The following is a 72,089-nucleotide window of genomic DNA, read 5'->3' on the forward strand; positions in this document are numbered from 1 at the left end:
AAGAGACTGATTGGATGCCTGAGTAAAATGAGCCCACCCCTATGTCTCTAAGACACTCTGGTGCAAAGATATCCATCTGGGCTTTTTATAATGGTAGTCTATGGGAGATGTTGCTAGGGTACCCAAAATTGTTGCTAGGGGCGTGGCTTAATATCTCTGGGGTGATCCTAAGAGACTGATTGGATGCTTGAGTAAAATGAGCCCACCCCCATGTCTCTAAGACACTCTAAAGTGAAGATATTCCATCTGGGACGCTTTTTTCCCTTTTATGGGCATATTTCCTGCCCCATTATAAGTCAATGGGAAAATTTGGGGGCCTCTTACACCCCAGGGGTACAGCTTACACCCCATTGTGAGGTATGTTCTTACACAGCCTGTCAGCCTCCTTAAATGTGGTAAGCCACAAGTTTCTACAAGTTTCTCACTCGCAGCTTTGACCCGTCAAAGTTTGTCTCAATGTTAAGTCAATGGAAATTTTGGGGTGTTTCAGCGCCCCGTTTAGGAATTCGGAAGGTCCCATCAGTTAGAAAAGATATAGCACACCTCGTCAGATCAGACCGAAAGTCTGTCCAAAGTTTGATGGCTGTAGCTTGAAAGCTCTAGGACGAGTTAGAGTTAGAAATTTTAGTCTCAGAAGAAAAAGAATAATAACTAGATAGAAAAGTTTGAAGACAAACTTTATGTTGGCTTGACAAAGCCTAGCCTGAACGTTTAAAACAGATTGAGAGAAATTTAAAACAAGTTTAGTTTAGTATTATAACTTTCCGTAAACATGATACCAAAAGTTACCATGTTAGCATGTTTAGCACTAAGTTAGCATGATGCTAACATGAATTAGCATGAAGCTAGCATGATGCTAACATGAATTAGCATGAAGCTAGCATGATGCTAACATGAATTACCATGAAGCTAGCATGATGCTAACATGAATTAACATGAAGCTAGCATGATGCTAACATGAATTAGCATGAAGCTAGCATGATGCTAACATGAATTAGCATGAAGCTAGCATGATGCTAACATGAATTATCATGAAGCTAGCATGATGCTAACATGAATTAGCATGAAGCTAGCATGATGCTAACATGAATTAGCATGAAGTTAGCATGATGCTAACATGAATTAGCATGAAGCTAGCATGAAATAGCATGAAGCTAGCATGATGCTAACATGAATTAGCATGAAGCTAGCATGATGCTAACATGAATTAGCATGAAGCTAGCATGATGCTAACATGAATTAGCATGAAGCTAGCATGATGTTAACATGAATTAGCATGAAGCTAACATGATGCTAACATGAATTAGCATTGTGCTAATATGAATTAGCATGAAGCTAGCATGAATTAGCATGAAGCTAGCATGATTAGCAGGAAGCTAGCATGACGCTAACATGAATTAGCATGAAGCTAGCACGACGCTAACATGAATTAGCATGAAGCTAGCACGATGCTAACATGAATTAGCATGAAGCTAGCACGATGCTAACATGAATTAGCATGAAGCTAGCACGACGTTAACATGAATTAGCATGAAGCTAGCACGATGCTAACATGCATTAGCATGAAGCTAGCACAATGCTAACATGAATTAGCATGAAGCTAGCACGATGCTAACATGAATTAGCATGAAGCTAGCACGATGCTAACATGAATTAGCATGAAGCTAGCACGATGCTAACATGAATTAGCATGAAGCTAGCACGATGCTAACATGAATTAGCATGAAGCTAGCACGATGCTAACATGAATTAGCATGAAGCTAGCACGATGCTAACATGAATTAGCATGAAGCTAGCACGATGCTAACATGAATTAGCATGAAGCTAGCACGAAGCTAACATGAATTAGCATGAAGCTAGCACGAAGCTAACATGAATTAGCATGAAGCTAGCATGATGCTAACATGAATTAACATGAAGTTAGCATGATGCTAACATGAATTAGTATGAAGCTAGCATGATGCTAACATGATTAGCATGAAGTTAGCAAGATTTATTATGAAATTAGCATAAAGCTAGCACGAAACTAGCATGAAGCTAGTATGACTTAGCATGGAGCTAGCATAAGGCTAACATGACCAAAAGACCCAACCCCCATGTCTCTATGATGTTCAGATCCAGAGATATAAGGCTTTGTTTATTATGTTGCTAGGGTGCTCATATTTGGTTGCTAGGGGCGTGGCTTAATACGTCAATAAGAATCCTCTGAGACTGATTGGATGCCTGAGTAAAATGAGCCCACCCCCATGTCTCTGTGACACTGTGCTGCAAAGATATCCATCTGGGCATTTTATAATGGCAGTCTATGGGATATGTTGCTAGGGTGCCCAAAAATGGTTGCTAGGGGCGTGGCTTAATAGCTATGGGGCGATCCTGAGAGACTGATTGGATGCCTGACTAAATTGAGCCCACCCCCATGTCTCTACGACACTCTAAAGTGAAGATATTCCATCTGGGACGCTTTTATTCCCTTATATGGGCATGTTCCCTCCCCCATTATAAGTCAATGGGGAAATTTGGGTGGTCCTTACGCCCCAGGGGTGAAACTTACACCCCAATGTGATGTATGTTCTTACACAGTCTGCCAGCCTCTTCAAATGTGGTAACCCACAAGTTTCTACAAATTTCTCGCTTGCAGCTATGACCCATCAAAGTTTGTCGCAATGTTAAGTCAATGGAAAATTTGGGGTGTTTGAGCGCCCCGTTTAGGAATTCGGTAGGCCCCATCAGTTAGAAAAGTCATAGCACCCATCTACGGACCAGTCTTAAAAGTTTTGTAAAGTTTTGTGGGTGTAGCTTGAAAGCTCTAGGAGGAGTTACAATTGGTAAAAAGTATGAACAGAAGAATAATAATAATAATAATAATAATAAGCTTAGATCGAAGAACAGTATGTTGGCTTTGTCAAGCCAACATAATAACTAGATAGGTACATTTCCTGAAGAAAATGTGAAGTGGTGCTTGCCGTGGCAAATTTCGGGGGACAATATATGATTATACTCCAAGCCAAAAGTAAAACAATTCAACCCACATGTCTCTACGATATTCTGATGCGAAGATATAAGGCTTTGTTTATTCGGTTGCTAGGGTACTGTATTTGGTTGCTAGGGAGAAAATTGGCATCCACTAGTAATTACCCTCCGAGTCACGAGTCAAACGGTCCAACCCCCGTGTCTCTACGATGTTCTGATGCGGAGATATAAGGCTTTGTTTACTCTGTTGCTAGGGTACTGTATTTGGTTGCTAGGGAAAAAATTGGCATCCACTAGTGATTACACTCCGAGATACGAGTCAAACGGTCCAACCCCCGTGTCTCTACGATGTTCTGATGCGGAGATATAAGGCTTTGTTTACTCTGTTGCTAGGGTACTGTATTTGGTTGCTAGGGAAAAAATGGCATCCACTAGTGATTACCCTCCGAGTCACGAGTCAAACGGTCCAAACCCCATGTCTCTACGATGTTCTGATGCGGAGATATAAGGCTTTGTTTACTCTGTTGCTAGGGTACTGTATTTGGTTGCTAGGGGAAAAAATGGCATCCACTAGTGATTACCCTCCGAGTCACGAGTCAAACGGTCCAAACCCCGTGTCTCTACGATGTTCTGATGCTGAGATATAAGGCTTTGTTTACTCTGTTGCTAGGGTACTGTATTTGGTTGCTAGGGAAAAAAATGGCATCCACTAGTGATTACCCTCCGAGTCACGAGTCAAACGGTCCAACCCCCGTGTCTCTACGATGTTCTGATGCGGAGATATAAGGCTTTGTTTACTCTGTTGCTAGGGTACTGTATTTGGTTGCTAGGGAAAAAAACTGCATCCACTAGTGATTACCCTCCGAGTCATGAGTCAAACGGTCCAACCCCCATGTCTCTACGATGTTCTGATGTGGAGATATAAGGCTTTGTTTACTCTGTTGCTAGGGTACTGTATTTGGTTGCTAGGGGCGTGGCTTGGGAGTGGCCAATGATGTGCCCAGTGATTACACTCCGAGTCACAAGTAAAACGGTCCAACCCCCGTGTCTCTACGATGTTCTGATGTGGAGATATAAGGCTTTGTTTACTCTGTTGCTAGGGTACTGTATTTGGTTGCTAGGGGCGTGGCTTGGGAGTGGCCAATTATGTGCCCAGTGATTACACTCCGAGTCACAAGTAAAACGGTCCAACCCCCGTGTCTCTACGATGTTCTGATGCGGAGATATAAGGCTTTGTTTACTCTGTTGCTAGGGTACTGTATTTGGTTGCTAGGGGCGTGGCTTGGGAGTGGCCAATGATGTGCCCAGTGATTACACTCCGAGTCACAAGTAAAACGGTCCAAACCCCGTGTCTCTACGATGTTCTGATGCGGAGATATAAGGCTTTGTTTATTCGGTTGCTAGGGTGCTCAAATTTGGTTGCTAGGGGCGTGGCTTGGGAGTGGCCAATGATGTGCCCAATTGTTACACCCCTAGTCACAAGTAAAACGGTCCAACCCCCGTGTCTCTACGATGTTCTGATGCCGAGATATAACTGTTTGTATTTTATGTTGCTAGGGTGCTCAAAAGTGGTTGCTAGGGGCGTGGCTTAGTAAGTCTGTAAGGATCCTGAGAGACTGATTGGATGCCTGAGTAAAATGAGCCCACCCCCATGTCTCTATGACACTGTGGTGCAAAGATATCCATCCAGGCATTTTATAATGGCAGTCTATGGTATAGGTTGCTAGGGTGCCCAAAATGGTTGCTATGGTAACCTTACACCCCATTGTGGGGGACGTCCTGACAGAGTCTAGCACCCTCTTCAAATTTAGTAACCCACATGTTTCTATGAAATCCTGGCTCGGACCTATGACCCGTCAAAATTTTTGCAATGGTAAGTCTATGGGATTTTGCCCCATTGACTTTTCATTGGGGCACTTTTGGGCACCTCTTACACCCCAGGGGTACAACTTACACCCCATTGTGATCCATGTTCTTAAAGAGCCTACCACCCTCTTCAAATGTTATAACCCACATGTTTCTACAAAATCCTCGAGCGGGGCTATGACTCGTCAAAGTTGGGCGCAATGTTAAGTCAATGGGATTTTTTGGGTGGTTTTTCGCCCCCCTTTCGGAAATCCTGCACCCGATCGCTTATAAAAGTCATAGCAGTCCTCTCCTCAATAAGCCGGTCGATTTGAGCCCTAATTTATGGGTCTACGACAAAGCGTGCGGGACGAGTTACGCGCCAAAAAAGTGTCCAGAAAAAGAAGAATAATAATAACTAGATAGGTACATTTCCTGAAGAAAATGTGAGTGGTGCTTGCCGTGGCAAAATTCTGGGGACCATATATGATTATACTCCAAGCCAAAAGTTAAACGATCCAACTCCCGTGTCTGTACGATGTTCTGATGTGGAGATATAAGGCTGTGTTTATCCGGTTGCTAGGGTACTGTATTTGGTTGCTAGGGAAAAATTTGGCATCCCATAATGATTACACTCTGAGTCACGAGTCATACGGTCCAACCCCCGTGTCTCAACGATGTTCTGGTGCAGAGATATAAGGCTTTGTTTATTCGGTTGCTAGGGTACTGTATTTGGTTGCTAGGGAAAATTTTGACATCCCATAATGATTACACTCTGAGTCACGAGTCAAACGGTCCAACCCCCGTGTCTCTACGATGTTCTGATGCGGAGATATAAGGCTTTGTTTACTCTGTTGCTAGGGTACTGTATTTGGTTGCTAGGGAAAAAATTGGCATCCCATAATGATTACACTCTGAGTCACGAGTCAAACGGTCCAACCCCCATGTCTCTACGATGTTCTGATGCGGAGATATAAGGCTTTGTTTACCCTGTTGCTAGGGTACTGTATTTGGTTGCTAGGGAAAAAATTGGCATCCCATAATGATTACACTCTGAGTCACGAGTCAAACGGTCCAACCCCCATGTCTCTACGATGTTCTGATGCTGAGATATAAGGCTTTGTTTACTCTGTTGCTAGGGTACTATATTTGGTTGCTAGGGAAAAAATTGGCATCCCATAATGATTACAATCTGAGTCACGAGTCAAACGGTCCAACCCCCGTGTCTCTACGATGTTCTGATGCTGAGATATAAGGCTTTGTTTACTCTGTTGCTAGGGTACTATATTTGGTTGCTAGGGAAAAAATTGGCAGACCATAATGATTACACCCTGAGTCACGAGTCAAACGGTCCAACCCCCATGTCTCTACGATGTTCTGATGCGGAGATATAAGGCTTTGTTTACTCTGTTGCTAGGGTACTGTATTTGGTTGCTAGGGAAAAAATTGGCATCTCATAGTGATTACCCGCCGAGTCACGAGTCAAACGGTCCAACCCCCGTGTCTCTACGATGTTCTGATGCGGAGATATAAGGCTTTGTTTACTCTGTTGCTAGGGTACTGTATTTGGTTGCTAGGGAAAAATTGGCATCCCATAATGATTACACTCTGAGTCACGAGTCAAACGGTCCAACCCCCATGTCTCTACGATGTTCTGATGCGGAGATATAAGGCTTTGTTTACTCTGTTGCTAGGGTACTGTATTTGGTTGCTAGGGGCGTGGCTTGGGAGTGGCCAATGATGTGCCCAGTGATTACACTCCGAGTCACAAGTAAAACGGTCCAACCCCCGTGTCTCTACGATGTTCTGATGCGGAGATATAAGGCTTTGTTTACTCTGTTGCTAGGGTACTGTATTTGGTTGCTAGGGGCGTGGCTTGGGAGTAGCCAATTATGTGCCCAGTGATTACACTCCGAGTCACAAGTAAAACGGTCCAACCCCCGTGTCTCTACGATGTTCTGATGCGGAGATATAAGGCTTTGTTTACTCTGTTGCTAGGGTACTGTATTTGGTTGCTAGGGGCGTGGCTTGGGAGTGGCCAATGATGTGCCCAGTGATTACACTCCGAGTCACAAGTAAAACGGTCCAAACCCCGTGTCTCTACGATGTTCTGATGCGGAGATATAAGGCTTTGTTTATTCGGTTGCTAGGGTGCTCAAATTTGGTTGCTAGGGGCGTGGCTTCGGAGTGGCCAATGATGTGCCCAATTGTTACACCCCTAGTCACAAGTAAAATGGTCCAACCCCCGTGTCTCTACGATGTTCTGATGCCGAGATATAACTGTTGGTATTTTATGTTGCTAGGGTGCTCAAAAGTGGTTGCTAGGGGCGTGGCTTAGTAAGTCTGTAAGGATCCTGAGAGACTGATTGGATGCCTGAGTAAAATGAGCCCACCCCCATGTCTCTATGACACTGTGGTGCAAAGATATCCATCCGGGCATTTTATAATGGCAGTCTATGGTATAGGTTGCTAGGGTGCCCAAAATGGTTGCTATGGTAACCTTACACCCCATTGTGGGGGACGTCCTGACAGAGTCTAGCACCCTCTTCAAATTTAGTAACCCACATGTTTCTATGAAATCCTGGCTCGGACCTATGACCCGTCAAAATTTTTGCAATGGTAAGTCTATGGGATTTTGCCCCATTGACTTTTCATTGGGGCACTTTTGGGCACCTCTTACACCCCAGGGGTACAACTTACACCCCATTGTGATCTATGTTTTTACAGAGCCTACCACCCTCTTCAAATGTTGTAACCCACATGTTTCTACAAAATCCACGAGCGGAGCTATAACCCATCAAAGTTGGGCCCAATGTTAAGTCAATGGGATCTTTGGGGTGGTTTTACGCCCCCCTTTCGGAAATCCTGCACCCGATCCCTTATAAAAGTCATAGCACACCTCTCCTCAATAATCCGGTCGATTTGAGCCCTCTTTCATGGGTCTACAACAAAGCGTGCGGGACGAGTTAATCGCCGAAAAAAGTGTCCGGATGTAAGAATAAAATATAATAACTAGAAATGCAATTCCCAAGGAATTACCAGTGCATGAAAATGCAAAAAAGTTGATTGACAGAAATGTAAAAGAAACTTAGTCTAGTAGTTTACCTGGCTGTTTACATGTTTTAGTGTGAAGCTAGCATGATTTAAAAAAGTTATCATGATGAAATATGAAGCTAGCATGAGTTAACATGATTTACCATGAAGTTAACATGATTTATCATGAAGCTAGCATGATTTATCATGAAGCTAACATGATTTAACATGAAGGTAACATGATTTAACATGAAGCTAACATGACGTTAATATGATTTAGCATGATTTAGCATGAAGCTAGCATGATTTAGCATGAAGCTAGCATGAAGCTAGCATGATTTAACATGATGTTAGCACGATTTAGCATTAAACTAACATGAAGCTAGTAAGATTTAGCATGAAGTTAACATGATGCTAGCATGGTTAGCATTAAGCTAGCATGATGCTAACATGATTAGCATGAAGCTAGCATGATGCTAACATGATTAGCATGAGGCTAGCATGATGCTACCATGATTAGCATGAAGCTATCATGATGTTAGCATGATTAGCATTAAGCTAGCATGAAGCTAGCATGATTAGCATGAAGCTAGCATGATGTTAGCATGATTAGCATGAAGCTAGCATGATGCTAGCATGATTAGCATGAAGCTAGCATGAAGCTAGCATGATTAACATGAAGTTAGCATGAAGCTAGCATGATTAGCATGAAGCTAACATGATTAGCATGAAGCTAGCATGATGCTAGCATAATTAGCATGAAGCTAGCATGATGCTAGCATGATTATCATGAAGCTAGCATGAAGCTAGCATGATTAGCATGAAGTTAGCATGATTAGCATGAAGCTAGCATGATGCTAGCATGATTAGCATGAAGCTAGCATGATGCTAGCATGATTAGCATGAAGCTAGCATGATGCTAGCATGATTAGCATTAAGCTAGCATGATGTTAGCATGATTAGCATGAAGCTAGCATGATTAGCATGAAGCTAGCATGATGCTAGCATGATCAGCACGAGGCTAACATGATGCTAGCATGATTAGCACGAAGCTAGCATGATGCTAGCATGATTAGCATGATGCTAGCATGATTAGCACGAAGTTAGCATGAAGCTAGCATGAAGCTAACATGATGCTAGCATGATTAGCATGAAGCTAGCATGATGCTAGCATAATTAGCACGAAGCTAGCATGAAGCTAGCATGATTAGCACGAAGCTAGCATGATGCTAGCATGATTAACACGAAGGTAGCATGAAGCTAGCATGATTAGCACGAAGCTAGCATGATTAGCATGAAGCTAGCATGATGCTAGCATGATTAGCACAAAGCTAGCATAAAGCTAGCATGATTAGCACGAAGCTAGCATGAAGCTAGCATGATTAGCACGAAGCTAGCATGATGCTAGCATGATTAGCACGAAGCTAGCATGATGTTAGCATGATTAGCACGAAGCTAGCATGATGCTAGCATGATAAGCACGAAGCTAGCATGATGCTAGCATGATAAGCACGAAGCTAGCATGATGTTAGCATGATTAGCACGAAGCTAGCATGATGTTAGCATGATTAGCACGAAGCTAGCATGATGATAGCATGATTAGCACAAAGCTAGCATGATGCTAGCATGATTAGCATGAAGCTAGTATGATTAACATGATGTTAGCATGATTAGCATGAAGTTAGCATGATGTTAGCATGATTAGCATGAAGCTAGCATGATGTTAGCATGAAGCTAGCATGATGTTAGTATGATTAGCATGAAGCTAGCATAATTTGCATGAAGCTAGCATGATGTTAGCATGATTACCATGAAGTTAGCATGAATTTAGCATGAAATTAACATGATGATAGCATGATTAAGATGATGCTAGCATGATTAGCATGAAGCTAGCATGATTTAGCGTGAAGCTAACAAGATTTAACATGAAGTTAGCATGATTTAGCATCAAGTTAGCAAGATTTATTATGAAATTAGCATAAAGCTAGCATGAAACTAGCATGAAGCTAGTATGACTTAGCATGAAGCTAGCATGAAGCTAATATGACCCAAAGACCCAACCCCCATGTCTCTATGATGTCCGGATCCAGAGATATAAGGCTTTGTTTATTATGTTGCTAGGCTGCTCATATTTGGTTGCTAGGGGCGTGGCTTAATACCTCAATAAGGATGGTCAGAGACTGATTGGATGCCTGAGTAAAATGAGCCCACCCCCATGTCTCTGTGACACTGTGCTGCAAAGATATCCATCTGGGCATTTTATAATGGCAGTCTATGGGAAATGTTGCTAGGGTGCCCAAAATGGTTGCTAGGGGCGTGGCTTAATAGCTCAATAAGGATCCTAAGGGACTGATTGGATGCCTGAGTAAAATGAGCCCACCCCCATGTCTCTACGACACTGCGCTGCAAAGATATCCCATCTGGGACGTTTTTATTTCCTTATATGGGCATGATTCCTGCCCCATTATAAGTCTATGGGGAAATTTGGGGGCCTCTTACACCCCAGGGGTACAACTTACACCCCATTGTGAGGTATGTTCTTACAGAGCCTGCCAGCCTCTTCAAATGTGGCAAGTCACAAGTTTCTGTGAAATTCTAGGTCTGAGCTACGACTCGTCAAAGTTTGTCTCCATGTTAAGTCAATGGGATTTTTCGGCTGCTTTTTCGCCCCTGGGGCGAAGACCGTACCCCCGATCGCTTATAAAAGTCATAGCACACTATTCCCGAATAGTCCGCACGTTTGAGAGTTTGAATGAAGTTTCTAAGTTAAGCGGTTCGAGCCGTATTAATTGCGGAAATTTGGTTGGAAGAATAATAATAACTAGAAATGCAATTCCCAAGGAATTACCAGTGCATGAAAATGCAAAAAAGTTGATTGACAGAAATGTAAAAGAAACTTAGTCTAGTAGTTTACCTGGCTGTTGACATGTTTTAGTGTGAAGCTAGCATGATTTAAAAAAGTTATCATGATGAAATATGAAGCTAGCATGAGTTAACATGATTTACCATGAAGTTAACATGATTTATCATGAAGCTAGCATGATTTATCATGAAGCTAACATGATTTAGCATGAAGCTAACATGATTTAACATGAAGCTAACATGACGTTAACATGATTTAGCATGATTTAGCATGAAGCTAGCATGAAGCTAGCATGATTTAACATGAAGCTATCATGATGTTAGCATGATTAGCATGAAGCTAACATGATTTAGCATGAAGCTAACATGACGTTAACATGATTTAGCATGATTAGCATTAAGCTAGCATGATGCTAGCATGATTAGCATGAAGCTAGCATGATGTTAGCATGATTAGCATGAAGCTAGCATGATGCTAGCATGATTAGCATGAAGCTAGCATGAAGCTAGCATGATTAGCATGATGGTAGCATGATTAGCATGAAGCTAGCATGATTAGCATGAAGCTAGCATGAAGCTAGCATGATTAGCATGAAGCTAGCATGATTAACATGAAGCTAGCATGATGCTAGCATGATTAGCATGAAGCTAACATGATGCTAGCATGATTAGCATGAAGCTAGCATGATGCTAGCATGATTAGCATGAAGCTAGCATGATGTTAGCATGATTAGCATGAAGCTAACATGAAGCTAGAATGATTAGCACGAAGCTAGCATGATGCTAGCATGATTAGCACGAAGCTAGCATGATGTTAGCATGATTAGCATAAAGCTAGCATGATGCTAGCATAATTAGCACGAAGCTAGCATGAAGCTAGCATGATTAGCACGAAGCTAGCATGATGCTAGCATGATGCTAGCGTGATTAACACGAAGGTAGCATGAAGCTAGCATGATTAGCACGAAGCTAGCATGATTAGCATGAAGCTAGCATGATGCTAGCATGATTAGCACAAAGCTAGCATAAAGCTAGCATGATTAGCACAAAGCTAGCATAAAGCTAGCATGATTAGCACGAAGCTAGCATGAAGCTAGCATGATTAGCACGAAGCTAGCATGATGCTAGCATGATTAGCACGAAGCTAGCATGATGTTAGCATGATTAGCACGAAGCTAGCATGATGCTAACATGATAAGCACGAAGCTAGCATGATGCTAGCATGATAAGCACGAAGCTAGCATGATGCTAGCATGATTAGCACGAAGCTAGCATGATGCTAGCATGATTAGCACGAAGCTAGCATGATGCTAGCATGATTAGCACGAAGCTAGCATGATGATAGCATGATTAGCACGAAGCTAGCATGATGCTAGCATGATTAGGATGAAGCTAGTATGATTAACATGATGTTAGCATGATTAGCATGAAGTTAGCATGATGTTAGCATGATTAGCATGAAGCTAGCATGATGTTAGTATGATTAGCATGAAGCTAGCATAATTTGCATGAAGCTAGCATGATGTTAGCATGATTACCATGAAGTTAGCATGAATTTAGCATGATGCTAGCATGATTAAGATGATGCTAGCATGATTAGCATGAAGCTAGCATGATTTAGCGTGAAGCTAACAAGATTTAACATGAAGTTAGCATGATTTAGCATCAAGTTAGCAAGATTTATTATGAAATTAGCATAAAGCTAGCATGAAACTAGCATGAAGCTAGTATGACTTAGCATGAAGCTAGCATGAAGCTAATATTACCCAAAGACCCAACCCCCATGTCTCTATGATGTTCGGATCCAGAGATATAAGGCTTTGTTTATTATGTTGCTAGGCTGCTCATATCTGGTTGCTAGGGGCGTGGCTTAATACCTCAATAAGGATGGTGAGAGACAGATTGGATGCCTGAGTAAAATGAGCCCACCCCCATGTCTCTGTGACACTGTGCTGCAAAGATATCCATCTGGGCATTTTATAATGGCAGTCTATGGGAAATGTTGCTAGGGTGCCCAAAATGGTTGCTAGGGGCGTGGCTTAATAGCTCAATAAGGATCCTAAGGGACTGATTGGATGCCTGAGTAAAATGAGCCCACCCCCATGTCTCTACGACACTGCGCTGCAAAGATATCCCATCTGGGACGTTTTTATTTCCTTATATGGGCATGATTCCTGCCCCATTATAAGTCTATGGGGAAATTTGGGGGCCTCTTATACCCCAGGGGTACAACTTACACCCCATTGTGAGGTATGTTCTTACAGAGCCTGCCAGCCTCTTCAAATGTGGCAAGTCACAAGTTTCTGTGAAATTCTAGGTCTGAGCTACGACTCGTCAAAGTTTGTCTCCATGTTAAGTCAATGGGATTTTTCGGCTGCTTTTTCGCCCCTGGGGCGAAGACCGTACCCCCGATCGCTTATAAAAGTCATAGCACACTATTCCCGAATAGTCCGCACGTTTGAGAGTTTGAATGAAGTTTCTAAGTTAAGCGGTTCGAGCCGTATTAATTGCGGAAATTTGGTTGGAAGAATAATAATAATAATAATAAAAAGCCCAGTAAGAACAGTACAGCGCATTTTCAATGCACTGTAATAATAATAAAAAGCCCAGTAAGAACAGTACAGCGCATTTTCAATGCACTGTAATAATATCCCTGAGCAATAGTAATAGTGATGCTTTGCATAAATGCAAACACCACTAATAATAAGTATGCAAGATAGTAATAGTGATGCTTTGCATAAATGCAAGCACCACTAATAAGTTTAAGTGCAACAACAGTATGTTGGCTTTCTCAAGCCAACATAATAATAATAAGTTTAAGTGCAACAACAGTATGTTGGCTTTCTCAAGCCAACATAACTAGATAGAAAAGTTTGAGAACAAACTTTATGTTGGCTTGACAAAGCCTGGCCTGAAAAGTTTCAAACATTTTTAAATGTTTTAAGTTTGACAATTTGACATTTGTAAACTTTTTAAAAGTTCATTTCAGTAGCAGGGTTTGCTAATACATTTGGCATAAGACCTGTTTTCAGTCTCTGTCTCTACTCTCACTTTTCCCACTGTTCACTAATTTTGGTCAATCTGGCACACATGCACCCATGATCTGCATCCACACATCAATCTATTAAAACCTTTATAGAAACTGCCAAGTTCAAAAACAACTAATATTATGCTGATAAAAATAAGCTTATTTAGCTGATTTATTTATTCTTATTATTCTGCTATTATACATTACTACAGTTAAACAAAACGTTACTAAAAGTTAAACTATATTAGTCTATATTAGTCATGTTGTATTAGGCCTATGTTAAAGCTGTACATTTTTGCCACATGTACATTACTGTGAAAATCATTAGACTACTCCCTAAATAACTACAATAGGCCTATAACATTGACACCCATTTCTGAAAAAAAAAAAATCTGTTACATTAGTACTTAGATTAAGGTCTACTGACAAATATATTCTTTAAGAAATGTAGTACATCAGGGAAACCAATTTAAAGTTATGAATAAAGTAAAACCAAAACAGCTGTCAGATAATCTATAAGAAACAACACAACAGATTTTCCAATTTGTTTATTTGTTTAAAAACAAAGGCGTGATCAGACTCCACAGATAAACATACCAAAGTACATCATTAATTCTAAATATGCTAACTGAAGATGTGATATGCATTGTTTCAAAATGCTTAAAGAAGTCACACAACATCTTGCAAGAATAAATGTTGTTAAGTATGAAAGAATTTGTTTATTAATGGGCAATTCTAAAAAAGTCCAGCATAAGCTGGTGAGCTGGTTTTAGTTGGTCTCCTAGCTTGGTTTTAGCTGGTATTGCTGGTGTAGCAAGCTGGTCTAGTTGTGTTTTGGTCACTTTTTAAGCTGGTCTAGCAGTGTTTCAGTCACTTTTAAGCTGGTCTTGCTATGTTTTGGTCACTTCTTAAGCTGGTCTAGCTGGACTTAGCTGGTCAGGGTGGAAGACCAGCTGACCCACCAGCTTGACCATTTTTTCCAGGCTGGGAGGATCAGCTTAGATCAGCTTCTGCCACCTTAAAGGCACTAGGGGGTGCTAGACATGTATTTTTCACGTCACGTATTTCTTCACAAGCGACGCCACTGTCGCAAAGGAAAAGACAACCTTTTAGGTCACAAAGTTTGCGGTGTGCCTTTCAGCATGTCAAATTAATATAATTTCATGGGTTTTATTTTTTCAAACGCCAAAAGATCGCGTAGCTCACATTTACAAGCCAGTTGTAACGGTGGTCGCTTGGTTAAAGTTTTTCTAAAAATATTGCCTTAAAGGGGAATCGAACCTGGATAACCCGTGTTGTAAGCCTGTGCCACTTCCTTCGTGCCACAGTGTCACACAATTTAAGCTTAGTAGCCTCCAGTAAAATGCACTGTAAAATAAATAGTGTTTGGGCGCCAGACAGGACTTATGTATGCAAGCAACATAACATTACTCACTAGTCCCAAAGCATTACGGCCAAGTCAGCGTCGGTCAGTGATTTGGACTGCAGTGTTTGTTATAAATCCATTGCATGTTTAGTCAAGACTAAACAGGAATTAAAAAACTTTAATGTGTTCTAAATCTTTTTACTTCACTTTCACGGCGCTCATCTTTCCTGGTCCGGACAGATCGCTTTACATCATATCTAAATGAAGACGCATATCGATAGGCGCTTCAACCGCATGCGGAACAGCTCAGAGTGTTTTTATTAAAGGTTTAGTTGGTCCTCGATTGGTTTAGCAGTGTTTGATGCCATTGTAAATTATGGAAAAACCATACACCTGACCGGTGTAAATTTGAACATAAATTAATTACATTACATTACAGTGTAATGATCCACACCAAATATTAATATATTAATATATATTTACTGTTGATTCATACAGCCAACCTACAGGAGAAAATTGAACTGCAATGGAATTTAGTGTTTTATTGAACTGAACAATTAATAACACACATTATGATCCACTGTATAAGCTATGTTCATTATAGGTTTTCATATTTAAAATTACTGTCACCTCTCTCCACACACTCTCTCTCCCCGTGTGTATACAGAGATACACAAAGGTGACAGTAATTTTAAATATTATTATGAAAACCTATAATAATTAAAAATTAGCCATGGTTTTAGAACAGTTAAAACAACAACAACAAAACATGGTTACTGTAGTAAAACCATGGTAACCACAATAGTAAACCTTGGCTAGTGTAGTAAAACCATGGTTATGCTGATAATAATCAATACACAAAAAACATTGTTACTACAGTTTTACCACAATAAAGCGATGGTTAATTTTCGTAAGGGAGGTACAGTGGATCGTAATGTGTGTTATAAATCAATTCACGAAAACAGTAAATTCCATTACAGTTCAATTGTATATGAATCAACAGTGAATATACATATATTTTAATCTTTGGTGCGGATCATTACATTGTTTATCTTATATTGTGTCAATTTACACGACACATATATTTACATATTTTTATTTAAAACAGATATAGGCTACAACTGATGTTTACAAAACAAAATAAATGGCAGCTCTTAAAACTGTCTTAAAACTGTTTCCAAACAATTTATTGGTCATCAAAATACAAACATTTACATGAAATAAATACAATTTTGTTAAATACCATTTTCCATATAATTTATAATTTTAAATTCAATAAAATGTTTCAATTTATATTTTGCATTTATTTCAAAACAATCATACTTTTCAATTCATATTAAGAAATAGTTTAATTATTGTATATGCTATTTTATCACCACTCTTTCTGTATCATATAATTAATAAATAATAAACAAATTACTAAACAATTAAACAGCAACAACAATATAGGTAACAACTAACAGGCCCTACTGCAATATTTTGCAATAAAAAAGATTAGCCTACAACAAGTAGGCTAATCTTTTTTTATTTAACCTACATTTCATTCTGACCTAAACCATGCATACTAATGATTTTGGAGTGTGTGTGTACAATTGTTGTATGCAGTGGAAGCCTTTGCAGTAATTCTCTGCAAGTTCCTCTATAAACATTAGTGGGCAGGATGTATTCTGTGAAGTCTGCTGCAAGCAAGACCATCTCGTTTTCTCCAGGATTCACTGCTATGATTTGTACGGTCTCTTCGGTCCTCAGGTCAGCAACCTGAATTTAAAGAATATAAAAACAAGTCAAACTTTTTTCAACACTGTATTTTCTGCAAGATAACACAAAACAACTGTTAACTTATTCTGTATAAATGTCTGCCTTTCTTGCTTACATTAAGGTTCTCAATACGTCAAATCATGTTGAAAACAGCGGTATAGAGATAAGTAAATTGTGTGGGAAAATAATGTGTTTTTTTTACAAGTAAAACATGAACACATGTTATATTGCACACTGTAAACACAATCAAAGCTTTAAAAACACATAAAAAACTATTTTACAGATTTTTTTGTGGGACATAAGTGATGTGTTAATGAGGTTATAAATGCTTAATAATTTACAAGAAAATATAGATGCAGCTTAAAGCTACTTAATAAAATGAAATGGTGAAATGTTTATTAGTTAAACTCAATTGAACTAATTAATTTTGCTCCCTCTCCCAGATGCATGTGATCATGCTCTTTACTCCTCCCTCCCTTCTTCTCCTCCCCCAATACCCTAACAGAATCCTTTCTAGTGTGATTTTTATAAGTTTACCTGTGCACGGGTATAGGTGGAAGAATTAAGTTTGCACTGGCCATCAGGTCGAATAGCAGCCCTAAGGTGGGAGAGCTCCACTTCTTCTCCCAAGTGGAGCTCTGTTAGGGCCTCATCCCTCCACATTGAGATTTGAATTATCCTGTCTCCACAGCGGAGGGATAGGTCCAAGATGGGGACGTTTTCGTCTTTCACTGTGATCATTCTTGCCACCTGCAACTGATAAATAATATGGTGATAACTTTTTATTAAAAAATTGTTAAAAAATGCATGCAAATCCTTAAAGGGATAGTTCACTCAAAAATAAAAAATCTGTCATAATTTACTCACCCTCATGTTGTTACAAACCTGTATAAATGTAATTGTTTTTATGAAGACAAAGGAAGACATTTTGAGAAATTATTGTAACCAAACTGTTCGTGGACCCCATTTATTTGTATTCTTTATTCCTACTATGTAACTAAATGGGGTCCTAAAACGGTTTGGTTACAAACATTTCTCAAAATATCTTCCTTTGTGTTCATCAGAACAGAAATGTATACAGGTTTGTAACAACATGAGAGTGAGTAAATGATGACAGAAATTTCATTTTTGGTGAACTATCCCTTTAAGCGAGGGTTTCCCTAAGGGAGAAAAAAATCCCAGAGGGAAGAAATTTCTTAAAAAGAATTGCAAAAAACGTCTTAACTGTCACCCTTATTTGGTATACCACATTTTTGTTATCCCTTATTCACCCATCCCCTGGTGGACATGCCACCAGATAACCACATGACAATGCTCAATGTCAAGCCCTGCAATACATTTCATTTTGTGTTTAATTAAAGAAAAAATAAAGTTAATTTTTTGAGTAAGTTACTTAAATGAACTTACCTTTTCTATTTTACCCTTGATAGTTATGTACCCTCCTCGGGTAAATAGATCCTCCTCTTCCCCAGTCATCATAGTTGATGGAAATGTCAGGGTGTCTCTTGCCTTTTGCTCGGCCTCATCTGTTAGGTCGAGTGGGGGGGCTAAATATTTTTTTGTGTTTGGCCCAATAAAAAGGCACTTTCTTCCATACTTAATGGATGTTGAATGGCCTTTAATTACATATGTTTCCCCCTCTTCAAAAAGAGGGATGACCCCATCAGTCGGTGCCAAAAAAGAACTGTGGCCGTCAGTGAGGACACTGATGGTTTTGGTTTTGATGGTGGCGATTTTAATTCTTTCCCCCTCCATCTCATAGGAGGCAGCTCTGGATGATGTAGATGTGACAACACATTTGCATGTCATTGGTGGAGGGCGGCGGTAAGGCGTGCTTTGTGCTGACATCCTGACAATAAGAAAAAATACAAAATATATTTTGGTCAGATGTTAAGAAAAAAGTTAAATGATTAAAGTAAGTAAGTAAGTCTACTGAATGCGGCATTGGAGACTATTGGCACTTGGTATAAATAGAAAACCCGAGTGAAGCGCGAGTAAAATCTGTAGCACTGAGGTAAAATCCAAGGCGCCAAATGTGCATTTTTTTCTTTCGGCCAAAAACATAAAATGGCATTTTGGTCGAAATTTCGTGCATCCCTTAACATTAATTACACTTTGTATAAAAATAGTTCATAACTTGACGTGAGGTAAAAATTGCCTCAGAAACACTCCTGACAGAAACTCTTCAGTCAGCCTATATTCTGACAAAAAATGTAAATAGTGTCAAATGTTCGACATCTAATATATTAAATAATTGATATCTAATAAAAAATATTATTAAATAATTGATAAATGAATATTTTTCTGTCAGACAGTAGTATGTTACATTTTCAAAACTGTAATAACATTTTACAACCTTTTACAAATTAAACAGTATATTAAATTAAATATATATATTTTTATTTATTAAATTTTAGTCATAGATACAATTGTTTGTGAATTATTACCTCGATAAAACTTCTTCAGTCGTCTTTGCGGAATGATGTGCCGTCTAATTATTATTTATTATTATTAAACCTTTATTTTACCAGGAAAGAAAGCACATTGAGATTAAAAATCTCTTTTGCAAGAGCGTCCTGGCCAAGATTAACAGATACAAGTACATTTGAGTATGAACAAAAAAAAAAAAACATCAACAATACATACACATATACACACACATCAAAATTGCACTATCAATATAAAACTAGTTAAAACATCTACAGTCTGATGTTTCTTTCTCCAATTCATTTAAAAGTTTTTTAAAATTATCTAATGAAACCAGTGACCTCAGATTTAAAATACTTTGCAAGCAATTCCAGGCAGAAGGAGCAGCAAACTTAAATGCCTTTTTCCCACATTCAGTACGTACCACTGGAACGGACAATAAAAATATTTCTTGTGACCGGAGGCTATAGCTACAAGCATACTTTTTACAAATATATGTACATAGATAAGACGGAAGTAAACCCAGGATAGATTTATATATGAAAACATGCCAGTGTTTTTGTCTTCTGTCGGACAACGCAGACCAGCCAACCCGAGCATACAACACGCAGTGATGAGTGAGGGTTTTGAGATTTGTTATGAACCTCAATGCACCATGATAAACAGTATCAATAGCATGTAAACACTGTAAAGATGCATGCATATATATAACATCACCGTAATCCAGTACAGACATAAAAGTCGCTTCAACAAGCCTCTTTTTTGCCTCAAAGGAAAGACAGGATTTAATTCTAAAATAAAAACCCAATTTTACTTTCAATCTTTTCACCAATTTTTCAACATGAGGGCCAAAAGAGAGAGCATCATCGATTAAAATCCCCAGATACCTATACTGAGACACAAACTCAATTTCTGAACCTTGAGATGTAGTAATAGGCCGAAGATTATTCCTTGAGATTTGTCTGGATTTAGAAAACAACATAAACTTTGTTTTATCAACATTTAAAACTAATTTTAATTCAAATAAATTACGCTGAACGATATCAAATGCAAACTGTAACTCCGAAAGAGCCTGATTGGGTGTGGATGCTGAACTATAAATAACTGTATCATCTGCATAGTAATGACACTGTACATTATGAACATTCTGAGCAATATTGTTTATATATATGGTAAATAAAAGTGGTCCAAGGACTGACCCCTGTGGTACTCCTTTAGTAACATTGAGCGAACCAGAGATGAATCCTTCTGCCTGTACACATTGAGTTCTGTTTGAAAGATAGTTATTAAACCAGCCGATGGTACGTTTAGATAGTCCAATATCCATAAGTCTTTGTAGCAGTAAAGTATGATCCACTGTATCGAATGCTTTTGATAGGTCGATAAATAAAGCTGCACAATGTTTCTTATTATCTACAGATTCAATAAAATCGTTTAAAACCTTTAAGGCAGCTGTAGTTGTACTATGTTGTTTTCTAAAACCAGATTGAACATCAGACAGGATGTTATTGAAGGACAAGAATTCTTTCAATTGATTATTGACAAATGTTTCAAGGACTTTGGCCAAGACTGATAGCTTAGAAATAGGTCGGTAATTATTTGGGTGTGTGGGATCTCCACCTTTGAACAGGGGAAGGACAAAAGCTGATTTCCATATAGGTGGAATTTCATTTAAGACAAGAGAAAGGTTAAAAATATAAGACAGAGGTGGGGCAATAAAATCAGCTGCTAGCTTTAAAAAGTAGGGTTCTAAATGATCAGGACCTGCCGATTTCGAAACATCCAAAGATTTAAGGGCTTTGCACACTTCAGAGATGGCTATTGGTGAAAAGTTGAAAGAATGACTAGACAGTAAGCTCTCTGACTGAACAGTCAAAGGGTTCACATGAGCACCATTAACTGAATCAAACAAAAAACCAGAAGCTATGAAGTGTTCATTAAAACAATTAAGCATATTTACTTTATCAATGATTATATCAGAGCCCTTATTAATACATGATGGAAGTTCGGTACCTGTACTATTTTTAGTTAATGATTTAAGACTTTTCCAAAATTTTGCTGGATTATTTAAATTATTGGTTGTTTGTTTAAGGAAATGCTCAGCTTTAGCTTTCCTGACTGCAACTGTGCATGCATTACGCAGTCTCCTAAAATCAAGCCAGTCTGAATTTAGATCGGTTTTTCTGGCTTTTGCCCATGCTAGGTTACGCTCATGAAGCATATTTGATAAAGGATGAGAAAACCATGCATTATGCCGACCCTTGACCCTGTACCTTTTGAGAGGAGCATGTTTGTTAACTAAAGCATAAAATTTTGCATAAAAGAAATCCCAAGCTATGTCAAGGTCAGGAATTAAATTAATTTGTTCCCACTCCAAATTACTCAAATCATGTAAAAATCCTTGTTCTGAGAAATGTTTCATGTCACGCTTAGTTATGATGTTTGGTTTAGTTTTAGGAATTTTTGTGTTTCTTACTGTTGCGATGACACAGTGGTCACTGATGTCATTCGCAAATATAGATGCAGTTGAATACTTATGAGGAATGTTTGTTAAGATTAAATCTATTAGTGAAGATTTATAAGATGATTTATAAGATTTATATATATAATCTAATAAGCCTGCAGCTCTTCTGACTGGAGAAAGTCCTGACTGCGGCTGAAGAACGGGGCGTGGCTACAAGCGTTGTTCTGCCAATAGCTCGTTTCATTGGTTAGTAGCAAAGAGCTAGGCTTGTTGGACTTCATGTGGAGCCGCAAGAACCGGCATGCAGATGACGTCAAAGTACCGCGAGAACGAGTCGAGAAATCATAGGAGGAAGTCTTCTTTCGTCTCGCTCTCGCGGTACTTTGACGTCATGCGCCTGTCAGATTTAGCAGCGCTTATGAAGTCTTTTTATTGCTTTAACAACGAGAACAATACAAAAGTACCAGGGGTATGTATAAAAAAAACAAAGAGTACACACAGCATAGAAGGTAGATTTAACAAATTAAATAAACAAAACATGAATACAGACAAAATAAATATATAAATAAATTAAAATAATATTAAAAGTAAAAAACAGGCCTTTGCTAAATCACAACAACTTAAATGTATTAAACAAATACACAGTGACAGCTTTTTGTTTGTACTCTATAGTGTTTATATAAATATCTAATTCTTTAAGTACCACAGAGAAAAGATGTTTCCGATTGCTGAATTTACAACAATGAATATGGTGTTTAACAAGTATAATGGGCTACATAAAGTTTTATTTTATTTTATTTATTTATTTATTTTTGCGCTACACGAAGTCGAACCATAGACTGTATTTTTTTTTTTTTTTTTTTTTTCGAACCACTGTAAAAAGCTTCTTGTTTGCACATGACGTCACATCAGTGGCGCGAACTACCCTAAACCCATCATCTCGCGAGATTTGCCTTTAGCGGTTCTGCCTCCAGCCAGGTAAAGTGCCTTAAAATTTTTCTCTGGTGTTGTCTGAGGTAATTTTCGACATAAATTCGTAAAATGTGTAAATACGACGGTGAATTTAGTTCACAAGATTATTTTAGACACAATGTGATTAATAATTTAGATATCAGTATAGTATTGCTACAGTTTAAACGATAAACTATGTGTGCACGTACTTGCGTTATATTACATTCAAGTAGGTTAACGTTAATTCCACACGAAATACTAGAAGCTTTGCACGGGTGGTTTAAATGGGAGCCGTTTTTTTGTAGTAGAGATATCGTGAGCTAGAGTATATGTGTACTTGTTTTAACATTCATTATTAAGTTTAGCGTTTGTTGGCATTAAGGTTAGCATTTGTTTACACGGTTGTTTCGTGGGCTCGAGCGTCCACGTAGGCTTCGAGCTTTCACGATTTACAAGAAACATTAACTGTTTATTTGTTAGACACCCACAGTTTTGCTTGAGCGTGTCTTGAGTCTTATAAGCAAAATATACTTGTTTTTACTTTGTACTCCTGATACTGGATACCATTACATGCTGCTATAGCAATTCTAAAGATGTGCTTATTTGTGTTTTCTCGTCTTTCCTTGTCCATACTTTGCTTTCACATAATTTGTGCTGTGTAGACACATTTGTAACACGTCATTTTTTTACTTGCATTGCATTTTAAGCAAGTAATGTCTATTGTCTTTTTTTTGCTGTTCTACAGACAGGTCAACGCTACAGCTGTGTAAGTATTATTTTTGACTGATAAATTATCTGTATACATATGTAATATTTCATGTAGATATCTAGTGATTATTTATTTCTTAATATTTTATGTTCCCTAAACAGCAGCCAACATCCAGTTTGTGCTGCTGCACAAGAAGACCCACTTCTATTGCTTAAATATTCAAACGAACCCAAAGGCTCTTTTAAGAGCCATCCACATTGCACAGGTAAGTCACTTTTATGTAATTTTGAATCACGTAATTGAATGAAGTAATTCCTTAATAACATAAAAAATGTAGTATATATGTAGTATTTACTTAAATGTTTATCATTTGTCAGTGGTGGACATTTTAGCATGTTTGAAGTTGCCCTATATAGCCTAAAGTTTATTTTATGTAGAAGGTATGACACTCCACTTATCCTATGAGACGAGACACAGGTTTTGAGTAATGACAGCAAGATAACTTTATATAAAATGGTTAATGATGGAATAACTAAAATAACAAAATTTTAAAATGTTTTAATCAGGGCTTGACATTAAACATTAAACAAGCATTGGTCCGCTCCTAAAAATAACAAAGTCTGTCAAGTATAACCAGGCTTTAAAGCAGGGCTGGGGAACCCTGGTCCTGGAGGGCCACTGTCCTGCAGAGTTTTGTTACAACCCTAATTAAACACACCTGAAAAAACTAATTAAAGTCTTCAGGGTTACTTGGAAATGAAATTCAGGTGTGTTTGATTAGGGTTGGAACTAAACTCTGCAGGACAGTGGCCCTGCAGGACAGTGGCCCTGCAGGACCAGGGTTCCCCACTCCTGCTTTAAAGGGACACCAGGCAAGTCTGAGTATTATTTCTCTACCAGCTCCCCCTAGTGCCCCCTAGTGTCTGGAAGTAAATATAATTATAAATAAATAAGGCATTCTTCCCGGACGCGTCCTGGCCAGGATTTTGGTGCATCTTACAGAAGTCGTATTTGTTGACCGCATACGCCACTCAGTTAAAAACATAAGATTTGCAATCGTAGTTTTATTCTTATTTTAAAATGTAACTGTTGCCTTTCTGTAATAATAATAATCCTCTATGACGAATGCGGTTGACAAATATGACTTCCGGAAAATGCACCCGAAATCCTGGCCAAGACGCGTCCGGGAAGAATGGCACGTATGGTCACCCTAATATATATATTAGGTCTGAAGCTCTTTTTCTTTTCTTGGAATCTTCCGTCAAGGGTTTTCGCTGCTGCTTCCCCGGCTCTGCCATTTGCAACAATCGCTAGCCGTGTTTCGCTCGCTTGCCTCTGTGTTGTTTGCCGTAAAGTAATCCTGCTTCTCGCGATATCTGAGACTTTGTGAGACTGAAGGACGTCGGGTCGGATATAGCGAACTTGCAAGTGGTGTATTCTTCCTACAGGCGGTAGGGGCGGGCGAGAGAGTCTTCATTCGTCCTGTAATGAGTCATTTAACCATATACCGACTTACGAAGATGATTTATTAATATAAAAATGCTGCCTTGTGTCCCTTTAATGAGAGGTCAGAGTTGCAGCAGAGTGACTTGGATGCTACAGGGGTGTAAAAAACATGTCATGTGAGAGAGAGTTACTGAAAAACGCGATGTGCAAAAATCTGTTTGTGGTGGCATTTTCAAGTTATCTTAAGTTAAGTGTTAATGTCAAGCCCTGGTTTTATTGAATCTGATTTAATTAAAGTAATCTGATATAATAATTATTGAAGCATATTGGTAGCAAATTTCAATTAAGAATGTTATATGCAACATAATAATGCAATATGTAAAATAGCAATGCATTTCTGTATTTACATTTACATTTTCCATGCTATATGTGCAATGTTGGGTGCAAAATAAATATTCAATAATTTAATTTACTTTGTGGTTTTCTACAGTCCTGTTTTTATGCTTTTTAAGTTGCAAAATTAAAATGGAAATGTATTACCTGAACTGATTAAATGTGTTTACAGGATGGGGTCGTGGTCAACTCGGAATTCATTGTCAGTTAAATTTTGCTACATCCATTGTGCGCTATGTAAATGAAAATCCCATGTCCTACCTGTAAATATATTTAGGAAAATTACATTTAAATTATCGTTTTGCTACAGTTTTTGCTTGAACATATGAAGAGCTCTTTTCCAAAACGCGATAAACGCCATTTTAAAAAAAAATGAGTTTGTCAGGTCATTTGGCTGTGTACTGAACCTATTCACTGCTCCATGAATGTTTTATGTCAAATCATTACATTTCCTTGTTAAAATGTAGGTACAAGATGCCATTCTTTTCCAAAACGCGATAAGCGCCGAGCCTATTTTTAGCCTAAACGCGATTTATCCTCTCGACCAATCAGAACTCGATGAGCGTTTGACGCAATCCAATGGCGGCGCTCTGAACAGATGTTTGTTTATGTTCATTCATTACTCAAATGAGGATTAATGTCATGTTAATACATCACCCGGAGAAGGTACCCGTTTGCAAGGCGATCTTCATCAAAGTGTTTGGTATGTACAACTTTCGTTTCAGAACTGGCTCGTTTAATACCGTTTTGTACGTTTGCAATAAAGTTTTTTTCCTGTGAAGAAGCCTGCTAACGTAACATGAAAAGTACTGAATAGTTCGATAGCCTGCTGATAGACAGACTGGCGTTTGATACATTGACCAATGTCGTGCAAAAGTACAAAATGTGGGTAGTGAACAATGCAGGGACATCTGTAAAGTTTTGCTTTTTGGATTGGACATTATGAGCGCGTTGTTACATGGTATGTCATTGAGAGCAGATCGAGGGGAGCTCGCTGTGTGTGCGTGTGAGGTTAATACAACTGTGTGTAGAGGAGAGAGAGAGAGAGAGAGAGGGAGAGAGAGCGTGAGAGAGAGAGAGAGGGAGAGAGAGCGTGAGAGAGAGAGAGAGAGAGAGAGAGCGAGAGAGAGGTGAAATATATCAAGCAAAAGGGGTTCCTAATGCCCTGCTAAGGAGAAAACTGAAATGGTGGAGGGAGTAATAGCAAGTTAGTTATGTGTAATTCTGTTTATTTCATACTGGCTCCAATGTATATCACAATCTGAATAATTTACTTATTCATTTATAGTATAAAGAGTCCCTGAGTACATGTTGCATATTCTGTTATTTGTTTTGTTTTGTTTTTTAAAGAAAAAACATACATTTATGGGAAAAATATATGGATTTATAGCGTTTTGAAAAAAAATAAAATTAACTTTAAATTTATAATCAACAATATTGTTGTTTGATTTAATAATCATTATTCAACATGTTTAGATTGAGCAAAAAATCCATTATAACAGCATAAATTGAATATTCACAAAATGTGTGGGTCTAGGTAAAAAATGTACTTTCTGAAAACTTTTGAAATGGATTTATAGCGTTTTGGAAAAGAGCTCTTCATATATTACCTGAACTGATTAGATGTTTAAGCAAACATCTATTTTTTTCCAAATAAATTTTGCAACTAAAAAAACATAAAAAATGCATTTAATACAGGTCTGTATTAAACTGCAAACTATTGTAAACTATTTAAGTTTAATTTTGCACCAAACATTGCAAATATAGCATGGAAAATGTATATTTAAATACAGAAATGCTTAACATTATTACATAATGCATTACCATTTCACATAATCCATTGCCATATGGCATATTACATTATAAATTGAAAATTGCTACCAATATGCTTTCATAAATAATCGGTTCAAATACAGTATTAAAACAAAGTAAACGCATGATTTTATTGGACAATGTTAAAATATAAAGGTGCTGTTTTCTGGACAGTGCTCGAGTCCAAGAGTACAATGCTTGTTTGAGGTGTCTTAACAGAAAAATGTTTGCACTGACATTGTTTTGTTTCTAAATGCACAAGTATTTTAATGTATTTTTGTAGAAACTACTTAAATGTTCTAATAAAACTAAGGCCTAGTCCTGACTTAATCTAAACGCCCTGTGATGTAATATAAACCAACATTATGCATTATGATAAATGCTTGCAGAAGGAACAAATGGCTGGTGATTGTTGTTTTACTTAAATTTTTTGTACAAGATCACAGGGTTACTTTAGTCCAAACTATATGTAAATTCACTTAATCTTTAATATTTGGACACTTCTTTACAACAAAAGTGGTACCGCCATCAAGTTGTTCCCAAATTCAAAGAACAAACATAAAAGAACATGCAGTAAAAGGCTGAATAATATCATGCAAGATTGTATAAAAGTGTTTCCACAAACTCAACATTATGCTGATTTTGTGAGATTACTTGTCAACTCAACAAGAAATCTTGTGATGTTTTAATATCATAAGATTTTGTGGCATGAGATCTCATCACACCTCTAGTTTAATGCATAAGAAAAGTTAAATTGTTAGTGAGGAAATGCAAATATTTGTTGCTGTTTTTACGGATGTTTTAGTGAAGTAATTTTTGTAACACCTGTTAAATTAATTTAGTAAATAAATGACTGCTTTACAATAATATTTCAATAACAGGGACATTTTGACAAAGGATTGTTTAGTTTATTGAAATGCAAATGACTATCTTAGAAATGCTTTGTATGACTTAAGTGATAGCAGAACTACAATAGGTTGACACAATTTTTTGTATAACTTTAATCATACCTTGTCTGAACCTTAAACCCAAATTTGTCTTTTTGTTTTTCTTTTAGAACATCTATTGGACGTCTTATTCATTATTGTAAGTAACACTGTCAGATATTACAATTTTACAGTATCTTACAAAAGTGAGTAGACCCCTCACATTTCAGCAGCCATTTTAGTATGTCTTCTCAAGGAACAGTACTATAGAAAGTTTGATATATTTTAGAGTAGTCAATATGCAACTTGTGTAGTAGTATATATTTACTGTCCTCTGAACATACAGCCATCCCCCCCTCCCAGAACATTTTAGATGTCTCCTTATATAAAACACCTGATTCAGTTCTTGTTAGTGTGTTAATTAAGGAAACATTTCAAGCATTCTGGAAGGAGCCTGATGAGTGGATTCAATTGTTTCATATAAGGATACATCTAAAACATTCTGGGAGGGGTGGGGGCGAGGACTGGAGTTAAGACCCACTGAAATAGGAGTACTCACTTTTGTTGTCAGCTATTTTGACAATAATGGCTGTAGGTTTAGTTATTTTCAGAGTATAGTAAATCTATTCTGCTATAAGTAGCACATTGATTTTAAAATGTATCCAAATTTTATTTTTGTAGTATTGTCTAGTGGTGGGAATAGTTTGGACCCTCATGAATTGATTCAGAATCGATTCTTAGGTCCCGGTTCGATTCAGAATCGATTCTTGATGTACTGATTAGCATATTTGTGATGTCATCTCAAAGCCAGACTAGTGTTGCGCTTTTGCTACTAGTCTCTGAACTGTCATATACTGTACTTTAATGCAACTAAGTGAGCAATAATGTCATTCTTATATACATATATGTTGTTTCTGTTGTAAGACATTGAAGCCAGTAAAAAATAAAAAAAATATGTTAACTGGAATCAACTCCCACAAACTGACTAACGTTAAGCATATAATAATCATCATTATACACAGATTTTGACAGTATTAATGTATTTAATGCAGCGCACCCAGCGTCTAGATAACAAGCTATGTGGATATGTGGATAGTTTAAGGAAACGCTATTAGCACAGTCAGATGAGTCAGTAAATGAATGTGCTGTTTCTCCCTGCAACTCACTGAACAGAGAAAAGGCAGAGGAAGACCGTCACAAAGTGTATCTTGTTTTTTTGCAGTTTAGAAACGAGGCTGTCCTAGATGTATTTGTCAATTTCTTTCTCTACTGCTTGTGTAAGCTCCACTGTAGGTGCTCGTGCAGTGCACACTCTTTCAAGCTATCCGTGTGCAGCTCCGCTAACCTGTTGAGTCCCACTTTTTGGTTCTGATAACGTCACGTTATTATTTTGTAAGCGAACATTTAAGAATCGATTCTTGACATTTGTGAATCGATTCAGAATCTGCCATGTCCACATCGCGATCCATCGAATAATTGATTTTTTAGTCCAACCCCTAGTTTTGTCCCTTGAGAAGATAAACTAAAACAGTTGCAGAAATGTGAGGGTGTGCTCAATTTTGTGAGATACTGTAGCTAGAACTGTCACGAAAAAGTTTATATTTTACATTATAATATACAAGTAGTTATTTTTATTATTCATAAGACATTTAGTAAAAATAGAAATAGAAAAACAGATAAATATAGTAATGCATGTAATGTCCTGCTCCATTTACAATAATTAATGTTCTCATTTACATTTACTGTGTATGTTGTAATGTTATGTAATATTATGTATGCTGGTTTATCTTTACAGTGTAACTAACTTGTTTTTTTTCTCTGTTTGTTGTTTGTTGTATGTTCTTGTCCTTTCAATACATTTAAATTAAATTTCAAACCTTTACTTTGCTTAAATCTTTACCGCTGTTCCATTCTGTACTTTCACTTCATCAACTAATAAAATAACTGGCCATGCCCCCCCTAAAATGCTGCTGCTCTGCTTGCTGCTTGCTTGCCTGCAACCCCAACGCACCCCAATGCAATCTACCAATGCAAACCTGACAAATGCATCTTGCTGCTTGCCTACGCATCTTAAAAAAATGGCCAGACGCTGAAAACTTATAAAAACGCTGAAAACGTATAAAAACGCTTCTTGTGATTCTGAAAAACGCTTCTTGTGATTCTGAAAACCCCCTTCCTGTGAGACTTAAAATCTTCTTCCTGTGAATCCAACTACAAGAACCAAGTTAACATTGACACCAGTTAGTGAACTACAATTACTGCAAGAGAAAAGGAGCTCCAAAACATCTCTTCCAGTACACCTTGCTGCCTGTTGTCTTCAAGAAGGACCACTGATTCAAGCTCAGCTTTTGAAGACTACTGTTTAACGTTACATTAGTTACATTTTTGTGGTGTTGTTTATCATACAGGTTTATTTTATTTAAATAGATTTTATAAGGTATATACAATTAAATAGTCTTTCTGTAGTCGTTTTAATCACATTTTGATACAAAAACATTTACTGTACAGTAGACGTTAAAGTACATTTGGGTGACATTTTATTTATTATAAACATTCTGCTACATATTACATTAGTCTGAGTTAATAAATCTGTCCCAGTATTACATTAGTCTGAGTTATAACATTTTGGGTGACCTTTTATTTATTATAAACATTCTGCTACATATTACATTAGTCTGAGTTAATAAATCTGTGCCAGTATTACATTAGTCTTGAGTTAATAAATCTGTGCCAGTATTACATTAGTCTGAGTTATAACATTTTGGGTGACATTTTATTTATTATAAACATTCTGCTACATATTACATTAGTCTGAGTTAATAAATCTGTGCCAGTATTACATTAGTCTGAGTTATAATATCTGTGTTACATTAGTCTTAGTTGTTACACCTCTTTTAAGTATTACATTAGTTTTGAGTTGTTTAATCTGTGCTAGAATTACATTAGTCTGAGTTATAACATCTGTTTTACATTAGTCTGTGTTATTACATTTGGGTTAAGTCTTACACTAGTCAGTTATAATATCTGTTTTATATTAATCGGAGTTATTAAATCTGTGCTAGTATAACATTAGTTCTCTTTTTGCATTCCTGTTTATCTCATATATAACTTCAGTGGATAAGTAAACAGTAAAAATTTCCTTAAATCTTATTTAATCTGTGTTAGGAGAGTGTGAATCATACGTGACGTTGTGTGCTGTATAACACCATTGTGATTTAAAGCATTCGTGCTTACAGTTAAGCAATATTTTCATATATTTGTGTGTCATTTATTTAACTTCATTGAGTAATTGATTGCATAATAGACATTACCTGTGGCAATAAGTTCATAATCAGTCATATATTTTAAAATTGATCTGTTTAAGCATTACATCTGCTCCACCTAGTTGCTTCGTATATCTCAATACGTTACTGTGTAGTTGATTATATAGGCATTTTATACAAGTAAAAAGATACTAAAAGGTGTTATTGGTTTAATTCTTTGCATAAACAAACAAAAACAGGCATTACTCGTTTATACACAAATTTAGTGTGAACAGTGTTAACATGCCAAGAAAAGGAAAGAGAAGTGAAGCCCAGAAGCAACGTCGGAAGGTAAAAGATCCAGTAGACACCAGCAGTATTGCCAATTCTGCGACAGGTACAGATGACCTGAACCCATACGTGCTGTCTGTTGTGGCGTCCCACTGTCAAAGTGATCCAAGGTATAATGTTTATTCTAGAGGCAGCCAGTGTACTTGCAATGCATTAATGTTTCTCGCAATGCATAGTGAACATAATGAGTTGCAAAGTTTGGATTTAGATTGCATTTTGCAAAAAGGTGATGCTGTGTACACTAGCGTGAAACAATCACTAGAGCGCAATGGACAGTTTCTTCATAGTTTTTTACATTTTGACGAGCTTCCAAACACAATTGAGACAAACTCACAGTGCTATGACATTGTCAAACATCCCCTGATGTTTGGATTACTGAGAGATACACCTGCACTAACGGGGTCTGAAAACCTTGAAAATACTCTGCAACGTCTGAGACTTGATATAAAATATGCCCTACTACTTTGTGGAGCCCATTGCATCGCGGTGTTCAGAGATTCCTCAGGGAGGTTTGGATATTTTGATTCGCACTGCAGAACGCCAGATGGCATGCTTGCTGACGAAAGCACAGGTACTGCTGTAATGTTGTCATTTGCCCATTTAGAAGACCTTATAGAGAGACTGTTGCTGTTGTTTCAAGGGTGTTTACAGTTGAGTGATAAGGAACAATTTGATCTGCTGCCAGTATCATTTACAAGGACAGTTGCTGATGGATATGAACAACTGACTGAACAAGATCAAATGCATGTTGTTACTACCACTACTGAAAATATAGCCCAAGATAAAAGTATACAATTAAGTGAACTTGGTCCTGACATACTTCAAATGACATCAGATGGTTCTTTTCAGCAACTGACATTGTCAGCTCAAAATTCCCTACAATTACAACCAATAGATGTAAGGCAGCAATCTAAAAAACTTAGCATGACTCAAAGACGAAAAGTTTATATTAAAAAATGGCAGGAAGAAATGGTTCCAAAAAAAGATACTTGTGGCAAAAAACAGGCTCTATCTCAGAATAGTAATGAAGAAAATAAACAGAATAAAAGAAAATTAATGAAACACTATAAATACAGAAAAAGTGCTGAATACAAGGAAAAAAAAGCAGGCAATGAGAACCAAGTATTTGATGGATGTCAATTATAGAGGAAAACTCAAACAAGTAAGGAAAAACAGTTATACACATAATTTAGAATACAAGGAGAAAAAAAAGAGTAATTTAATCACTAACTACAGGAATGATGAAAAATTCAGAGAGAGACAAAAAAAATACATAACTACCAATTACAGGAATGATGAAAAATTCAGAGAGAGACAAAAAAATTACATAACTACCAATTACAGGAATGATGAAAAATTCAGAGAGAGACAAAAAAATTACATAACTACCAATTACAGGAATGATAAACAATTCAGAGAGAGACAAAAAAAATACATAACTACCAATTACAGGAATGATGAACAATTCAGAGAGAGACAAAAAAATTATGTAACTACTAATTACAGGAATGATGAACAGTTCAGACAGAGACAAAAAAAATATGTTACTACTAATTACAAAAATAATATTAAATATAAGAAGCAACATATGCAGTATATTGTTGATAGATATTTAAGGGATCCTATTTTCAGGCTAAAACAAAAGAAGTATTTTACTAACAGGTGTAAAAATGATGTAAACTTTTATGATCAACGAAAGAAAACATTTAAACAACTTTATCACTTTGATCGACATTTCAAGGCTCGTCACAAACAATACTCTATATTCAAATCTCAAAGCAAGTTGTCTGCACTAAAAGTACTTCACAAGATACAGTGTGCACAACACATACAATACAAATACAGAATAATTGATCACGTGCGGCAAGTGACAGAAGCATTCAGTAACAGCCAGCCTGTTGAAATACTAAATCAAGTTGTTTTGACAGCATTGCATACTTTTAGAGAGGTAATTAAACAAGGTCCAACATATGTTTGCACATGCTGTGCAAGAGCACTCTTTTCAAATCAAGTGCGTAGTTGTGATCGTGAAAGCTATCAAAAGAATCAAGCCGTTGTTTCACAATGTTTGACAGGTAACTATGTTCACATTTGCTCTGATTGCCCTGATCAGTGTGTCTTTGAGGAGAGAAACACAGAATGGATCTGTCACAGCTGCCATACAACACTTTTGAGAGGTGTAATGCCAAATATTGCTGTAACCAACAAGCTTAACTTTACTCCAATTCCCCCAGAACTGTGTAATTTGAATATCTTAGAAAGACATGTTATTGCAAAGTACATTCCCTTTGCTAAAATTTTAACACTTCCTAAAGGCCAACAGAGAGCTATAAAGGGAGCTGTAATTTCTGTTGCATCTGAAGTGGAAACAACAGTAAATTGTTTACCCAGGCCAAGAAGTGAATCACAACTACTTACAGTAAAACTAAAAAGACGTCTATGTTACCAAGGTCATTATCAGTATCAGACTCTGAATATGCACAAAGTTTTGTCTGCTTTAAGTAAACTGAAAGAAATCCATTTAGAATATAAAGACATTGTTATAAATGAAAGAATTTCAGCCAGTGAAATGCTTAATGAGCAGGAACAGCCTAGTGCACATGATGAGCCAATGGACATTGAAAACAACAGCCAAAGTGAGATCACAGAACAACAGAGCAATGACAATAATGATGGTTTAGGTGATGACCCTGATTCTCCCACAGAACAACACTCAGGTCTTGTCTTAGACACATGTCTACAGCCCCCAGATCTTGGACAGCAGTTGTTGTCTTATGATGATGGCATTTTTGCATTGCCCCAGCAGAGAGAAACAGCCCTGTAAGCATTTTTAAAATTCCTAAGCTTGAGTCTATGGCATTTCCAGTGCAGTTTCCTGATGGTATGAACACTTTTGACGAGTCTGACAGAGTTAAACATATCTCTCCCAGCAGATACTTTAACACAAGACTATTTTCTGTTGATAATCGATGTGCATGTGATACAAACTACATTTTTTTTGCACAATTTGTGACAGAAATGCACATGGCGACTTCTAGTATGTCCATTCAGTTGCGAAAAGCAAAACCTATGACACGTGAAGGACGCAGAATAAACTGTTCACTGCTACAGGATAAACGTGAGTTAGAAAAACTTGTGCATCACAAAGAGGCAACACGTTTCATGCAACCTTTAAGAGGAACACCAGCTTACTGGGAGAAAACTCTGCGTGATTTGTTTGCTATGCTGAGGCAGTTGGGCACACCAACATTTTTCTGTACATTCAGTGCAGCTGAAATGAGATGGCCAGAAGTTATTACTGCTATCAAAATACAACAAGGTGAAACTATAAACTTCTCTGAATTAGACTGGTCACAAAAATGTGAAATACTTAAAAGTAACCCTGTCACAGCCATGCGGATGTTTGAAAAACGAGTTGAAGCTTTAATGAGAGATCTAATAATGTCACCTGCTCAACCTATTGGTGAAGTCATTTACTTTTTTTACAGAGTAGAATTCCAACAGCGTGGCTCCCCACACATACACTGCTTATTCTGGGTAAAAGATGCTCCAGAATTTGAAAAAGATCAAGATGAAGATGTGTGTAATTTCATAGATAAATATATCTCATGTAAACTTCCAGATCCAAACAAAGACCCAGAACTGCACAGAACTGTAAGTGAAGTACAGATGCACAGTCGTAACCACTCCAGATCTTGTAGGAAAAACAACAAGCACTGCAGATTTGGATTTCCTAAACCACCCATGAACAGGACTATGATAACTCGTCCCAGGCTGCCTCCTATAGATGAGTCTGATGAACACAATGAAGCAACAGAGGAAAGAGAAATGGGCAGTACTGCACAAGTAAAAGAACAGCTTCAAAAGGTGTGGGATCTCCTGAATGACTCGACTCAGAATTTTGAAACAACTGTACAACTTCTCCATAACTTAAACATGACCTATGAAGAGTACAAAAACTATGTTGAGTCTCTGTCTACATCAAGTTTAGTAGTCATGGAGAGACGTCCACAGGACTGCTGGGTTAATGGGTATAATCCACTGCTGTTAAGAGCTTGGAACGCAAACATGGACATACAGTTTATTCTGAATCCCTACAGCTGTATTATGTACATTCTCTCATACATTTCCAAAGCTGAACATGAGATGAGTGATTATCTGAAAAAAGTAATTAAAGATTCAAGTCATGATAACCTGTCTGACCGTGAGAGCATGAAGCAAGTCATGAATTCCTATGCCAAAAATCGTGAGGTAAGCTGCCAGGAAGCAGTCGCTCGCACATGCAGTCTGAAACTGAAATCATCATCACGAGCCGTCATATTCATACCTACTGATGATAATGCTGTAAAGATGAGTTTACCAATGAAGTACTTACAAACAATGGACCCTGACTTGGAAAATGTGTGGATGACTGGATTGCCAGACAAATACAAAGCCAGACCAAACAGACTTGAATTTGACAACATGTGCATGGCTGAATTTGTAAGTGAATATCGCATTGTTTATGGAGCACAGAAAAAGGGAAAAAATGTTTTGCCACTACAAAACAATACAGGACACATACAGAAAAGAACAAAAGGAAAACCTGCTGTTATTAGATTTGCCCGTTTCTCACAACAAAAAAATCCAGAAAAATATTTCGGAACACTGTTAAAACTCTACCTAGCATATCGTACAGATGAACAGCTTAAGTCATCAAGATTTAAGACATATGAATCATTTTATACATTTGCTTCAGTAAGATTATCAGGCACTGATGAACTGCAGCGTGTGTACAGGATTGTGAATGGGAATCGTGAGAAGTATGAGAAGCATAATGAGGCTATAGAACAGGCAATCGAGGATTTTGAACAAAATGGTCCAGTTGAGGATGCATGGACTACATTAGCACCAGCAAATGAACTTATCCGATTAGAGACCATACTGGAATGCGAACCAACCAATGTTAATGATGAACATGAACAAGATGACATTCCTGAATACACAGCATCTACCTCTGTCAGTAACACAGCTATGCCAGTCATGGAAGCTGCCCAGCTGAATCCTGTACAGATTCGCAAAATGTATCAAAGCTTGAATCAAACACAAGCTTCTGTATTTTATGCTGTGCGAGACTGGTGCAGAAAATGTGTTTTTGGTGAAAAACCACAACAGTTTCTGTATTTCTTGAATGGAGGAGCTGGAGTTGGTAAATCACATGTTATTAAATCTATATATGCAGAAGCAACTAAAATATTGCGCAAGCTTCCATGTGTAAGAGAGCACACTGATATTTCCAAACCATCTGTACTTTTATCAGCGTTCACAGGTACTGCTGCCTTTAACATCTCTGGTAAAACACTGCACTGTCTTTTAAAACTCCCAAGAAGCTTAAAACCTCCATACCAAGGCCTGGGAAATAGCTTGGATGAAATTAGGGCAGACTTTTCGAATGTACACATCCTAATTATTGATGAAATATCCATGGTGTCAAAACAGTTGTTTGCCTATGTTAACTGGAGACTGCAGCAGATTAAAGGAAACCAAAAACCTTTTGGCGGATTGTCAGTACTTGCTGTAGGAGACTTTCAACAGTTACCTCCTCTTGGAAGAGCAAAACCACTCTGTGTATATGAGGAGCATGTGCTGGACTTCTGGAAAGATCAATTTCAGATCATAACACTGACACAGATTATGAGGCAGAGAGATGATCTTGCATATGCTGAGCTGCTCAACCGATTGAGGGTAAAACAGAAGCATGAGAAACTTACTGAGGCAGACAAGTGTATGTTACAAGCTGTCATAAGATCTTCTCCTGAAGAGTGTCCCACTGATGTATTACACATTTATGCAACCAACAAAGAGGTAGACAATCACAACACTGCAATCATATCCTCTGGCTTCTCAAATATTATTACCATTGATGCACATGATTATAAAAAAGATTCTCGAACAGGTGAAATGAAAATGCAGGCTGCACCATTTAAAGGAGACAAATGTGATCTTAGTGACAGACTACAGATTGCTATCGGTGCACGAGTAATGCTTACAAGAAATATTGATGTGGAAGATGGACTGGTTAATGGCACTTTTGGTAAAGTGGCAAAAATAACAACTCAGGAACGAGATGGTGTTCTATTTGTACTGTTAATTGGTCTTTACTTGGATAATGTAAATGCTGGACAGAAACATCGTAACAAAGCATCTGGTGGAGATGACAACATTGTGTATATAGAGAGGTCAGAAGAACCGTTAAAAAGAAAAGGCACAGTTCGAAGGCAATTTCCTATGAAACTTGCGTTTGCATGCACCATCCATAAAGTGCAAGGAATGACAACCCATTGTGCTGTTGTATCTCTTAAACATATCTTTGAACCAGGCATGGCGTATGTTGCACTTAGCAGAACCACATCACTTACTGGTTTGCACATTATTGACTTTGAAGAAAAGAAAATTTTCTGTGATCCAGAAATAAGCTCCTCATTGGATAGCATGCCAAAAGCTGACTTTCACAAAGTCCAACCTTTTCTACACATTGTTCAGGATTCAGACTGGGATTCAGCTTTTAAAATCATTCATCATAACATAGAAGGACTGCAGTGTCATATGGATGATCTAAAAAGTCACCATGAGCTTCTGTTGGCTGACATTTTGTGTCTCACTGAAACACACCTTTCAGGCTCAGCTGTTCCTGAATGTATTCAGCTGGATGGATACAGAATATACAAACGTGACAGACATGCCTCCTACACAAACAGTGTACAGTTGGCTAACAGAAATGGTGGTGGTGTGGCCATGTATGTGAAAAACTGCTTACAAGCACATCCTTTGATGTACATACAGAATGTGACAGACATGGAATATTTGGTTTTAAAGGTAGAAGACCCAAAACAAGCACTTGTTACAGTAATCTACAGACCACCTAATTACAACCTAAAAGAATTTTTGACAAGTCTAAATGCCCTTTTGATATCCCTGGAGATCATAGACATCAACCCTGTTATAGTTTGTGGAGACTTCAATGAAGACCAGCTGTCCCATGGAAACAAACCCATTCTGAAGTTGTTTAAAGACAAAGGATACACACAGCTGATTCATAGTGGGACCACAGAAAATAACACTCTTCTTGATCCTGTGTTTATTAGCAGCTCACACTCACATGCCAGAGCAGGAGTACTCCACACATATTACAGCTACCACGATCCTGTCTACTGTGTTTTGGACTAATTGCTGAAAAAAATGATAAACTGTGAGTGTTAATGGACCTTGGTAGTATGTTATGTAGCTGTTTATAGATGTATATAATGGTTTTGTGTTTATATAGTTGTGTTTATATAGTTATATCTGTTTTCGGTACCCCTCGACCTCCCCATTCCCCAACAAATGCTCCCCTCCACCAAAACGCACCCTTCCACCAAAACGCTCCCCTCCCCACAAATGCCCCCCCCGGGACATTTGGGGGGTCGTTTGTGTGCACACAAACAAACGACCCCCCCCACACACACACACACATACACACACACACACACACACACCCTACTAAAGCAGCACAGTTTAACCAGAATGATGCTAATTAATGCTATTTTAATAATAGTCTAGCTGGTGACATCATTTGGTAGCTACCTTTATTTTCAAGCATCATTCTTCTGGATATTAAAGCTTTAGTATTTAATATAAAGTAATATAACAATGGCACACCTGCGCTGTTCACCATTTAAACATGTCACAACAAACAGTAAATTGTTTTCTCAGCAGGGTTAACACAAAACAATCATTAAATATTATCTATTAATCAACACTTCTGTTTTCTTTCTGCTTGTGGTAGATCTCAGGGTGCCATTCTACCAACCCCAAGAAAACACCTAAATCATACTTTAGAACTAAAACGGGACCCTATAATAATTTTTGCCTAATGGGATAGAGCGGTAACCAGTGGCATGAGGTGATGATCCAATGACGGGTAAGACTTCCTTTTGGCCAGCGGGGCAGGACATCTACCTAAGGCAGGACATCACCGCCCTGGGCACCTGCCCAAGTAGGGGAGGTGTGAAATGGATGTGATGTGTGAAGTGGATGTGATGCTTTCTGGGCCAAAAGCATCAAATGAGGGGCTGTAAGAAATTATAGGCTGCCTTAATATAAAATCCACTCGACCAGAATCCTATTGACCGCATCATCCTGACAGGCAATTTCTTGTTTCCAAAACAATTAAGTGTTCACACTTTGAGCAACATCAATGAATTATAGCCACTTGAGAAATATCTAAAAAAAAACTAAAGAATAAACTTAATATCAAAATCAACAAAACTGCATTTAAAGTATAGTGAGCAATACTATCCAATGTGTGTGTGTGGGGGGGTCCTTTCCAGGGATCGCTACCTTGACGTGGTGGAAAGGCTTCAGTGTTCCAATGATCCTAAGAGCAAGTTGGTTGGAAGTTGATTTTCACTTCAGATTGGCTTGCTGATAGGTGAGGTTCCAGACTAAATGCGATCCATTTATACATGCATTACTTAAAGGTCACGTTCTTCCTGATCCCATTTTTTAAACCGTAGTTAGTGTGTAATGTTGCTATAATAGCATAAATAATACCTGTAAAATTATAAAGCTCAAAGTTCACCGCCAGGCGATATATTTTCTTTAATAGAATTCCTCTTTCAAAGCCTACAGTGAATGGCCGATTTGGACTACAGCCCTCTATTTCCTGCTTTAATTATGTGAGTAAAACTTTTTTTGACTAAACTCTGCCCACAGGAATACATCAGTCACCAGCTTTGGCTGAAATGGCTCTGCTAAGCTAAGCTGCTATCGAATCACATCACACTAAACAAACTACACAATCAGAACTTGTCACGTATTTCTGAAGGAGGGACTTCATAGAACAAGGAAGACATCATCCCGTTTTGAGGACAGTGAAAACAGCGCGTTACAGATAAGTAAATTGTGTGAAAAATACCACATCTTTACATGTGAAACATGAACACATGTTATCTTGCGCACTGTAAACACAATCAAAGCTTCAAAAATACAGAAAGAACAGGAGCTTTAAAATGAATTACAACTAACTCTGAAAATGTAAATAGCTACATTAAAACTCCCTTTAATGTACAATTTTTAAAGGCGGAGTCCACCATGTTTGAAAATGTTTGGAAAAGGAGACGGGCCGACTACCAAAACACACTTATAGCCAATCAAATCAAATCAAATGCCGGGTTGCGTATGTGTGGGGCGGGTCTATAAACAGAAGGTCCAGATTCTATTGGGGTAGGGGCGTGTTTGTTTAAGTGATTTCAAATATCAACATTGGCTTTCAAACATCATGGACTCCACCTTTAAGTAAAGAAATAATATAATGACTGTTAATGTGTCAATGCAATGACCGAAGCATGATTTAACATGAAGCTAGTATGATTAAGCATGAAGCTTGCATGATGTTTGCATGATTTAACATGAAGCTAACATGATAGAACACTTTCTTTATTCATTACGTTTATTCAAAAATTGACTTATCATAGAGTTAACTTGTTGTTAGCATGATTTAACATGAAGTTAACATGATTAAGCATGATCCTAACATAATTTAACATGAACTTAACATGATTCATAATAAATCTAACAACATGCTAACATGATTTAACATTAAATTAGCATGATGCTAACATGATTTAATAATTAGGGGTATTATAACATGAAGTTAGCATAAAATTAGCATGATTTAACATAAAGCTAGCATGAAGCTAACATTATTTAAAATGAAGCTAGCATGAAGCCAGCATGATTAAGCATGAAGAAAACATAAAGCTAACATGATTTAACATGAAGTTAACATGAAGCTAACATGATTTAACATGAAGTTAACATAAAGCTAAAATTATTTAGCATGAAGCTAACATGATGTTAACATGATTTAGCATGAAGGTACCATGGTGTTAACATGATTTATCATGAAGCTAACATGATGATAACGTGATTTAGCATAAAGCTAACATGATGTTAACATGAATTAGCATGAAGATAGCATGATGTTAACATAATTTAACATGAAGCTAACATGATGTTAACATGAATTTACATGAAGATAGCATGATGCTAACATGAATAAGCATGAAGCTAGCATGATGTTAACATTAATTAACATGAAGCTAACATGAAGTAGCATGAAGCTAGCATGAAGCTAAGATGATGCCAACATGATTTAGCATGAAGGTAGCATCATGCAAACAAGATTTTACATGAAGTTAGCATGATGCTAACATGAATTAGCATGAAGCTAACATGATGTTAACATGATTTAACATGATTTAACATGAAGCTAACATGATGCTAACATGAATTAGCATGAAACCAGCATGATGTTATCATGAATTAGCATGAGCTACCATGATGCTAACATGAATTAGCATGAAACGAGCATGATGTTAACATAAATAAGAATGAAGCTAGCATGATGTTAACCTGAATTAGCATGAAGCGAGCATGATGTTATCATGAAGCTAACATGGTGTTATCATGATTTAGCATGAAGCTAACATGATGCTAACATAAATTAACATGAAGCTAACATGAATTAGCATGAAGCTAGCATGATGCTAACATGAATTAGCATGAAGCTAGCATGATGCTAACTTGAATTATCATGAAGCTAACATGATGCTAACATGACTTAGCATGAAGCTAGCATGATGCTAACATGAATTAGCATGAAGCTAGCACGACGTTAACATGAATTAGCATGAAGCTAGCACGATGCTAACATGAATTAGCATGAAGCTAGCACGATGCTAACATGAATTAGCATGAAGCTAGCACGATGCTAACATGAATTAGCATGAAGCTAGCACGATGCTAACATGAATTAGCATGAAGCTAGCACGATGCTAACATGAATTAGCATGAAGCTAGCACGATGCTAACATGAATTAGCATGAAGCTAGCACGATGCTAACATGAATTAGCATGAAGCTAGCACGATGCTAACATGAATTAGCATGAAGCTAGGACGATGCTAGCATGAATTAGCATGAGGCTAGCACGATGCTAACATGAATTAGCATGAAGCTAGGACGATGCTAGCATGATTAGCAGGAAGCTAGCATCATGTTAGCATGATTAGCATGAAGCTAACATGAATTAGCATGAAGCTAGCACGACGTTAACATGAATTAGCATGAAGCTAGCACGACGTTAACATGAATTAGCATGAAGCTAGCACGACGTTAACATGAATTAGCATGAAGGTAGCACGACGCTAACATGAATTAGCATGAAGCTAGCACGACGCTAACATGAATTAGCATGAAGTTAGCACGACGCTAACATGAATTAGCATGAAGCTAGCACGACGCTAACATGAATTAGCATGAAGCTAGCACGACGTTAACATGAATTAGCATGAAGCTAGCACGATGCTAACATGAATTAGCATGAAGCTAGCACGATGCTAACATGAATTAGCATGAAGCTAGCACGATGCTAACATGAATTAGCATGTAGCTAGCACGATGCTAACATGAATTAGCATGAAGCTAGCACGATGCTAACATGAATTAGCATGAAGTTAGCATGATGTTAACATGATTAGCATGAAGCTAGCATGATGCTAGCATGATTAGCATGAAGTTAGCAAGATTTATTATGAAATTAGCATAAAGCTAGCGTGAAGCTAGCATTAAGCTAACATAAATTAGCATGAAGCTAGCACGATGTTAACATGAATTAGCATGAAGCTAGCATGATGCTAACATGAATTAGCATGAAGCTAGCACGATGTTAACATGAATAAGCATGAAGCTAGCACGATGCTAACATGAATTAGCATGAAGCTAGCATGATGTTAACATGATTAGCATGAAGCTAGCATGATGCTAGCATGATTAGCATGAAGTTAGCAAGATTTATTATGAAATTAGCATAAATAACATGAGTTAGCATGAAGCTAACATGAATTAGCATGAAGCTAGCATGATGCTAACATGAATTAGCATGAAGCTAGCACGATGTTAACATGAATTAGCATGAAGCTAGCATGAAGTTAACATGAATTAGCATAAAGCTAGCATGATCCTAACATGAATTAGCATGAAGCTGGCATGATGCAAACATAAATTACCATGAAGCTAGCATGATGTTAACATGAATTAACATGAAGTTAGCATGATGCTAACATGAATTAACATGAAGCTAACATGAATTACCATGAAGCTAGCATGATGTTAACATGAATTAGCATAAAGCTAGCATGATGCTAACATGAGTTAGCATGAAGCTAACATGAATTAGCATGAAGCTAGCATGATGCTAACATGAATTAGCATTAAGCTAGCACTTTGCTAACATGAATTAACATGAAGCTAGCATGATGCTAACATGAATTAGCATGAAGCTAGCATGATGCTAACATGAATTAGCATGAAGCTGGCATGATGCAAACATGAATTACCATGAAGCTAGCATGATGTTAACATGAATTAACATGAAGTTAGCATGATGGTAACATGAATTAACATGAAGCTAGCAGTATGTTAACATGAATTAGCATGAAGTTAATATGATGCTAACATGAATTAGCATGAAGCTGGCATGATGCTAACATGAATTACCATGAAGCTGGCATGATGCAAACATGAATTACCATGAAGCTAGCATGATGTTAACATGAATTAACATGAAGTTAGCATGATGGTAACATGAATTAGCATGAGGCTAGCACGATGCTAACATGAATTAGCATGAAGCTAGGACGATGCTAGCATGATTAGCAGGAAGCTAGCATGATGTTAGCATGATTAGCATGAAGCTAACATGAATTAGCATGAAGCTAGCACGACGTTAACATGAATTAGCATGAAGCTAGCACGACGTTAACATGAATTAGCATGAAGCTAGCACGACGTTAACATGAATTACCATGAAGGTAGCACGACGCTAACATGAATTAGCATGAAGCTAGCACGACGCTAACATGAATTAGCATGAAGTTAGCACGACGCTAACATGAATTAGCATGAAGCTAGCACGACGCTAACATGAATTAGCATGAAGCTAGCACAACGTTAACATGAATTAGCATGAAGCTAGCACGATGCTAACATGAATTAGCATGAAGCTAGCACGATGCTAACATGAATTAGCATGAAGCTAGCACGATGCTAACATGAATTAGCATGAAGCTAGCACGATGCTAACATGAATTAGCATGAAGCTAGCACGATGCTAACATGAATTAGCATGAAGCTAGCACGATGCTAACATGAATTAGCATGAAGCTAGCATGATGTTAACATGATTAGCATGAAGCTAGCATGATGCTAGCATGATTAGCATGAAGTTAGCAATATTTATTATGAAATTAGCATGAAGCTAGCGTGAAGCTAGCATTAAGCTAACATAAATTAGCATGAAGCTAGCACGATGTTAACATGAATTAGCATGAAGCTAGCATGATGCTAACATGAATTAGCATGAAGTTAGCACGATGTTAACATGAATTAGCATAAAGCTAGCATGATGCTAACATGAGTTAGCATGAAGCTAACATGAATTAGCATGAAGCTAGCACGATGTTAACATGAATTAGCATAAAGCTAGCATGATGCTAACATGAGTTAGCATGAAGCTAACATGAATTAGCATGAAGTTAATATGATGCTAACATGAATTAGCATGAAGCTGGCATGATGCTAACATGAATTACCATGAAGCTAGCATGATGTTAACATGAATTAACATGAAGTTAGCATGATGCTAACATGAATTAACATGAAGCTAGCATGATGTTAACATGAATTAGCATGAAGTTAACATGATGCTAACATGAATTAGCATGAAGCTAGCATGATGCTAACATGAATTAGCATGAAGCTAGCATGATGTTAACATGCTTTAGCATGAAGTTAGCCAGATTTATTATGAAATTAGCATAAAGCTAGCGTGAAGCTAGCATGAAGCTAACATAAATTAGCATGAAGCTAGCACGATGTTAACATGAATTAGCATGAAGCTAGCATGATGCTAACATGAATTAGCATGAAGCTAGCACGATGTTAACATGAATTAGCATGACGCTAGCATGAAGTTAACATAAATTAGCATAAAGCTAGCATGATGCTAACATGAATTAGCATGAAGCTAGCATGAAGCTAACATAAATTAACATGAAGCTAGCATGATACTAACATGATTTAGCATGAAGTTAGCAAGACTTATTATGAAATTAGCATAGAGCTAGCATAAAACTAGCATGAAGCTAGTATGACTTAGCATGAAGCTAGCATAAAGCTAACATGACCAAAAGACCCAACCCCTATGTCTCTATGATGTTCGGATACAGAGATATAAGGCTTTGTTTATTATGTTGCTAGGGTGCTTATATTTGGTTGCTAGGGGCGTGGCTTAATACCTCGATAAGAATCCTAAGAGACTGATTGGATGCCTGAGTACAATGAGCCCACCCCCATGTCTCTGTGACACTGTGCTGCAAAGATATCCATCTGGGCATTTTATAATGGCAGTCTATGGGATATGTTGCTAGGGTGCCCAAAAATGGTTGCTAGGGGCGTGGCTTAATAGCTATGGGACGATCCTAAGAGACTGATTGGATGCCTGAGTAAAATGAGCCCACCCCCATGTCTCTCCGACACTCTGAAGTAAAGATATTCCATCTGGGACGCTTTTATTCCCTTATATGGGCATGTTCCCTGTCCCATTATAAGTGAATGGGGAAATTTGGGTGCCTCTTACGCCCAAGGGGTGAAACTTACACCCCAATATGATGCATGTTCTTACAGTGCCTGCCAGCCTCTTCAAATGTGGTAACCCACAAGTTTCTACAAATTTCTCGCTTGCAGCTATGACCCGTCAAAGTTTGTCGCAATGTTAAGTCAATGGAAAATTTGGGGTGTTTGAGCGCCCCGTTTAGGAATTCGGTAGGTCCCATCAGTTAGAAAAGATATAGCATAAATCTACGTACCAGTCTTAAAAGTTTTGTAAAGTTTTGTGGGTGTAGCTTGAAAGCTCTAGGAGGAGTTACAGTTAGAAAAAGTGTGGACCAGAAGAATAATAATAATAACTAGATATTAAAGTTTGAGGACAAACTTTATGTTGGCTTGAAAAAGCGTAGCCTGAACATTTAAAATGGTTTGACAGAAGTTTATTTTAGTAGGCTATCTGGCTGTTAGCATGATTAGCATGAAGTTAGCATGATTAGCATGAAGCTAGCATGATTAGCATGAAGCTAGCATGATGTTAGCATGATCAGTATGAAGCTAGCATGAAGCTAACATGATTAGCATGAAGCTAACATGAAGCTAACATGATTAGCATGAAGCTAGCATGATGTTAGCATGATTAGCATGAAGCTAGCATGAAGCTAACATGATTAGCATGAAGCTAGAATAAAGCTAACATTTATTCCGTTGCTAGGGTACTAAGTTTGGTTGCTAGGGAGAAAATTGGCATCCCATAATGATCAACCTTCAAGCCACAAGTAAAACGGTCCAACCCCCGTGTCTCTATGATGTTCTGAAGCGGAGATATAAGGCTTTGTTTATTCCGTTGCTAGGGTACTAAGTTTGGTTGCTAGGGAGAAAATTGGCATCCCATAATGATCAACCTTCAAGCCACAAGTAAAACGGTCCAACCCCCATGTCTCTATGATGTTCTGAAGCGGAGATATAAGGCTTTGTTTATTCCGTTGCTAGGGTACTAAGTTTGGTTGCTAGGGAGAAAATTGGCATCCCATAATGATCAACCTTCAAGCCACAAGTAAAACGGTCCAACCCCCGTGTCTCTATGATGTTCTGAAGCGGAGATATAAGGCTTTGTTTATTCCGTTGCTAGGGTACTAAGTTTGGTTGCTAGGGAGAAAATTGGCATCCCATAATGATCAACCTTCAAGCCACAAGTAAAACGGTCCAACCCCCGTGTCTCTATGATGTTCTGAAGCGGAGATATAAGACTTTGTTTATTCCGTTGCTAGGGTACTAAGTTTGGTTGCTAGGGAGAAAATTGGCATCCCATAATGATCAACCTTCAAGCCACAAGTAAAACGGTCCAACCCCCATGTCTCTATGATGTTCTGAAGCGGAGATATAAGGCTTTGTTTATTCCGTTGCTAGGGGACTAAGTTTGGTTGCTAGGGAGAAAATTGGCATCCCATAATGATCAACCTTCAAGCCACAAGTAAAACGGTCCAACCCCCGTGTCTCTATGATGTTCTGAAGCGGAGATATAAGGCTTTGTTTATTCCGTTGCTAGGGTACTAAGTTTTGTTGCTAGGGAGAAAATTGGCATCCCATAATGATCAACCTTCAAGCCACAAGTAAAACGGTCAAACCCCTGTGTCTCTAAGATGTTCTGAAGCGGAGATAAAAGGCTTTGTTTATTCCGTTGCTAGGGTACTAAGTTTGGTTGCTAGGGAGAAAAATGGCATCCCATAATGATCAACCTTCAAGCCACAAGTAAAACGGTCCAACCCCCGTGTCTCTATGATGTTCTGAAGCGGAGATATAAGGCTTTGTTTATTCCGTTGCTAGGGTACTAAGTTTGGTTGCTAGGGAGAAAATTGGCATCCCATAATGATCAACCTTCAAGCCACAAGTAAAACGGTCCAACCCCCGTGTCTCTATGATGTTCTGAAGCGGAGATATAAGGCTTTGTTTATTCCGTTGCTAGGGTACTAAGTTTGGTTGCTAGGGAGAAAATTGGCATCCCATAATGATCAACCTTCAAGCCACAAGTAAAACGGTCCAACCCCCGTGTCTCTATGATGTTCTGAAGCGGAGATATAAGGCTTTGTTTATTCCGTTGCTAGGGTACTAAGTTTGGTTGCTAGGGAGAAAATTGGCATCCCATAATGATCAACCTTCAAGCCACAAGTAAAACGGTCCAACCCCCTTGTCTCTATGATGTTCTGAAGCGGAGATATAAGGCTTTGTTTATTCCGTTGCTAGGGTACTAAGTTTGGTTGCTAGGGAGAAAATTGGCATCCCATAATGATCAACCTTCAAGCCACAAGTAAAACGGTCCAACCCCCGTGTCTCTATGATGTTCTGAAGCGGAGATATAAGGCTTTGTTTATTCCGTTGCTAGGGTACTAAGTTTGGTTGCTAGGGAGAAAATTGGCATCCCATAATGATCAACCTTCAAGCCACAAGTAAAACGGTCAAACCCCCGTGTCTCTAAGATGTTCTGAAGCGGAGCTAAAAGGCTTTGTTTATTCCGTTGCTAGGGTACTAAGTTTGGTTGCTAGGGAGAAAATTGGCATCCCATAATGATCAACCTTCAAGCCACAAGTAAAACGGTCCAACCCCCGTGTCTCTATGATGTTCTGAAGCGGAGATATAAGGCTTTGTTTATTCCGTTGCTAGGGTACTAAGTTTGGTTGCTAGGGAGAAAAATTGCATCCCATAATGATCACACTTAAAGCCACAAGTAAAACGGTCCAACCCCCGTGTCTCTACAATGTTCTGATGCTGAGATATAAGGCTTTGTTTATTCCGTTGCTAGGGTACTAAGTTTGGTTGCTAGGGAGGAAATTGGCATCCCATAATAATCAACCCTCAAGCCACAAGTAAAACGGTCCAACCCCCGTGTCTCTAAGATGTTCTGAAGCGGAGAAATAAGGCTTTGTTTATTCCGTTGCTAGGGTACTAAGTTTGGTTGCTAGGGAGAAAAATGGCATCCCATAATGATCAACCTTCAAGCCACAAGTAAAACGGTCCAACCCCCATGTCTCTACGACACTCTAAAGTGAAGATATTCCATCTGGGACGCTTTATTTCTTTATATGGGCATGTTTCCTGCCCCATTATAAGTCAATGGGAAATTTTGGGGGCCTCTTACACCCCAGGGGTACAGCTTACACCCCATTGTGATGTATGTTCTTACAGAGCCTGTCAGCCTCTTTAAATGTGGTAACCCACAAGTTTCTACAAGTTTCTCACTCGCAGCTATGACTCGTCAAAGTTTGTCTCAATGTTAAGTCAATGGAAATTTTGGGGTGTTTGAGCCCCCCGTTTAGGAATTCGGAAGGTCCCATCAGTTAGAAAAGTCATAGCATAAATCTACGGACCAGTCTTAAAAGTTTTGTAAAGTTTTGTGGGTGTAGCTTGAAAGCTCTAGGAGGAGTTACAGTCAGAAAAAGTAGGGATCAGAAGAAGAATAATAACTAGATATTAAAGTTTGAGGACAAACTTTATGTTGGCTTGAAAAAGCGTAGCCTGAACATTTAAAATGGTTTGACAGAAGTTTATTTTAGTAGGCTATCTGGCTGTTAGCATGATTAGCATGAAGTTAGCATGATTAGCATGAAGCTAGCATGATGTTAGCATGATCAGTATGAAGCTAGCATGAAGCTAACATGATTAGCATGAAGCTAACATGAAGCTAACATGATTAGCATGAAGCTAACATGAAGCTAACATGATTAGCATGAAGCTAGCATGAAGCTAACATGATTAGCATGAAGCTAGAATGAAGCTAACATTTATTCCGTTGCTAGGGTACTAAGTTTGGTTGCTAAGGAGAAAATTGGCATCCCATAATGATCAACCTTCAAGCCACAAGTAAAACGGTCCAACCCCCGTGTCTCTATGATGTTCTGAAGCGGAGATATAAGGCTTTGTTTATTCCGTTGCTAGGGTACTAAGTTTGGTTGCTAGGGAGAAAATTGGCATCCCATAATGATCAACCTTCATGCCACAAGTAAAACGGTCCAACCCCCGTGTCTCTATGATGTTCTGAAGCGGAGATATAAGGCTTTGTTTATTCCGTTGCTAGGGTACTAAGTTTGGTTGCTAGGGAGAAAATTGGCATCCCATAATGATCAACCTTCAAGCCACAAGTAAAACGGTCCAACCCCCGTGTCTCTATGATGTTCTGAAGCGGAGATATAAGGCTTTGTTTATTCCGTTGCTAGGGTACTAAGTTTGGTTGCTAGGGAGAAAAATGGCATCCCATAATGATCAACCTTCAAGCCACAAGTAAAACGGTCCAACCCCCGTGTCTCTATGATGTTCTGAAGCGGAGATATAAGGCTTTGTTTATTCCGTTGCTAGGGTACTAAGTTTGGTTGCTAGGGAGAAAATTGGCATCCCATAATGATCAACCTTCAAGCCACAAGTAAAACGGTCCAACCCCCGTGTCTCTATGATGTTCTGAAGCGGAGATATAAGGCTTTGTTTATTCCGTTGCTAGGGTACTAAGTTTGGTTGCTAGGGAGAAAATTGGCATCCCATAATGATCAACCTTCAAGCCACAAGTAAAACGGTCCAACCCCCTTGTCTCTATGATGTTCTGAAGCGGAGATATAAGGCTTTGTTTATTCCGTTGCTAGGGTACTAAGTTTGGTTGCTAGGGAGAAAATTGGCATCCCATAATGATCAACCTTCAAGCCACAAGTAAAACGGTCCAACCCCCGTGTCTCTATGATGTTCTGAAGCGGAGATATAAGGCTTTGTTTATTCCGTTGCTAGGGTACTAAGTTTGGTTGCTAGGGAGAAAATTGGCATCCCATAATGATCAACCTTCAAGCCACAAGTAAAACGGTCAAACCCCCGTGTCTCTAAGATGTTCTGAAGCGGAGCTAAAAGGCTTTGTTTATTCCGTTGCTAGGGTACTAAGTTTGGTTGCTAGGGAGAAAATTGGCATCCCATAATGATCAACCTTCAAGCCACAAGTAAAACGGTCCAACCCCCGTGTCTCTATGATGTTCTGAAGCGGAGATATAAGGCTTTGTTTATTCCGTTGCTAGGGTACTAAGTTTGGTTGCTAGGGAGAAAAATTGCATCCCATAATGATCACACTTAAAGCCACAAGTAAAACGGTCCAACCCCCGTGTCTCTACAATGTTCTGATGCTGAGATATAAGGCTTTGTTTATTCCGTTGCTAGGGTACTAAGTTTGGTTGCTAGGGAGGAAATTGGCATCCCATAATAATCAACCCTCAAGCCACAAGTAAAACGGTCCAACCCCCGTGTCTCTAAGATGTTCTGAAGCGGAGAAATAAGGCTTTGTTTATTCCGTTGCTAGGGTACTAAGTTTGGTTGCTAGGGAGAAAAATGGCATCCCATAATGATCAACCTTCAAGCCACAAGTAAAACGGTCCAACCCCCATGTCTCTACGACACTCTAAAGTGAAGATATTCCATCTGGGACGCTTTATTTCTTTATATGGGCATGTTTCCTGCCCCATTATAAGTCAATGGGAAATTTTGGGGGCCTCTTACACCCCAGGGGTACAGCTTACACCCCATTGTGATGTATGTTCTTACAGAGCCTGTCAGCCTCTTTAAATGTGGTAACCCACAAGTTTCTACAAGTTTCTCACTCGCAGCTATGACTCGTCAAAGTTTGTCTCAATGTTAAGTCAATGGAAATTTTGGGGTGTTTGAGCCCCCCGTTTAGGAATTCGGAAGGTCCCATCAGTTAGAAAAGTCATAGCATAAATCTACGGACCAGTCTTAAAAGTTTTGTAAAGTTTTGTGGGTGTAGCTTGAAAGCTCTAGGAGGAGTTACAGTCAGAAAAAGTAGGGATCAGAAGAAGAATAATAACTAGATATTAAAGTTTGAGGACAAACTTTATGTTGGCTTGAAAAAGCGTAGCCTGAACATTTAAAATGGTTTGACAGAAGTTTATTTTAGTAGGCTATCTGGCTGTTAGCATGATTAGCATGAAGTTAGCATGATTAGCATGAAGCTAGCATGATGTTAGCATGATCAGTATGAAGCTAGCATGAAGCTAACATGATTAGCATGAAGCTAACATGAAGCTAACATGATTAGCATGAAGCTAACATGAAGCTAACATGATTAGCATGAAGCTAGCATGAAGCTAACATGATTAGCATGAAGCTAGAATGAAGCTAACATTTATTCCGTTGCTAGGGTACTAAGTTTGGTTGCTAAGGAGAAAATTGGCATCCCATAATGATCAACCTTCAAGCCACAAGTAAAACGGTCCAACCCCCGTGTCTCTATGATGTTCTGAAGCGGAGATATAAGGCTTTGTTTATTCCGTTGCTAGGGTACTAAGTTTGGTTGCTAGGGAGAAAATTGGCATCCCATAATGATCAACCTTCATGCCACAAGTAAAACGGTCCAACCCCCGTGTCTCTATGATGTTCTGAAGCGGAGATATAAGGCTTTGTTTATTCCGTTGCTAGGGTACTAAGTTTGGTTGCTAGGGAGAAAATTGGCATCCCATAATGATCAACCTTCAAGCCACAAGTAAAACGGTCCAACCCCCGTGTCTCTATGATGTTCTGAAGCGGAGATATAAGGCTTTGTTTATTCCGTTGCTAGGGTACTAAGTTTGGTTGCTAGGGAGAAAAATGGCATCCCATAATGATCAACCTTCAAGCCACAAGTAAAACGGTCCAACCCCCGTGTCTCTATGATGTTCTGAAGCGGAGATATAAGGCTTTGTTTATTCCGTTGCTAGGGTACTAAGTTTGGTTGCTAGGGAGAAAATTGGCATCCCATAATGATCAACCTTCAAGCCACAAGTAAAACGGTCCAACCCCCGTGTCTCTATGATGTTCTGAAGCGGAGATATAAGGCTTTGTTTATTCCGTTGCTAGGGTACTAAGTTTGGTTGCTAGGGAGAAAATTGGCATCCCATAATGATCAACCTTCAAGCCACAAGTAAAACGGTCCAACCCCCTTGTCTCTATGATGTTCTGAAGCGGAGATATAAGGCTTTGTTTATTCCGTTGCTAGGGTACTAAGTTTGGTTGCTAGGGAGAAAATTGGCATCCCATAATGATCAACCTTCAAGCCACAAGTAAAACGGTCCAACCCCCGTGTCTCTATGATGTTCTGAAGCGGAGATATAAGGCTTTGTTTATTCCGTTGCTAGGGTACTAAGTTTGGTTGCTAGGGAGAAAATTGGCATCCCATAATGATCAACCTTCAAGCCACAAGTAAAACGGTCCAACCCCCGTGTCTCTATGATGTTCTGAAGCGGAGATATAAGGCTTTGTTTATTCCGTTGCTAGGGTACTAAGTTTGGTTGCTAGGGAGAAAAATTGCATCCCATAATGATCACACTTAAAGCCACAAGTAAAACGGTCCAACCCCCGTGTCTCTACAATGTTCTGATGCTGAGATATAAGGCTTTGTTTATTCCGTTGCTAGGGTACTAAGTTTGGTTGCTAGGGAGGAAATTGGCATCCCATAATAATCAACCCTCAAGCCACAAGTAAAACGGTCCAACCCCCGTGTCTCTAAGATGTTCTGAAGCGGAGAAATAAGGCTTTGTTTATTCCGTTGCTAGGGTACTAAGTTTGGTTGCTAGGGAGAAAAATGGCATCCCATAATGATCAACCTTCAAGCCACAAGTAAAACGGTCCAACCCCCATGTCTCTACGACACTCTAAAGTGAAGATATTCCATCTGGGACGCTTTATTTCTTTATATGGGCATGTTTCCTGCCCCATTATAAGTCAATGGGAAATTTTGGGGGCCTCTTACACCCCAGGGGTACAGCTTACACCCCATTGTGATGTATGTTCTTACAGAGCCTGTCAGCCTCTTTAAATGTGGTAACCCACAAGTTTCTACAAGTTTCTCACTCGCAGCTATGACTCGTCAAAGTTTGTCTCAATGTTAAGTCAATGGAAATTTTGGGGTGTTTGAGCCCCCCGTTTAGGAATTCGGAAGGTCCCATCAGTTAGAAAAGTCATAGCATAAATCTACGGACCAGTCTTAAAAGTTTTGTAAAGTTTTGTGGGTGTAGCTTGAAAGCTCTAGGAGGAGTTACAGTCAGAAAAAGTAGGGATCAGAAGAAGAATAATAACTAGATATTAAAGTTTGAGGACAAACTTTATGTTGGCTTGAAAAAGCGTAGCCTGAACATTTAAAATGGTTTGACAGAAGTTTATTTTAGTAGGCTATCTGGCTGTTAGCATGATTAGCATGAAGTTAGCATGATTAGCATGAAGCTAGCATGATGTTAGCATGATCAGTATGAAGCTAGCATGAAGCTAACATGATTAGCATGAAGCTAACATGAAGCTAACATGATTAGCATGAAGCTAACATGAAGCTAACATGATTAGCATGAAGCTAGCATGAAGCTAACATGATTAGCATGAAGCTAGAATGAAGCTAACATTTATTCCGTTGCTAGGGTACTAAGTTTGGTTGCTAAGGAGAAAATTGGCATCCCATAATGATCAACCTTCAAGCCACAAGTAAAACGGTCCAACCCCCGTGTCTCTATGATGTTCTGAAGCGGAGATATAAGGCTTTGTTTATTCCGTTGCTAGGGTACTAAGTTTGGTTGCTAGGGAGAAAATTGGCATCCCATAATGATCAACCTTCATGCCACAAGTAAAACGGTCCAACCCCCGTGTCTCTATGATGTTCTGAAGCGGAGATATAAGGCTTTGTTTATTCCGTTGCTAGGGTACTAAGTTTGGTTGCTAGGGAGAAAATTGGCATCCCATAATGATCAACCTTCAAGCCACAAGTAAAACGGTCCAACCCCCGTGTCTCTATGATGTTCTGAAGCGGAGATATAAGGCTTTGTTTATTCCGTTGCTAGGGTACTAAGTTTGGTTGCTAGGGAGAAAAATGGCATCCCATAATGATCACACTTAAAGCCACAAGTAAAACGGTCCAACCCCCGTGTCTCTACAATGTTCTGATGCTGAGATATAAGGCTTTGTTTATTCCGTTGCTAGGGTACTAAGTTTGGTTGCTAGGGAGGAAATTGGCATCCCATAATAATCAACCTTCAAGCCACAAGTAAAACGGTCCAACCCCCGTGTCTCTAAGATGTTCTGAAGCGGAGAAATAAGGCTTTGTTTATTCCGTTGCTAGGGTACTAAGTTTGGTTGCTAGGGAGAAAATTGGCATCCCATAATGATCAACCTTCAAGCCAAAAGTAAAACGGTCCAACCCCCGTGTCTCTATGATGTTCTGAAGCGGAGATATAAGGCTTTGTTTATTCCGTTGCTAGGGTACTAAGTTTGGTTGCTAGGGAGAAAAATGGCATCCCATAATGATCAACCTTCAAGCCACAAGTAAAACGGTCCAACCCCCGTGTCTCTACAATGTTCTGATGCTGAGATATAAGGCTTTGTTTATTCCGTTGCTAGGGTACTAAGTTTGGTTGCTAGGGAGGAAATTGGCATCCCATAATAATCAACCTTCAAGCCACAAGTAAAACGGTCCAACCCCCGTGTCTCTAAGATGTTCTGAAGCGGAGAAATAAGGCTTTGTTTATTCCGTTGCTAGGGTACTAAGTTTGGTTGCTAGGGAGAAAATTGGCATCCCATAATGATCAACCTTCAAGCCACAAGTAAAACGGTCCAACCCCCGTGTCTCTATGATGTTCTGAAGCCGAGATAAAAGGCTTTGTTTATTCCGTTGCTAGGGTACTAAGTTTGGTTGCTAGGGAGAAAATTGGCATCCCATAATGATCAACCTTCAAGCCACAAGTAAAACGGTCCAACCCCCATGTCTCTATGATGTTCTGAAGCGGAGATAAAAGGCTTTGTTTATTCAATGCTAGGGTACTAAGTTTGGTTGCTAGGGAGAAAATTGGCATCCCATAATGATCAACCTTCAAGCCACAAGTAAAACGGTCCAACCCCCGTGTCTCTATGATGTTCTGAAGCGGAGATAAAAGGCTTTGTTTATTCCGTTGCTAGGGTACTAAGTTTGGTTGCTAGGGAGAAAATTGGCATCCCATAATGATCAACCTTCAAGCCACAAGTAAAACGGTCCAACCCCCATGTCTCTATGATGTTCTGAAGCGGAGATAAAAGGCTTTGTTTATTCCGTTGCTAGGGTACTAAGTTTGGTTGCTAGGGAGAAAATTGGCATCCCATAATGATCAACCTTCAAGCCACAAGTAAAACGGTCCAACCCCCATGTCTCTATGATGTTCTGAAGCGGAGATAAAAGGCTTTGTTTATTCCGTTGCTAGGGTACTAAGTTTGGTTGCTAGGGAGAAAATTGGCATCCCATAATGATCAACCTTCAAGCCACAAGTAAAACGGTCCAACCCCCATATCTCTACGACACTCTAAAGTGAAGATATTCCATCTGGGACGCTTTTATTCCTTTATATGGGCATGTTTCCTGCCCCATTATAAGTCAATGGGAAATTTTGGGGGCCTCTTACACCCCAGGGGTACAGCTTACACCCCATTGTGATGTATGTTCTTACAGAGCCTGTCAGCCTCCTTAAATGTGGTAACCCACAAGTTTCTACAAGTTTCTCACTCGCAGCTATGACTCGTCAAAGTTTGTCTCAATGTTAAGTCAATGGAAATTTTGGGGTGTTTGAGCCCCCCGTTTAGGAATTCGGAAGGTCCCATCAGTTAGAAAAGTCATAGCATAAATCTACGGACCAGTCTTAAAAGTTTTGTAAAGTTTTGTGGGTGTAGCTTGAAAGCTCTAGGAGGAGTTACAGTCAGAAAAAGTAGGGATCAGAAGAAGAATAATAATAATAACTAGATAGGTACATTTCCTGAAGAAAATGTGAGTGGTGCTTGCCGTGGCAAAATTCTCGGGACAATATATGATTATACTCCAACCCAAAAGTAAAACGGTCCAACCCCCGTGTCTCTACGATGTTCTGATGCGGAGATATAAGGCTTTGTTTACTCTGTTGCTAGGGTACTGTATTTGGTTGCTAGGGAAAAAATTGAAATCCCATAATGATTACACCCCGAGTCACGAGTCAAACGGTCCAACCCCCGTGTCTGTACGATGTTCTGATGCGGAGATATAAGGCTTTGTTTACTCTGTTGCTAGGGTACTGTATTTGGTTGCTAGGGAAAAAATTGGGATCCCATAATGATTACACTCCGAGTCACGAGTCAAACGGTCCAACCCCCGTGTCTCTACGATGTTCTGATGCGGAGATATAAGGCTTTGTTTACTCTGTTGCTAGGGTACTGTTTTTGGTTGCTAGGGGAAAAAATGGCATCCCATAATGATTACACTCCGAGTCACGAGTCAAACGGACCAACCCCCGTGTCTCTACGATGTTCTGATGCGGAGATATAAGGCTTTGTTTACTCTGTTGCTAGGGTACTGTATTTGGTTGCTATGGAAAAAATTGGCATCCCATAATGATTACACTCTGAGTCACGAGTCAAACGGTCCAACCCCCGTGTCCCTACGATGTTCTGATGCGGAGATATAAGGCTTTGTTTACTCTGTTGCTAGGGTACTCTATTTGGTTGCTAGGGAAAAAATTGGCATCCCATAATGATTACACCCCGAGTCACGAGTCAAACGGTCCAACCCCTGTGTCTCTACGATGTTCTGATGCGGAGATATAAGGCTTTGTTTACTCTGTTGCTAGGGTACTGTATTTGGTTGCTAGGGAAAAAATTGGCATCCCATAATGATTACACGCCGAGTCACTAGTCAAACGGTCCAACCCCCGTGTCTCTACGATGTTCTGGTGCGGAGATATAACACTCTGTTGCTAGGGTACTGTATTTGGTTGCTAGGGAAAAAATTGGCATCCCATAGTGATTACACTCCGAGTCACGAGTCAAACGGTCCAACCCCCGTGTCTTTGCGATGTTCTGATGCGGAGATATAAGGCTTTGTTTACTCTGTTGCTAGGGTACTCTATTTGGTTGCTAGGGAAAAAAATGGCATCCCATAATGATTACACTCTGAGTCACGAGTCAAACGGTCCAACCCCCGTGTCTCTACGATGTTCTGATGCGGAGATATAAGGCTTTGTTTACTCTGTTGCTAGGGTACTGTATTTGATTGCTAGGGAAAAAATTGGGATCCCATAATGATTACACTCTGAGTCACGAGTCAAACGGTCCAACCCCCGTGTCTCTACGATGTTCTGATGCGGAGATATAAGGCTTTGTTTACTCTGTTGCTAGGGTACTGTATTTGGTTGCTAGGGAAAAAATGGCATCCCATAATGATTACACTCTGAGTCACGAGTCAAACGGTCCAGCCCCCGTGTCTCTACGATGTTCTGATGCGGAGATATAAGGCTTTGTTTACTCTGTTGCTAGGGTACTGTATTTGGTTGCTAGGGAAAAAAATGGCATCCCATAATGATTACACTCTGAGTCACGAGTCAAACGGTCCAACCCCCGTGTCTCTACGATGTTCTGATGCTGAGATATAACTGTTTGAATTTTATGTTGCTAGGGTGCTCAAAAGTGGTTGCTAGGGGCGTGGCTTAATACCTATGTAAGGATCCTGAGAGACTGATTGGATGCCTGAGTAAAATGAGCCCACCCCTATGTCTCTTTGACACTGTGGTGCAAAGATATCCATCTGGGCATTTTATAATGGCAGTCTATGGGAGATGTTGCTAGGGTGCCCAAAATTGTTGCTAGGGGCGTGGCTTAATAGCTCTGGGATGATCCTGAGAGACTGATTGGATGCCCGAGTAAAATGAGCCCACCCACTTATCTCTACGACACTGTAAACCAAAGATATCCCATCTGGAACTGTTTTATTCCCTTATATGGGCATGTTTCCTGCCCCATTATAAGTCAATGGGAATTTTCGGGTGCCTCTTATACCCCAGGGGTACAACTTACACCCCAATGTGATGTATGTTCTTACAGAGCCTACCACCCTCTTCAAATTTAGTAACCCACATGTTTCTAAGGAATCCTCACTCGTACCTATGACCCGTCAAAATTTTTGCAATGTTAAGTCTATGGGATTTTGCCCCATTGACTTTTCATTAGGCATTTTTGGGCACCTCTTACACCCCAGGGGTACAACTTACACCCCATTATGATGTATGTTCTTAGAGAGCCTACCACCCTCTTCAAATGTTGTAACCCACATGTTTCTATAAAATTCTCGAGCGGAGCTATGACTCGTCAAAGTTGGGCGCAATGTTAAGTCAATGGGATTTTTCGGGTGGTTTTTCGCCCCCCTTTCAGAAATCCTGCACCCGATCGCTTATAAAAGTCATAGCACACCTCTCCTCAATAATCCGGTCGATTTGAGCCCTCTTTCATGGGACTACGTTAAACCGTGCGGGACGAGTTACGCGCCGAAAAAGTGTCCAGAAAAAGAAGAATAATAACTAGATAGGTACATTTCCTGAAGAAAATGTGAGTGGTGCTTGCCGTGGCAAATTTCAGGGGACAATTTATGATTATACTCCAAGCCAAAAGTAAAACGGTCCAACCCCCGTGTCTCTACGATGTTCTGAAGCAGAGATATAAGGCTTTGTTTACTCTGTTGCTAGGGTACTGTATTTGGTTGCTAGGGGAAAAAATGGCATCCACTAGTAATTACCCTCCGAGTCACGAGTCAAACGGTCCAACCCCCGTGTCTCTACGATGTTCTGAGGCGGAGATATAAGGCTTTGTTTACTCTGTTGCTAGGGTACTGTATTTGGTTGCTAGGGGCGTGGCTTGGGAGTGGCCAATGATGTGCCTAGTGATTACACTCCGAGTCACAAGTAAAACGGTCCAACCCCCGTGTCTCTACGATGTTCTGATGTGGAGATATAAGGCTTTGTTTACTCTGTTGCTAGGGTACTGTATTTGGTTGCTAGGGGCGTGGCTTGGGAGTGGCCAATGATGTGCCTAGTGATTACACTCCGAGTCACAAGTAAAACGGTCCAACCCCCGTGTCTCTACGATGTTCTGATGCGGAGATATAAGGCTTTGTTTACTCTGTTGCTAGGGTACTGTATTTGGTTGCTAGGGGCGTGGCTTGGGAGTGGCCAATGATGTGCCCAGTGATTACACTCCGAGTCACAAGTAAAACGGTCCAAACCCCGTGTCTCTACGATGTTCTGATGCGGAGATATAAGGCTTTGTTTACTCTGTTGCTAGGGTACTGTATTTGGTTGCTAGGGGCGTGGCTTGGGAGTGGCCAATGATGTGCCCAGTGATTACACTCCGAGTCACAAGTAAAACGGTCCAAACCCCGTGTCTCTACGATGTTCTGATGCGGAGATATAAGGCTTTGTTTATTCGGTTGCTAGGGTGCTCAAATTTGGTTGCTAGGGGCGTGGCTCGGGAGTGGCCAATGATTTGCCCAATTGTTACACCCCTAGTCACAAGTAAAACGGTCCAACCCCCGTGTCTCTACGATGTTCTGATGCCGAGATATAACTGTTTGTATTTTATGTTGCTAGGGTGCTCAAAAGTGGTTGCTAGGGGCGTGGCTTAGTAAGTCTGTAAGGATCCTGAGAGACTGATTGGATGCCTGAGTAAAATGAGCCCACCCCCATGTCTCTATGACACTGTGGTGCAAAGATATCCATCCAGGCATTTTATAATGGCAGTCTATGGTATAGGTTGCTAGGGTGCCCAAAATGGTTGCTATGGTAACCTTACACCCCATTGTGGGGGACGTCCTGACAGAGTCTAGCACCCTCTTCAAATTTAGTAACCCACATGTTTCTATGAAATCCTGGCTCGGACCTATGACCCGTCAAAATTTTTGCAATGGTAAGTCTATGGGATTTTGCCCCATTGACTTTTCATTGGGGCACTTTTGGGCACCTCTTACACCCCAGGGGTACAACTTACACCCCATTGTGATCCATGTTCTTACAGAGTTTCTACAAAATCCTCGAGCGGAGCTATGACTCGTCAAAGTTGGGCGCAATGTTAAGTCAATGGGATTTTTTGGGTGGTTTTTCGCCCCCCTTTCGGAAATCCTGCACCCGATCGCTTATAAAAGTCATAGCACACCTCTCCTCAATAAGCCGGTCGATTTGAGCCCTAATTTATGGGTCTACGACAAAGCGTGCGGGACGAGTTACGCGCCGAAAAAGTGTCCAGAAAAAGAATAAGAATAATAATAATAACTAGATAGGTACATTTCCTGAAGAAAATGTGAAGTGGTGCTTGCCGTGGCAAAATTCTGGGGACAAAATATGATTATTCTCCAAACCAAAAGTAAAACGATCCAACTCTTGTGTCTCTACGATGTTCTGATGCGAAGTTATAAGGATTTGTTTACTCTGTTGCTAGGGTACTGTATTTGGTTGCTAGGGAAAAAAAATGGCATCCACTAGTGATTACACTCCGAGTCACGAGTCAAACGGTCCAACCCCCGTGTCTCTACGATGTTCTGATGCGGAGTTATAAGGCTTTGTTTACTCTGTTGCTAGGGTACTGTATTTGGTTGCTAGGGAAAAAAATGGCATCCACTAGTGATTACCCTCCGAGTAACGAGTCAAACGGTCCAACCCCCGTGTCTCTACGATGTTCTGATGCGGAGTTATAAGGCCTTGTTTACTCTGTTGCTAGGGTACTGTATTTGGTTGCTAGGGAAAAAAATGGCATCCACTAGTGATTACCCTCCGAGTCACGAGTCAAACGGTCCAACCCCGTGTCTCTACGATGTTCTGATGCGGAGTTATAAGGCTTTGTTTACTCTGTTGCTAGGATACTGTATTTGGTTGCTAGGGGAAAAATGGCATCCACTAGTGATTACCCTCCGAGTCACGAGTCAAATGGTCCAACCCCCGTGTCTCTACGATGTTCTGATGCTGAGTTATAAGGCTTTGTTTACTCTGTTGCTAGGGTACTGTATTTGGTTGCTAGGGAAAAAAATGGCATCCACTAGTGATTACCCTCCGAGTCACGAGTCAAACGGTCCAACCCCCGTGTCTGTACGATGTTCTGATGCAGATATATAAGGCTTTGTTTACTCTGTTGCTAGGGTACTGTATTTGGTTGCTAGGGAAAAAATTGGCACCCACTAGTGATTACATGCCGAGTCACAAGTAAAATGGTCCAACCCCCGTGTCTCTACGATGTTCTGATGCGGAGATATAAGGCTCTGTTTACTCTGTTGCTAGGGTACTGTATTTGGTTGCTAGGGAAAAAATGGCATCCTTTAGTGATTACCCTCCGAGTCACGAGTCAAACGGTCCAAACCCCGTGTCTCTACGATGTTCTGATGCGGAGATATAAGGCTTTGTTTACTCTGTTGCTAGGGTACTGTATTTGGTTGCTAGGGAAAAAATGGCATCCACTAGTGATTACCCTCCGAGTCACGAGTCAAACGGTCCAACCCCCGTGTCTCTACGATGTTCTAATGCGGAGATATAAGTTTTGTTTACTCTGTTGCTAGGGTACTTTATTTGGTTGCTAGGGAAAAAAATGGCATCCACTAGTGATTACCCTCTGAGTCATGAGTAAAACGGTCCAACCCCCGTGTCTCTACGATTTTCTGATGCGAAGATATAAGGCTTTGTTTATTCAGTTGCTAGGGTGCTCATATTTGGTTGCTAGGGGCGTGGCTTAATACTTCTTGGCATCCACTAATGATTACCCTCTGAGTCACGAGTAAAACGGTCCAACCCCCGTGTCTCTACGATTTTCTGATGCGGAGATATAAGGCTTTGTTTATTCGGTTGCTAGGGTACTCATATTTGGTTGCTAGGGGCGTGGCTTAATACCTCTTGGCATCCACTAATGATTACCCTCTGAGTCATGAGTAATACGGTCCAACCCCCCGTGTCTCTACGATTTTCTGATGCGGAGATATAACGATTTGTTTATTCCGTTGCTAGGGTGCTCATATTTGGTTGCTAGGGGCGTGGCTTGGGAGTGGCCAATGATGTGGCAAGTGATTACACTCCGAGTCACAAGTAAAACGGTCCAACCCCCGTGTCGCTACGATGTTCTGATGCCGAGATATAACTGTTTGAATTTTATGTTGCTAGGGTGTTCAAAAGTGGTTGCTAGGGGCGTGGCTTAGTAACTCTGCAAGGGTCCTGAGAGGCTGATTGGATGCCTGAGTAAAATGAGCCCACCCCCATGTCTCTGTGACACTGTGGTGCAAAGATATCCCTCTGGGCATTTTGTAATGGCAGTCTATGGGATAGGTTGCTAGGGTGCCCAAAATGGTTGCTAGGGTAACCTTACACCCCATTGCGGGGGACGTCCTGACAGAGTCTAGCACCCTCTTCAAATTTAGTAACCCACATGCTTCTACGAAATCCTCGCTCGGACCTATGACCCGTCAAAGTTTTTGCAATGTTAAGTCTATGGGATTTTCCCCCATTGACTTTTCATTGGGCATTTTTGGGCACCTCTTACACCCCAGGGGTACAACTTACACCCCATTGTGATGTATGTTCTTACAGAGTCTACCACCCTCTTCAAATGTTGTAACCCACATGTTTCTACAAAATCCTCGAGCGGAGCTATGACTTGTCAAAGTTTGGCGTAATGTTAAGTCAATGGGATTTTTCGGGTGGTTTTTCGCCCCCCTTTCGGAAATTCTGCACCCGACCGCTTATAAAAGTCATAGCCACCATCTCCTCAAAAAACCGGTCGATTTGAGCCCTCTTTCATGGGACTACGGCAAACCGTGCGGGACGAGTTACGCGCCGAAAAAGTGTGCAGACATAAGAATAATAATAATAATAATATCCCTGAGCAATAATAATAGTGATGCTTTGCATAAATGCAAGCACCACTAATAATAAGTATGCAAGATAGTAATAGTGATGCTTTGCATAAATGCAAGCACCACTAATAATAAGTATGGGGAATAATAATAGTGATGCCTTGCATAAATGCAAGCACCACTAATAATAATAATAATAATAAGATTAAGATGAAGAACAGTATGTTGGCTTTTTCAAGCCAACATAATAATAAGATTAAGATGAAGAACAGTATGTTGGCTTTTTCAAGCCAACATAATAATAACTAGATAGTAAAGTTTGAAGACAAACTTTATGTTGGCTTGAGAAAGCGTAGCCTGAACGTTTAAAACGGTTTGACATAAGTTTAGTTTAGTAGGCTATCTGGCTGTTAGTATGTTTAAGTATGAAGGTAGCATGATTTACCATGAAGCTAGCATGATGTTAGCATGATTAGCATGAAGCTAGCATGATGCTAGCATGATTAGAATAAAGCTAGCTTGATGCTAGCATGATTAGCATGAAGCTAGCATGATAAGCATGAAGCTAGCATGATGCTAGCATGATTAGCATGAAGCTAGCATGATGCTAGCATGATTAGCATGAAGCTAGCATGATTAGCATGAAGCTAGCATGATGTTAGCATGATTAGCATGAAGCTAGCATGATGCTAGCATGATTAGCATGAAGCTAGCATGATGCTAGCATGATTAGCATGAAGCTAGCATGATGCTAGCATGATTAGCATGAAGCTAGCATGATGCTAGCATGATTAGCATGAAGCTAGCATGAAGCTAGCATGATTAGCATGAAGCTAGCATGAAGCTAGCATGATTAGCATGAAGCTAGCATGATGCTAGCATGATTTGCATGAAGCTAGCATGATGCTAGCATGATTAGCATGTATGTTCTTACACAGCCTGTCAGCCTCCTTAAATGTGGTAAGTCACAAGTTTCTACAAGTTTCTCACTCGCAGCTCTGACACGTCAAAGTTTGTCTCAAAGTTTTTCAAAGCCAACATAATAATAATAATAATAATAAGTTTAATAGCAATAACAATATATTGGCTTTTTCAAAGCCAACATAATAACTAGATAGAAAAGTTTGTTGACAAACTTTATGTTGGCTTGACAAAGCGTAGCCTGAACGTTTAAACGGTTTGATAGAAGTTTAGTTTAGTAGGCTATCTGGCTGTTAGTATGTTTAAGTATGAAGCTAGGTTAATTTAGCATGATGCTAACATGATTAGCATGAAGCTAGAATGATGCTAGCATGATTAGCATGAAGCTAGCATGATTCTAGCATGAGTAACATGAAGCTAGCATGATGTTAGCATGATTAGCATGAAGCTAGCATGATGTTAGCATGATTAGCATGAAGCTAGCATGATGCTAGCATGATTAGCATGAAGTTAACATGAAGCTAGCATGATGCTAACATGATTAGCATGAAGCTAGCATGATGCTAGCATGATTAGCATGAAGCTAGCATGATGCTAACATGAATTAGCATGAAGCTAACATGATGCTAACATGAATTAGCATGAAGCTAGAATGATGCTAACATGAATTAGCATGAAGCTAGCATGATGCTAACATGAATTAGCATGAAGCTAGCATGATGCTAACATGAAATAGCATGAAGCTAGCATGATGCTAACATGAATTAGCATGAAGCTAGCATGATGCTAACATGAATTAGCATGATGCTAACATGAATTAGCATGATGCTAACATGAATTAGCATGAAGCTAACATGATGGTAACATAAAGTAGCATGAAGCTAGCATGATGTTAACATGAATTAGCATGAAGCTAGCATGATGCTAACATGAATTAGCATGAAGCTAGCATGATGTTAACATGAATAAGCATGAAGCTAGCATGATGCTAACATGAATTAGCATGAAGCTAGCATGATGCTAATATGAATTAGCATGATGCTAACATGAATTAGCATGAAGCTAGCATGATGTTAGCATGATTAGCATGAAGCTAGCACGATGCTAGCATGATTAGCATGAAGCTAACATGAATTAGCATGAAGCTAGCACGACGCTAACATGAATTAGCATGAAGCTAGCACGACGCTAACATGAATTAGCATGAAGCTAGCACGACGCTAACATGAATTAGCATGAAGCTAGCACGACGCTAACATGAATTAGCATGAAGCTAGCACGACGCTAACATGAATTAGCATGAAGCTAGCACGACGCTAACATGAATTAGCATGAAGCTAGCACGAAGCTAACATGAATTAGCATGAAGCTAGCACGATGCTAACATGAATTAGCATGAAGCTAGCACGATGCTAACATGAATTAGCATGAAGCTAGCACGATGCTAACATGAATTAGCATGAAGCTAGCACGATGCTAACATGAATTAGCATGAAGCTAGCTCGATGCTAACATGAATTACCATGAAGCTAGCACGATGGTAACATGAATTAGCATGAAGCTAGCATGAAGCTAACATGAATTAGCATGAAGCTAGCATGATTTATTATGAAATTAGCATAAAGCTAGCACTAAACTAGCATGAAGCTAGTATGACTTAGCATGGAGCTAGCATAAGGCTAACATGACCAAAAGACCCAACCCCCATGTCTCTATGATTTTCGGATCCAGAGATATAAGGCTTTGTTTATTATGTTGCTAGGGTGCTCATATTTGGTTGCTAGGGGCGTGGCTTAATACCTCAATAAGAATCCTCCGAGACTGATTGGATGCCTGAGTAAATTGAGCCCACCCCCATGTCTCTGTGACACTGTAAAGCGAAGATATTCCATCTTTGATGCTTTTATTCCCTTATATGGGCATGTTTCCTGCCCCGTTATAAGTCAATGGGGAATTTTGGGGTCCTCTTACACCCAAGGGGTACAGCTTACACCCCAATGTGAGGTATGTTCTCACAGTGCCTGCCAGCCTCTTGAAAAGTGGTAACCCACAAGTTTCTACAAATTTCTCGCTTGCAGCTATGACCCGTCAAAGTTTGTCGCAATGTTAAGTAAATGGGACTTTTCCGAAGTTTAATGTCCCGTTTTAGTAATTCTGTAAGTCGGATCCCGTCAAAAAGATATAGCACACTTCTTTAGACCAGTCAGAATGTCCGTGGAAAATTTCGTGGATGTAGCTTGAAAGCTGTCGGACGAGTTAGCCGCAGAAATTTTAGTCTCAGAAGAAGAAGAAGAAGAAGAAGAAGAAGAAGAATAACTAGATAGTAAAGTTTGAAGACAAACTTTATGTTGGCTTGAGAAAGCGTAGCCTGAACGTTTAAAACGGTTTGACATAAGTTTAGTTTAGTAGGCTATCTGGCTGTTAGTATGTTAAAGTATGAAGGTAGCATGATTTACCATGAAGCTAGCATGATGTTAGCATGATTAGCATGAAGCTAGCATGATGCTAGCATGATTAGAATGAAGCTAGCATGATGCTAGCATGATGCTAGCATGATTAGCATGAAGCTAGCATGATTAGCATGAAGCTAGTATGATGCTAGCATGATGCTAGCATGATTAGCATGAAGCTAGCATGATGCTAGCATGATTAGCATGAAGCTAGCATGATGCTAGCATGATTTGCATGAAGCTAGCATGATGCTAGCATGATTTGCATGAAGCTAGCATGATGTTAGCATGATTAGCATGAAGCTAGCATGATGCTAGCATGATTAGCATGAAGCTAGCATGATGTTAGCATGATTAGCATGAAGCTAGCATGATGCTAGCATGATTAGCATGAAGCTAGCTTGATGCTAGCATGATTAGCATGAAGCTAGCATGATGCTAGCATGATTAGCATGAAGCTAGCATGATGTTAGCATGATTAGCATGAAGCTAGCATGATGCTAGCATGGTTAGCATGAAGCTAGCATGAAGCTAGCATGAAGTTAGCATGAAGTTAGCATGAAGCTAGCATGATGCTAGTATGATTAGCATGAAGCTAGCATGAAGTTAGCATGATTAGCATGAAGCTAGCATGAAGTTAGCATGATTAGCATGAAGCTAGCATGATGTTAGCATGATTAGCATGAAGCTAGCATGAAGCTAGCATGATTAGCAAGAAGCTAGCATGAAGCTAACATTTATTGCGTTGCTAGGGTACTAAGTTTGGTTGCTAGGGAGAAAATTGGCATCCCATAATGATCACACTTCAAGCCACAAGTAAAACGGTCCAACCCCCGTGTCTCTATGATGTTCTGAAGCGGAGATATAAGGCTTTGTTTATTCCGTTGCTAGGGTACTAAGTTTGGTTGCTAGGGAAAAAATTTGCATCCCATAATGATTACACTTCAAACCACAAGAAAAACGGTCCAACCCCTGTGTCTCTACGATGTTCAGATCCAGAGATATAAGGCTTTGTTTATTATGTTGCTAGGGTCTTCATATTTTGTTGCTATGGGCGTGGCTTAATACCTCAATAAGAATCCTAAGAGACTGATTGGATGCCTGAGTAAAATGAGCCCACCCCTATGTCTCTATGACACTCTGGTGCAAAGATATCCATCTGGGCTTTTTATAATGGTAGTCTATGGGAGATGTTGCTAGGGTACCCAAAATTGTTGCTAGGGGCGTGGCTTAATATCTCTGGGGTGATCCTAAGAGACTGATTGGATGCTTGAGTAAAATGAGCCCACCCCCATGTCTCTAAGACACTCTAAAGTGAAGATATTCCATCTGGGACGCTTTTTTTCCCTTTTATGGGCATATTTCCTGCCCCATTATAAGTCAATAGGAAAATTTGGGGGCCTCTTACACCCCAGGGGTACAGCTTACACCCCATTGTGAGGTATGTTCTTACACAGCCTGTCAGCCTCCTTAAATGTGGTAAGCCACAAGTTTCTACAAGTTTCTCACTCGCAGCTTTGACCCGTCAAAGTTTGTCTCAATGTTAAGTCAATGGAAATTTTGGGGTGTTTCAGCGCCCCGTTTAGGAATTCGGAAGGTCCCATCAGTTAGAAAAGATATAGCACACCTCGTCAGATCAGACCAAAAGTCTGCCCAAAGTTTGATGGCTGTAGCTTGAAAGCTCTAGGACGAGTTAGAGTTAGAAATTTTAGTCTCAGAAGAAAAAGAATAATAATAATAATAACTAGATAGGTACATTTCCTGAAGAAAATGTGAGTGGTGCTTGCCGTGGCAAATTTCAGGGGACAATTTATGATTATACTCCAAGCCAAAAGTAAAACGGTCCAAACCCTGTGTCTCTATGATGTTCTGATGTGGAGATATAAGGCTTTGTTTACTCTGTTGCTAGGGTACTGTATTTGGTTGCTAGGGAAAAAAATGGCACCCACTAGTGATTACATGCCGAGTCACAAGTAAAGTGGTCCAACCCCCGTGTCTCTACGATGTTCTGATGCGGAGATATAAGGCTTTGTTTACTCTGTTGCTAGGGTACTGTATTTGGTTGCTAGGGAAAAAAATGGCATCCACTAGTGATTACCCTCCGAGTCACGAGTCAAACGGTCCAAACCCCGTGTCTCTACGATGTTCTGATGCGGAGATATAAGGCTTTGTTTACTCTGTTGCTAGGGTACTATATTTGGTTGCTAGGGGCGTGGCTTGGGATTGGCCAATGATGTCGCAAGTTATTACGCTCTGAGTCACAAGTAAAATGGTCCAACCCCCGTGTCTCTACGATGTTCTGATGCAGAGAAATAAGGATTTGTTTATTCGGTTGCTAGGGTGCTCCAATTTGGTTGCTAGGGGCGTGGCTTGGGAGTGGCCAATGATGCGGCCAGTGATTACCCTCCGAGTCACGAGTAAAACGGTCCAACCCCCGTGATTCTATGATGTTCTGATGCAGAGATATAAGGCTTTGTTTATTCGGTTGCTAGGGTGCTCATATTTGGTTGCTAGGGGCGTGGCTTGAGAGTGGCCAATGATGTCGCAAGTTATTACGCTCTGAGTCACAAGTAAAATGGTCCAACCCCCGTGTCTCTACGATGTTCTGATGCGGAGAAATAAGGATTTGTTTATTCGGTTGCTAGGGTGCTCCAATTTGGTTGCTAGGGGCGTGGCTTGGGCGTGGCCAATGATGCGGCCAGTGATTACCCTCCGAGTCATGAGTAAAACGGTCCAACCCCCATGATTCTACGATATTCTGATGTCAAGATATAACTGTTTGAATTTTATGTTGCTAGGGTGCTTAAAAGTGGTTGCTAGGGGCGTGGCTTAATAGCTCTGGGACTATCCTGGTAAATTGATTGGATGTCTGAGTAAAATGAGCCCACCCCCATGTCTCTACGATATTGTAAAGCGAAGATATCCCATCTGGAACTTTTTTATTCCCTTATATGGGCATGTTTCCTGCCCCATTATAAGTCAATGGGAATTTTCGGGTGCCTCTTACACCCCAGGGGTACAGCTTACACCCCAATGTGATGTATGTTCTTACAGAGCCTATCACCCTCTTCAAATGTTGTAACCTACATGTTTCTACAAAATCCTCAAGCGGAGCTATGACCCGTCAAAGTTCGGCCCAATGTTAAGTCAATGGGATTTTTCGGGTGGTTTTTCGCCCCCCTTTCGAAAATCCTGCACCCGATCGCTTATAAAAGTCATAGCACACCTCTCCTTAATAATCCGGTCGATTTGAGCCCTCTTTCATGGGACTGTGGCAAACCGTGCGGGACGAGTTACGCGCCGAAAAAGTGTGCAGACATAAGAATAATAAGATATAACTAGATAGGTACATTTCCTGAAGAAAATGTGAGTGGTGCTTGCCGTGGCAAATTTCGGGGGACAATATATGATTATACTCCAAGCCAAAAGTAAAACAATTCAACCCACATGTCTCTACGATATTCTGATGCGAAGATATAAGGCTTTGTTTATTCGGTTGCTAGGGTACTGTATTTGGTTGCTAGGGAAAAAAATTGCATCCACTAGTGATTACCCTCCGAGTCACGAGTCAAACGGTCCAACCCCCGTGTCTCTACGATGTTCTGATGCAGAGATATAAGGCTTTGTTTTCTCTGTTGCTAGGGTACTGTATTTGGTTGCTAGGGAAAAAAATGGCATCCACTAGTGATTACCCTCCGAGTCACGAGTCAAACAGTCCAAACCCCATGTCTCTACGATGTTCTGATGCGGAGATATAAGGCTTTGTTTACTCTGTTGCTAGGGTACTGTATTTGGTTGCTAGGGAAAAAAATGGCATCCACTAGTGATTACCCTCCGAGTCATGAGTCAAACGGTCCAACCCCCATATCTCTACGATGTTCTGATGTGGAGATATAAGGCTTTGTTTACTCTGTTGCTAGGGTACTGTATTTGGTTGCTAGGGGCGTGGCTTGGGAGTGGCCAATGATGTGCCCAGTGATTACACTCCGAGTCACAAGTAAAACGGTCCAACCCCCGTGTCTCTACGATGTTCTGATGCGGAGATATAAGGCTTTGTTTACTCTGTTGCTAGGGTACTGTATTTGGTTGCTAGGGGCGTGGCTTGGGAGTGGCCAATTATGTGCCCAGTGATTACACTCCGAGTCACAAGTAAAACGGTCCAACCCCCGTGTCTCTACGATGTTCTGATGCGGAGATATAAGGCTTTGTTTACTCTGTTGCTAGGGTACTGTATTTGGTTGCTAGGGGCGTGGCTTGGGAGTGGCCAATGATGTGCCCAGTGATTACACTCCGAGTCACAAGTAAAACGGTCCAAACCCCGTGTCTCTACGATGTTCTGATGCGGAGATATAAGGCTTTGTTTATTCGGTTGCTAGGGTGCTCAAATTTGGTTGCTAGGGGCGTGGCTTGGGAGTGGCCAATGATGTGCCCAATTATTACACCCCTAGTCACAAGTAAAACGGTCCAACCCCCGTGTCTCTACGATGTTCTGATGCCGAGATATAACTGTTTGTATTTTATGTTGCTAGGGTGCTCAAAAGTGGTTGCTAGGGGCGTGGCTTAGTAAGTCTGTAAGGATCCTGAGAGACTTATTGGATGCCTGAGTAAAATGAGCCCACCCCCATGTCTCTATGACACTGTGGTGCAAAGATATCCATCCGGGCATTTTATAATGGCAGTCTATGGTATAGGTTGCTAGGGTGCCCAAAATGGTTGCTATGGTAACCTTACACCCCATTGTGGGGGACGTCCTGACAGAGTCTAGCACCCTCTTCAAATTTAGTAACCCACATGTTTCTATGAAATCCTG

The 72,089-nt window shown here is 39.6% G+C and overlaps 1 protein-coding gene and 1 long non-coding RNA gene across 2 annotated transcripts; one reads left to right on the forward strand and one right to left on the reverse strand.

The window, feature by feature from the left end:
• Positions 1-16,612: 16,612 nt before the first annotated feature.
• Positions 16,613-18,757, reverse strand: LOC135734446 (uncharacterized). The gene is made up of 3 exons (XM_065253313.2): positions 18,270-18,757; positions 17,400-17,618; positions 16,613-16,862 (listed from the first exon to the last, which is right to left on the reverse strand). The coding sequence occupies exons 1-3, from the start codon at positions 18,708-18,710 to the stop codon at positions 16,638-16,640; spliced, it is 885 nt and encodes a 294-aa protein (XP_065109385.1). The 5' UTR covers positions 18,711-18,757; the 3' UTR covers positions 16,613-16,637.
• A 4,550-nt stretch (positions 18,758-23,307) lies between these two features.
• LOC135734567 (uncharacterized) lies at positions 23,308-31,236 on the forward strand. Its single transcript, XR_010527429.2, has 4 exons — positions 23,308-23,470; positions 23,575-23,678; positions 28,122-28,150; positions 30,077-31,236. It is a non-coding gene; the product is annotated as an uncharacterized lncRNA (long non-coding RNA).
• Positions 31,237-72,089: the final 40,853 nt, after the last annotated feature.

Source organism: Paramisgurnus dabryanus, chromosome 1 (assembly GCF_030506205.2).
Source record: "Paramisgurnus dabryanus chromosome 1, PD_genome_1.1, whole genome shotgun sequence".
In the NCBI taxonomy this organism is placed as follows: domain Eukaryota; kingdom Metazoa; phylum Chordata; class Actinopteri; order Cypriniformes; family Cobitidae; genus Paramisgurnus; species Paramisgurnus dabryanus.

Bases quoted from the DNA above. Each gene is read 5' to 3' on its own strand.
- LOC135734446 (XM_065253313.2), bottom strand. From the start codon at position 18,710: ATGTCAGCACAAAGCACGCCTTACCGCCGCCCTCCACCAATGACATGC. The intron at 17,619-18,269 runs GTAAGTTCATTT...ATTATTTATCAG, and splicing joins TCAAGGGTAAAATAGAAAAG to TTGCAGGTGGCAAGAATGAT. The intron at 16,863-17,399 runs GTAAACTTATAA...CTTTAAATTCAG, and splicing joins CCACCTATACCCGTGCACAG to GTTGCTGACCTGAGGACCGA.